Raw genomic sequence first — 67,396 nt, forward strand, 5'->3', positions numbered from 1 at the left:
TCTTAGCTAAGCTAATAGCAATTTTTTATCCCGGGGATGGAAAATCCTAATTAGCCAGCTTAACGAATAGCGTTAGCAGAACTCTATACCACCACCCAAATCAATTAGGCGTGGCGCTTTTAGTAAGAATCTAACCAATTAGATAACTTTAACCGGCGGTTAAAGTTCTATAAGATCTTAACTTCTTTAAATTTCCCTCTTAACCTAACCTTTAACTTATACACGTAGAGTATTTATGTTAATAAACGTCTCTAGTGCCTTATTTAGGTTTACCTTTATTATTATATCTACCGGGTTATCTTAGCTATTAATTTATTAGATCTTAAAGAGTTCTTAACACTTATAGGACTGCCAAAGTGCCATAATATTAATTATAAGGCGCTTCTCCTTTATAATACTAAGCTTAACTAAATACTTATAGAGGGAATATAAGTTAGTGCACACAATTATAGGGATAATAGGAAGTTTAAGTCGATCTATAATTATCTTAAGGGTAATTCCAATTGTAATTGCTATATTAACTCCACTAACTATTCTATATATCTCTAACGCTAGAACGCTTTAAGTAATACGTTTACTCTTAGTTAAGCTCTAATAGATAAGATTACTATAGATTATAAAGTTATTCTCTCTAGTAGATTCGTTCGCTATAATAATCTTATATCCTAGCTAGGAGCTAAAATCTTTATTATTTATAAACGATCCATTAATAAACACAAATAGCTTAGCGGTAGGAAGATTAATAGGCACGTAGAGTAGTCCCCAATTAAGATGGTTTATTTGCTAGAAAAGACGCTTATTTAGGTTAAAAATATCATCCTTAGTTGGTTCCTAGTATTAGGCGGCAACAGAGAGATTAAAAGAAGCTTTAGGTTAATAGATAGAAGCCATATAAGCTCCGCAAGCGCGTTACTCCACATATCCTTACTTTAGAGAATTAATATTAATAATATTAATCTTCTTGCCTTAACCTTTCTGGCGTAGGGCAATAGAATCCTTATTTAGGGAAATAATGCATCTATTAAAGAGTAATAGTATTATTAAATTAAGTCTTTCCTTTGGCTTTACTATAAGGTTTACCTTTACTAGCTCATCTTCTTTAAGAGCTGAGAATTGGTTATTTCCTAAGATGATTATATCGTCTATTTATATGCCAATAATTCTAAATAGAGTTCCTGTGGCTATAATAAGGAAGCAGGGATCAAATATAGAAGTAGTTATTAAAAGCTTCTCTTTGTGGTGCTTACTGTAAGTAGCCTACTAATAGGTTCCTGCCTCTATAATTCTGTATAATGGCTTAAGGACAACCATAATTGTATCTTTAGGATATTAGTGGCGAATTTGCTCCATTAATACCTAGTTAAGAGAGGAGTATATATTATTAAGTAAGATAAGAGATACTCCCTTAGCAAGGTGCTAACGGACGTTACTAATAAAGAAGAGTTTTATAAATAGACGGATAAGGAGCTTATCGCGGCCCTTATAGAGGTAAAGCCAATAATTACAATAACTCTATAAGACTAACTCAATTTAACCTTAAATAAGCTTGCTATACCTTTAGCCCCACTACTACTACTAGCTACTTTACTAACTCTACCAGCTATTCCAGCTGCTGTACTACCAGCTACTCCAGTTACGGCACCGCCAGCTACTCCAATTACTACCCCCGCTACCCCCACTACCCCTTCCGGTCCTTAATCCTTTAATTACAACCAAATCCACGCTTTTATTGACTAACTGCTATAGCTAAGAGAGCAGTAACTATAGTAGCTATAGTAACCGCAGCAGCTATATATATATACACTACCTAAACTAGCTATGCCTAGTATGGAGTAAGGACCTAAATACAGTAAGGAGGTGGCTATAATTGCGAAGATCTATACAGATAACCAAAAGTACGATGGAGTTAATGATAGCTTTAACTTTAAGCTAACTATTTTTTATAATATCTGTAAGAGATCTAGCTTACCACTAGAAGGCTATATAGTAGTATTCCCTAGTATGCTGAAAGGGCTTACTTAGGACCACTACTATAATAGTAACCTTAAGTTAAGACCTTTTACGGAAGCCTGCAACTATATATAATAATTCTTTAAAGGGCTAGAATACTACCGTAAGAACCTTATAGAGTGGAACAGTATAACCCTTTAAGGAGTTATAGACGAGAACCCTAATAAGTTAATTTATTAGAACTTCTAACTGCTTATAAATAAGCTACTAAAATAACGTTATAGACTATACCTAGACTTCCGTATAAACCGCATTCTTATAAATAAGCTGGTTACTGCTTACTAGGGAGTACTAGTATACCATATTACTGTCTCCAACCCTTTAAAAGACCTCTCTTAGTTAATTAGTAAACTATAATCCTCTATTATTATATGGGAAAAAGAACACCCCCCATAGGCCTTAATAAGATTGTCTTACTAAGCTTTTTTTATAGATTAACGCTACTACCGAAATGACCAGAATCGAGACCGAAACACTAACCGCTATGGTAGCAATCGCCCCTATAGAACTAACGGCAGACTAAAGGCCAAGTGCTACGTCTGTAAGAAGGAGGACTGCCATTTATGGAAATATATAGAGGAGGAGCGTAATTGGTCTAGAGATGATTATAAGAGACGCTTTACTAATATTAAGGGCCGTAATAAGGGTAACTTTAATAACCACTTTAAGCAATATGTCGCTGCTTGCGAAAAAGATAAAGATAATGATTTAGACTTTAAAGCCTACATATAAGACGCTAAAGACGCTAATGACTCTAGGAACGATACCGGAGAACCTAATAATAGTTCTGCCTATATTACCACCTTTGGAACACTTACTATGGAGGAAGCAACCTCTATAAGCGTAGAGCTAGCTAATAAGGCTTATATACACTTACTTACGGCTTTAGAACTTACTATGGAGTCTATTACGGAACCTCACACGGAGACTGACCCATTTGCCTATAGTACGGCTATAACTATAGCGTTACGATACACCTCGACAGTCTTTATGGGAATTATAATTGATATGGGTGCTTCGCGTAAGTCTATGGCTGGCTACGGCCAATTCTAAGCTCTATAGGCCGTAGATAAGTCCGTAAGTCTTAATACGTTAACTAAGGGTTAAGTAACTGTCCAATTCGGAATTAGAGTATTTACGTCTATCGGAACTATAGACGTTAACAGCCCTATAGGTAAGGTATAATTCTATATTGTTAAAGCAGATACCCCTTTCCTACTTTACTTAGCAGATATAGATAGACTTTATATTAAATACGATAACCTAAAGGACGTTATTATTACTTACACTAAAAAGGTGCCAGTAGTTAGACAATTTGGCCACCCATTTCTCTTATAGAGCTTCTCCTTACAGTCTTATCTTATTAAGTCTTTTAATACGAACCCTTGCTATTTAACCAATATAGAACTATAACGCCTATACCGTTAATTTGGTTACCTATTAGTTAATAAACTATAAAAGCTTCTTAATAAGACTAGCCACGGCTATAACACTAATAGATCTGCTATTGAAGAGCTAACTAGACTCTGCTACTATTGCTAGAAGTTTAGCAGATCTCTAGGTAGATTTCGCTTTACCTTATAAGACGACGTTAATTTTAATTATAATATTATTATTGACATTATGTATATTAACGGCTCCCCCCTACTATACGTAGTTGACGAAGTAACTCGATTTTAAGCTAGCAGATAGCTACGAGATATTAGCGCTAAGTATACTTGGGATGTTCTACAAATATGCTAGATTAATAGCTATTTAGGACTACCAGACTTGATTACCACAGATACTGGGAAGAACTTTGTTAGTAAGGAGTTTAAATACTACGCTGCTACTATAGGAGTAACTATAAAGTTAGTTCTGGTTAAATTATATAATTCTATTAGAATAGTAGAACGCTACTATAGTCCGCTATAACAAGCCTACCAAATTATTACGACTGAAATCCCTGAAATTAGTAAGGAGATGGCCCTATAAATGGCCTTTAAAGCTATTAATAATATGGCTGGCCTAGAAGGCCTAGTCCCTACACTCTTAGTCTTTAGAGCTTACCCCCAAATAGTTAAATCGGACGCGCTATTACCTTTAGTTATACAGCGAGCTGCGGCTATTAAGAAAGCAATGGTGGAAATCTAGAAGCTATAAGCTAAACGATAAATTGCTAATGCTCTTAATATGCAAAACGGACTATAAACTGACGCCATTTATGGCCTTCCACCTAATTCGCCTGTCTTAGTCTAAAGAGAAGGCAATACTAGCCAGAGTGGTTATTAGGATGGGCTATATACGCTACTTACCGTTAATGGCGAGACCTATACCGTAAAGCTACCAAATAGGCCTATAACCTTCCGCTCTATGGTTATAAAATCTTACCTACTGGACCTATAAGACCTAGTTAAACTATAAGAGTCTGCCGAATTAGATAAACTAATACCTTTACTAGCCGAACCTTAATTGTTACCTAAGGCTAAACTATAGCCACTGCTAAAGCGAGGTAGAGGTCGCCCCTATAAATACCTATTGCTTACGGCCATTGTAGATACAGCTATTATGGATACTATAATAGATATAGGCGCTTTTACGGGTAATATTGCGAATATTACTAATATCGCTATCTACCTATAGGACGATGATACTATAGATACGGCTAATACCACTATTTACTTATAGAACAATAGCAACACCTAATTTAGTGCTTTACAATAAAAGGAGGTTATAGGCCTACTTAAGAAAGGCGTCTTTAAGATTATTAAGCTGCACGATATACCAAAGGGGGTTAGACTCTTTAATTTACGGTTTATTAATAAGATTAAGAATAAGGGAACCGATAAAGCCTTTAAGAAATTATAACTCGTTATATAGGCCTATAATGACTTAGAGAAAGAGCTAGTCCTTACTTAGTTACTAATAATTTAACGAGTTAGCCAGCGGCTGATTCTCTATATCGCTGCTATACTACTATAGATATAACTTTACCTCTAAGATATCTTATAAGCCTACGTCTAGTCTACTACGAACCTAAACTGTAAGTTCTATATATAACTACTATACAAGCTAAATAAATAATTGGGAATTAATATGGACTCTATTTTAAAGGTTATAAAGCCACTTTATAGAGTACCTAAAGCTAGAAACTACTGGTTTAAGATATACCATTTATACTACGTTAATTAGCTACAAATAGACTAGTTTATATATAACCCTTACTTACTTTATAGCGATAAGCCTTTTAGAATTGTTAGCCTATAGACTAATAATATACTATTCCTTGTAGATGACACCTTTATAGAGGCTAAATAAAGCGAACTATATAAGGCCGAATTTATAGCTAAGGAGCGAGAGTAACTAACCGCTAATATACCAATTAAGTTTAACAGAGGACTTATTTAATTAATATAAGACGGGAGTATTACGCTAACATAAAAGCGCTAGTATAAAAACCTTAGTATAGTTAACACTACGCTAGTAGATAGCACTAGCTCTAGAGGAGTTACGCGTGGCCTACTTACGCTAAAGGACTAGTATATCGCTTAACGCGCTAAAGGAGCCTATATTGCCTTAGTCTATTAGCTAGAGGCCTTATTTAACCTATTCTTTACTGCCTAAGTAATTAACCTAGTTAAAGATAATATAAAGAGTCTTAATAAGCAATTAAGCTAGTAGATTAAGAACGTAAATAGAGGCCTAAAGTTTATTAAGCTAGACGTTAACACCTTATAACTCCTAGTATTTATAGACGCTTCCTTCGCCAATAATAAGGACCTATCTTCGCAAATTGGCTATGTTATTGTACTAGCTAACGTAACTAAGAAGGCTAATATCGTCCATTAGAGCTTAATTAAGTATAAGAGAGTTACTAGAAGCGTTCTAGCCTTTAAACTCTACAGAATAGCTTATGGCTTTAATATCGCTATCGCTATTAAGTCTATAGTAGATAAGGTTCTATAGACTAACCTCCTACTTATACTTTGCACCAATTCTAAGTCGCTATATAACTATCTTATATAACTTAAAACCATATAAGAGAAGTAATTAATGATTAATATAATGTGCTGTCACGGAACCCGATCGCAGGGGCCTCTATAAGAGAACCCCGTGCTCTCGCGTACACCTCGCGTACAGCTTATGTCAGCTACGCGAGGGTATATCACCTCCTTACGCCCTCGACCCTTACGATCGATCGCGCAACGTCTTATAGACTCCCCGAATACATACGCTTTGTAGCCATTGCCCGCGCTCCATAACATTACGTTACGCCTTTTTCTTTACTAACGCTCAGCCTATAACTAATTCTACGTCTCCATAATACCGCAGACGCTACCAAAAGTAGCGTATCTACGAGTTACCTTACTTTATACTCCTAAAGAATTAATAATAGTAAGACAAAATTCCTTACTAGCTACTATATTAAACTTAAAGAACAACCTAATACCTATATTAAAACTACGACACCAATTAGTCCCAAGAGGATTTAATTTATTAGCCCTAGCCTTAACCCCTAAAAGAAAGCCTAGTGGCTTAAAAGACTACAACAACTACAAGGGGGACATTAACAATGTCTTATCCTTTATTAACTACATAACTATAGATAAATAAGCTAAAGAGCTACTACCTATTAAGATTAAGATATAAGACGCCAAGATATTTGTAAAAATAGTAGTACAAGAACCTAATAAATACTACCGCCTTCTATAGAACTACTATCTAAAGCTTATATAAGCTAAGATATATACTGCCTAAGATTATAATATTATCTAAAACCTATAAGCTCGTGAGGCACTTATTAACAACACACGCTAAGAGATTAAAGACGACCTCTATGTGTCTAAACGCGACGTCTAACAATTAAAGAAGGCTAAGATTATACTTATTACTACGGTTACTAAAAAAGAGGGTATAATTAAATACCTACAATCTTAGCTTAATAAGCATATTCGTAATAATACTAGACACCTCTCTACTATATATAACGCCACCTAAGTCTCTACGCCCCTGGCAACCTTACCTACTTAACACTTAACGAAAGGTTAGCGCTAAGCAGCTTCACCTAATAGGAACCCCTACTATAGTAGCGGTAACAACAAAAGCCATAATAATTAAACCTAAACTACCACTATAGGGTCCAATACACGCTACCCTAATCCCCTAATCTTTAAGGGTAACCGCAAGGAATACAGCCACTAAAAAATATAAACCCGCAAGAAACTAACCTAGAGCGCCTGCCTTTTCCCTACAGAAGATACTAAGATTAGCTATATTATCGGACAAACAAAGGGCATCCCATTTAATAGGCTTTTTGCTTAATAGGAGACTAGTAATCCCTAGAAGTAGCAGTCCTACTAGAAAGTCCTTAACGACCTTAACTAAATATACCGTAACTATAATCTAGTAGCCACTAGTTAAGCTAAACTACGCGCCCTAAAGATAAGTCCTACTAAATTATTTAATAAGTTTTACGTTAAATTCTAGAAATATACCAGAGTTCTTACCTAAGACAACACTAAAGACTAGGAAGATCTCCTTAAAAAAGTCACTTATCGCCTTAGTCACGCAGCCGCCAGCCACAACTATAATAACGTTTATAATATAGTAGCAGCCCTACGGAAGATTAAACGACGGCTAAACTAGATTACTACTGCAAACCCCCGCCCAAAGACCTCCCTATAAAAGCCCTCCAGACCTACCAAACTACCAACGCCTACTACCCTAAGCAACACCACTAGTCCTAATATCGACCTCTCTATACTAGCCTTTCTAAAGAAGCTATTAGACGGAGAGCGCGAGCTACTCTAAAAGCTAAGGCGTTACTATAAATGCCGTTAAGAAGGCTATTATAGCTATAGCCCAAACTGCCCAATAGCTAGGTTTAGCAGCCGCCGTTAAATACCTAACCCTATACCCCGGACACTAAATACGTCGCTATATACCGCTACTGCATAAGACAAAAATGTAGCAATGGTAGTAGAATTAGACGCGGAAGTAGAAAACGCAAAGTCCTAGCCCTAAGTCGCAGGTTAGGACACTCTAACGATAGAGGGATCTATATATCGGCTTACTTAATAGATAGCTTAATAAGAATAAAAGGACCGAAGTAAATAGTCTTACCTATAGAGGGAACTACCGCTAAGAAACAATATAAAACCCGTTTTATAATTAACTACAGAGCTACTAATAAATTTATAGATACTTAATTTATACGCACTTATAATCTACTTACCTTACCCCTTACTAAAGCCCGCGCCCTATAACTCATTAACAATAGTTATACTATATAAAAGATTACCTATATAGCATAACTCTACCTAAATATAAATAAACACCAGGAGGAGCTCTAGGCCTATATTATACCACTTATAAACTACCCTATTATCCTTAGAATAAACTAGCTTAAATAATACAACCCCGCCATTAACTAGTAAAAGAGAGAAGTAACCTTTAACTTTAAATACTATAGAGAGACTTACCTAGGGCACGGCCCAGCCGCCTCTATTTACTCCCTAGGATATTAACCTAAGGAAACCCTTATTACCCCACCTATAACTAACTACCACTACGTAAGTGCCGCGGCCTTCTACCATATAGCATATAGGAAAGGCTAGACCGTTGCCGCAGCCTCCTAATTACAACTATATAAGCTTAATAAAGATTAGGACTACGTCCTCTACAGTAACAGGATAGACATAGTTAACCTTTTAGAAAATAATACCCCCGCAGAACTCTATAGACTTTTACCCTTAGACTTTAAGAAGTTTATAAAGCTTAAAAAAGGACTTACTAATAAGGAACTCCGTAAGCTCCTCCCTAAGAGATACTATGACTTTATTAACATATGCTTATAAAAGAGCGCAGATATACTCCCCCTATATTAACCTAACGACTATACTATTAATATTAAATAAGGAAAAACGCCGCCCTATAAGAGACCCTACTTAATATTAAAAGACAAACTCCTAGTTATTAAAAAGTATATTAACAAGCACCTTAATAAAGGGTTTATTCGTCCCAGCATATCCCTAGTAGCCGCCCCTATCCTCCTTACTAAAAAGCTAAAAGGAGGTATTTAATTCTGCGTTAACTATAGAGGACTTAACACTATTACGATTAAGAACTAATACCCCATACCGCTTATACGCGAGACCCTTAAACGGCTTAGCTAAGCCAAAATCTATACTAAACTTAATATTATCGCCGCCTTTAACCGCCTTTAAATACGGGAAGGTAACAAATAGAAAACCGCATTTATATCGCGCTTTAGCTAATTTAAATACACTATTATACCTTTCGGCATATATAATGGCCTAGGCAGCTTTTAAAGCTATATTAATAATGCCTTATGGGATTACCTTAATAACTTCTGCTCCGCGTACCTAGACGATATACTTATTTATAGTAATAACCCTTCTAAGCATACTAAGCACGTTTAAAAGGTTTTATAGCGCCTTAGAGACGCAGGACTTTATATTAATTTAAAGAAGTATAAATTCTTAGTTATAGAAGTAAAATACCTTAGACTAATTGTTACTACTAAGGGTATTTATATGGACCCCAAAAAAGTATATATAATTACCGGATAGCAAACCCCTACCTATATTAAGGACGTATAAGCCTTCCTTAGTTTCGCCAACTTTTATCGGAAATTTATATACAACTTCTTAGGTATTATAGCACTACTTATAGCAATAATGCGAACAAAGGGCCTTTCTATAAAAGAAAGAAAAACATATCTACGTTTTATCTGGACGCCTAAATACAAAAAGGCGTTCTAAGACTTAAAAAATGCGTTTACTAAAGCACCTATCCTAGCTTACTTCATACCAGGATAACAACTCTATCTTAAGACTAACTCCTTAGACCACGTTAACGCGGGCGTTCTTTCCTAAATAGGCAATAACGGTCTCCTCCACCTAGTCGCATTCTACTCGTCTAAGCTTACACTATAAGAATGTAACTATAAGATCTATAATAAGGAACTCCTTGCAATTATATAAGCATTTAAGGAATTCTAACCAGAACTCTCCTTAGTAGAACCTAACTAGCTAACTAAGGTCCTTACGGATTATCGCAACCTTAAGTACTTTATAACTATGAAATAACTAAACTAACGCCAAGCACGTTGGAACGAGTTCCTTTCTAGTTTTAACTTTAAAATTGTATATAGGCTAGGAGTATAAGGTACTAAGCCTAATAGCTTAATACACTATTTATAAGACCTTTCTTAGTTAGAAGATAACCCTTATAATTAATTCTAACGACAAACAATCCTAAAAGCACGAAACTTAGCCCTAGGTATATTACCTAAGACAGAACTAACCGCCCCTTAGCTTTATACCACAGAACTAGAGTTACCCCCCAAAATTAATAAACTTATTACCGCAGTATATAACATCCCTATTAACCTATTACTATATTAACTAATTACCGCAAAGATCGCTGGCACCTGTATACTACCTACTAACCTCTAAAGCTTAGGCTAGATTAATATAGCAGCCTTAGAAGTAAAAAAGAACAGGCTCTATTATAGAGGCCGTCTATTTATCCCTAACTTAGAAGACTTATAACGGCAACTAATCCAAATGGCCTATGACCTTTAATTAAGCGGCCACCTAGGTAAAGGAGGAACCTATAAGCTTCTTAGCCGATACTACTTCTGGCCTAAAATAATAGACTTAGTCGAACGCTTTGTAAGCGCCTGCCACAGCTATAAACGTGCTAAAGTATTTTATATAAAGTACTAAGGACTGCTATACCCTCTACTAGTACCTATATAACGATAGGCAGATATTGCTATAGATTTCGTTATTAACCTACCGCCTTATAAACGATATAGCTAAACCTATAAGAACATCCTTATAATAATATACCGACTTATAAAAGAACGCTACTACGTCCCAACCAAAGGCATAGCTGTAAGCGATATTGCTAACGCCTTTCTCCGCGAAGTCTACCAACTACACGGGTTACCCAACTCTATTACGTCTAACTAAGGCACGTAATTTAACTCTAACGTATAGAGGCAGATTTACTAACGCCTTAGTATCTCCGTTAAGATATCTATATCCTTTTACCACGAAACTATAGGATAACTAGAAAACGCTAACGCTAGTATAAAGGCGTACTTACGACAGGTAGTTGCCTATAGTTAGGATAACTAGGTAGACTACCTTCCGCTAGGTAAATTTATAGTAAATAACCACGTCTTAGCTACTATAGGACTTACCCCGTTCTTCGCGAATAAAGGATATTACCTACAATTTAGTATAGAGCCACCAGAGCCTATTAATAAGAAACTGCTATATAGAAAACGCCTTAAGATGCTACTTACTAATTAATATACAGACTATATAAAAGACCTACTTAACTACTGTAAAGGAGAGATAGCCTAGGCCTAAGCAAAATAAGCTTACTTCGCCGACCGCTATAGAACACCACCACCTAAGATGCGTGTTGGTGACTAGGTATATTAGATGCACGTAATATCTCTACACAGAGACTTATAAAGTCACTCGATTATAAGAACCTTGGCCCCTACTAGATTAAATAAGTTATTAATAGAGGAGCTATATACGAACTAGAGCTCCCGCCTACCTTAGCCACCCGCGGGATATAGCCCGTGTTTTACCTATAGCTACTATACTTTTACTAGCCTAACCCTCTACTAGGACAAACACAGCCTAAACCCCTACTAGTACTAATCCGAGATAAGAACAAAGATAAAAACTATAAGAAGTAGACCATTAAATAAATTATTAACTCTAAATACTTTAGCAAAGGCAGAGGACGGCGGCTCTACTATAAAGCTACCTATATAGGATTTAACATAGATTAGCCAGAATAGCAACTATAGGAAGATTTTAAAAACGCAAAAGACCTAATTAGCGATTTCCACTACGTAAACCTATAGAAACTAGGCCTAAGCAGAGATTTCGTACCTAATCCCCTATAGGAGCCGTCACAGCTAAATCGTTATATATTACCGTTACGTAACTACTCTAATGAGATATTAAGGAACTTTGACCGCCGGTCGAAGTTGTTTAATTAGTTAGATTTTAGACGCTAAGGAGAAGCTAACTAATTAGGATTTTCCATCCCTGGGATAGAAAATCGCTATTGGCTCGCTTGCTACTAGCGCCTTGGCGATACCCTCGCACCTTACTAAGTCTCCTTCCCTTCTATAGCCTAGTACCTTTATATAGTAGCAACCCATAAGCTTTAAGTCAGAAGCACCTATATGAGCCTGTTACACCTATAACGATATTCCTTCTTCTAGATACCCTAAGTATTTCCCCTTATATGTATATAGCAACCACAGCGTCGCCGGAGCTCCGCCTCAATAGGAGGGGGGGTAGTGTTACGGAACCCGACCGTAGGGGCCTCTATAAGAGAACCCCGTGCTCTCGCGTACACCTCGCGTACAGCTTATGTCAGCTACGCGAGGGTATATCACCTCCTTACGCCCTCGACCCTTACAATCGATCGCGTAACGTCTTGTAGACTCCCCGAATACATACGCTTTATAGCCATTGCCCGCGCTCCGTGACATGTGCCTATAATAAGCCTATAAACGTCGGCAGATTATAGAGGTTAAATGGATTAATAGCGAAGCTAACCCTACGGACGCGATAACTAAGGGGAAGCCTTATATTGCCTTATAGTGACTTATTGATACAAACCAAGTCGATATATAGGCTGTAGGTTAGGTGGAACGTAAGGAGTAATAAAAGGTGGCTTATGGGTTATATAACTAGCAGAAGACGGTAGAAACTTATATAACCAGTAGAAGATAGCAGGAAGTTATATAATTAGCAGAAGTTAGGTTTAATAGAATTTAGCAGAAATTAGTAATATAGTAGAATTTAGCAAAACTCTATAATATAGCAGAATTTGGCAGAATTCGGTAATATAATAGAATTTGGCAGAAAATTAATAAGTCGGCAGAATATAGCATGTGCCGCGCCTTAGCGCTGTTATAGCTATTATATATTATGGACGGGAGAGCTAGCTATTACGTATATGCTATAAATAGTCTAAAAGTAGGCTTAACTTTAAAGTATAGATTAGCCTTCTTTTTAGAGTTGCTTTAGTGTCGGAACGTTAATTATATAACGTAGTTACGAGACCACGTAGCGAGGTTAGCTAACCTAACCTTAGAGCAACCCCTTACTTCTAGACAAGAATTAACTACCAACTTTAACACCGTATACGTACTACTATAAGTAATATTCGTGCACGTTAATAAAGAGAGTTATACCAACAGATAGGTATCCTTTACCCTTAATTAGCGAAATTTAAGATAGGATTGGTAACGCGTAAATCTTTACAAAGATAGATCTAAAATAGGCGTACTATTAGATTAGAATTAAGGAAGGCAATAAATAGAAGGCAGCCTTTAGATTAAAGAAAGGACTATATAAACTACTAGTTATATAATTCGGGCTTATAAACGCATTAGTAATATTTTTAGAAGCGTATTAATAATATATTAAGAGAACACTTAGATAAATTTGTTATGGTATACCTTAATAATATTATTATCTACTTAATAAGTAAGGAAGAATACGAAGAACACGTTAAATAGGTCTTAAAGAGACTATAAAAAGAACAGATGCTAGTAGTAATTAAGAAATGCGAGTTCTTTACTAGGAAGACAGATTTTGTTAGATTTATTATTAAACTAAGCCAACTTAGTATAGATCTAAAGAAGATTAAGGCTATAGTAAATTGGTAAGAACTAGAAAATGTAATATAGTTAAGGTTATTTCTAGGGTTCTGCAACTACTGCAGAAGGTTTATAGCTTAATAGTTAAAGGATATTAAGCCACTTATAAGATTAATAAAAAAGGAAGAACTATGGGTATAGGGAGAGGAATAAAAGGAACTGTTTAAGAAAGTTAAATAGTTGTTTACCTAGGAGCCAGTTCTTAAAATATATTAACCATAGTTAGAGACAGTAGTTAAAACAGATGCATTAGACTATGCACTAGGAGCGTACTTTCTATAGAAATATAAAAATGGATAGCACCTAGTAGTATACTATAGTTAAAAGATAATATTACCGGAACTAAACTATAACATCTACAATAAGGAGTTGTTAGGTATAGTTATAGCACTAAAAAAATAGAGGTTATTCTTATAAGGCATAAAAAAACCATTTATAGTTAAAATGGATTATAAGAACCTAATGGGGTTTCTAATAACAAAAGAACTTAATTACAGACAGGTTAGATAGGCGGAGATGCTTATAGAATATTATTTTGAGATTTAGCACACTAAGGGTATAGAGAATGCACGAGTAGACGCTTTAAGCAGGAAGGCTGAACTATAAAACAATAAAAAAAACTATTAGGGGCTTTGTTGCGAAGGGATATAGATAAATTAATTAGGTATAATTATTTAAAGATTATAGCAACATAAAAAGAGAAGACCTATAAATTACTAGAAAGTAATTAGATATAAAAGATCCTAAATATATAAATAGAGGATCTAGACTTAGAGCAGTATAAAAATTAAAAAGTAATATACGTACCAAGATTTATTACAAAGGAGTTTATTAAGTTATTTTATAAAGGACCAACTTAAGAACATAATAGAGCTACAGGTTTAGTGCTAAGACTTTAAAAGGAGTATATTATTAATGGAATCTAGGGACTAGCTAGGCAAGTTATAAAAGAATATCTAAATTACTAAAGGAATAAACCAATAAGGCATAAGCTATATAGAGAGCTACAACCTATTAAAATACTAGAGAGACTATAGGAGGTTATATTATAGGACTTTATTATTAAGTTACTAAAGTTAAGAGATCCTATTACTAAATAAGATTATAACGCGATCTTAGTAATAGTAGATAAGCTTATAAAGTAGGGGTACTTTATAGCATATTTAAAAGAAATATTAGCGGAAGATATTACTAGAATCTATATTAAAGAAGTATTTATAAAATATAGAGCATTAAGTAAGATTATATTAGATAGAGATCTAAGATTTATAGCAGTATTCTAGGAAGTATTCTTAACGGAGTAAAAAGTTTAAGTAGTAACTTCTACCGCATATTATCCACAAACAGACGGTTAAATAGAAAGATTAAATTAGACACTAGAATAATATCTAAGGCATTATATTAATTATATACAGAACAATTGGGTATCGCTATTACTAGTTATATAGTTTGTATATAATGCAACACCATAAGAAGGAATGGGTACGTTACTATTTAAGGCGAATTATGGATATAAGCTAAGGACCTTATTATCGCCATGTTAAGTAAAGAAGATAAGTAGTATAGCTAAGTAAAGAATAAAGAGTTTAATAAATCTTTATGCAGACCCCACAGAAACAGCTAAGGTGGTATAGTAAAGGATAAAAAAGTATTATAATGCTAAAAGATCTAAGGGACTAGATCTTAAGGAGGGAGATAAAGTATAGCTACTATACAAAAATTTTAAGAGTTAATAACTAAGTAAGAAGTTAGACCACGTTAGACTAAGACCTTTTAAAATTATATAAAAATTTTTATTAGTTATATTTAAGTTAAACCTACTAGCTAGGATAAAGATCTACTCTATATAGTATATTATAATACTAGAGCTAGTATACGGGAATGTTAAGCTACCGGTTTATAAAGTAGATACGTATAAAGAATAAAAGGAAGACAAATGGCAAGTTTTAAAGATTGTTAGTTATAAGGACATAGACGATAAAATATAGTATAAAGTAAAGTAGATAGGCTATAACGAGATTACCTAGGAGCTATTAGAGAACCTAAAAAACGCTATAGGAAAGGTATAGGAGTATTAAAAGAGAGAAGGTTAGGCAATATTAATAAAGAGGAATCGCTAAAGAATAAGTTACCTAAGGGGGACCTAGGAAGAGCGACTGCCAAACTACTTAGAGTTATTTCCTTTTCTATTAGAAGAGAATCTGTTCTTTTATTACCAAGTTCCTATAAACCCTATTAAATAAGTTTCCACTTTTTTAAACGAACTTTCTTACGGATATGTTCTAAACGCTAAAGATAGGCGTAAGCTAGACGCTAAACTTTAAGGATACGTGCGGACTCTTCTAAGGTACGTTAAACCGTAAGCAGCGCCAAGGACAGCTTACTATTAAGCTTTATAGCGGTAGATTAAACACAAGACCCTATAATAAATTACTTAGGGAACTTAGAGACTATTAAAAGTTATAGGACGTATATATTTAGCGTTAAAAATAGAGCGAATATCGCAAGACAATTAAACGTTTGCTTTAGTACACTCTAAGTAGGAAAAGGGTTGTTAAGATAATAGACTCGCCATCGCGATATATACTAACCCCGCCTTTAAACAATAAGAACATAGAGATAGCATAATCTTACTAAGTAATAGTATTGCAGCAATAGTGCGGGTATAACGTTGCGCTTATAAGAAAGAAGGAGCTTTAGGTATTATAAGTAACAATATTAACTAAATTAATTAGACGGATATTATACCTTTAGTAAACGACTTAGAGATACTAGGTATCTTTAAGAATAAAGATAAAGAGGAGGGAGATGGTGTTACGAACGCTTTAAGTACAATATTATAACTACTTAGAGAGGAGTTAAAGGAAGCTAGTTAGTTAATATAGGCACGGTCTAGAATGGAACCCATGGAACTATATAATAAGGAATAGTAAGTAAGTTATATAATGTTATACGCAGTATACGCGGTATACACTTACGTATAATATATATAACATGTATATTACATACAAGGAGGATTTTATAGGAGTATAGTTGTGTATTTAAGGACCCTTAGTCCCTACCTAAATAGTTCCTTCCTTGTAGTAATTCTTAGAATATAATTGGAGTTAATCTATTGGGTAACCACTCCACCAGTTATTATTACGTTGTTAACTTACTTGCAATACCTATATACCTAGCCTATTAACAAGTCCACCGTAGTTCCTACTATAAGGCTCCGTTACAACTTACCGATTTCTAAAGTATATTTAAATATCAGTATAGTAACTTATAAATTCTATCTAATATAGCTACCACTTATCGCGTAAGTAGTTAGTAAGGCGCTCTTAAATACGGTAGTCCTCTATAAACTAGTCCTAGGCAGTAGTAAACCTCTTAAAAGACTTTTAGCTATAGCACTCGGCCTAGCGCTTTATAAAGTTATTATAGTGCTTTTATATCTTAATCTTTTCCTTATCTAATTAATTTACCCTTATAACCTAATTATCCTATATATACGTAAGGGCGTTCTTAGCTACGTGCTAAAGGTAGAGTAGCTAAGGAACTAACCAGAAGTATTACCGTAGTGCATTTTTAAGAGCTTGCTCTTTATCTATAATTATAACCTTTAGAGCTATATTATATTAAGAGTAGAGAAGATAGATCTATTAAATTATAAAATTATAGTCGCCTTCTGTTTCGCCTAGTAGGAAGTAATAAATAAGCTTAAAGTTCTACCTAATATTATTAATACCTACTACGTGTAGAAAGGGCATCTTAAACTTATTTATTTTGTAGGTGTAGGTAAGTAATAAGATATTAAAATTCTTCTAAAAGTATTTAAGAGACTCTAGATAAGCAAAGAATAAGTATTTAAGGTAACCGCGATTATCTTCCTTATACGCGAAGTAGTATTTAGATTTAAGATCGTCGCCTCTATATTTACTAAGAGCCTTAAGTAATACCTATATAGGGGGGAGCCCACTAAGTAGCTTCCTCTTATTTGCCTACTGTTTATTATAGATATCTTAAAGGCTAATTATAATGTCCTTCTTAAGCAAACTTATAAGTATTTTGCTAGGCGTAATACTACTAGCTAACATATTAGCAATTATCTTATTTATTTCCTTAGTACGCTAGCGGTAATACGGTAGAGCTATAGCATGCATAAAGGCTTTATAATTATAAGTTAGTTCCTATACTTCTACCTACTACCTAATTGCCGTATATATAAGGGTAAGTTTAAAAGGGTAGTCGGTTATACAAGAGCCAGTAAGGCGCTTTTTAGCAGTCCTTTTGTAGCTATTACTTTTAGCGCACCGGAGCTATATTTTGCGCATAGTAGGTAGTAACTGCTTGTTAGTTTTTAAGCGGAAAGTTATTACTATATAGCCCTGCCCTTTAACGAACTTGTGGATGTTATTAAGGGCAAGGCTTATATAATCGTACAGCTTTAACGGAGGCGGGCTGAGAGCTATGGTAGGTGTGGGGAAAATAGGGCAAATGCGAGGTGTTAATTTGGGTACGGGCGCGCGAACACACGTGACGTTCTAACGTGAAGAGGAAGGGTCTAAGCCTGTTTGGTGGGGGGTGTACGCGTATCAATTAGGGGGTGTACGGTTACCAGTGCCCATGATTAATTACTTGATAATAATTAACGTGTTCCACCAGTGACCTACGCACCCCAGTAAGCTGTGTAGCGAAAAACACACTAAAATCTAGAAAATTTGAACCTTTATATCTTAACAATAATCTAATAATAAATTCTATAAATTTAATCCTGGCCTTTTATATCTGCTTTAAGACTCTAGTTAAAGTTCTAGAGTAATACACTTAGCTATTATTAAGATATTAAGTTATAGCCCCTAATTTTAAACTAAATTGCTATTTCTCTAAAACTAGCTAATAAATTACTTCTAAACTTTAACTAAAGTCTTAAAGTGGATATAAAAGGCCGGGATTAAATTTATAGAATTTATTATTAGATTATTGTTAAGATATAAAGGTTCAAATTTTTTAGATTTTGGTGTGTTTTTCGCTGCGCAGCTTACTAGGGTGCGCAGGTCACTGGTGGAACACGTTACTGGTTATAATTATATTAATAATCAATCAATCGCAGGCGCGCCCGTTGCACTTGCCTGTCGAACACACTGATTCTTCCATGAGCAATGCATGCCAAGAAATTAAAGCTTACGTGATTATGGACAATTTCGCCCAGAGCTCGAGCTTCAACAAAACTCTCAGCTTCTGAAAACCTCATTTACATCTCAATTGATGCTATACATTCCTCGGATATCTCGAAATGGCCTTTTCTACCCTTCGCCCTCTTTTCCGCCCCCGAAACCTCCTCAGCAGTGGCTACAGTATCCTCCTTGGCTGCTGTCTGGTAGTAACTGTAACTGATCACTTCGTCGACATTATTCCCGTCATGGGCGAATCGATGTCGCCATCCCTCTCACCCTTATCCAAAAGCGCAGGCAAGCACGACCACGTCCTTCTCAGCCGCCTCAATCCTACCAAAGACCTAAAGCGCGGCGATGTAATCACATTCTGGAAACCGCACAAGCCCGAGGAAATTTCCATAAAGCGAGTTATTGCTCTCGAAGGAGATGAGGTGTGGCCAAGGGACAGGGAAAAGGGGACACATGGGGGCTATGGCGGATACGGTGAACGAGAGAATTTCAAAGGTGGGAGAAAGATTAAGATCCCCCACGGGCATGTCTGGGTTGAAGGAGATCATTGGAGAGGCAGTTATGATAGTAACGACCTTGGGCCGGTAAGTTGGGCCACTTCAAGGCGCTGTGGAGAGCTGCAGGAGTGCGTTGCTAACGGCCCGGCATTGTAGATATCGAAAGGTCTAATCGATGGCAAGGCTATTGGTATTGTGCGGTGGGGAAGAATAGAGGATATACCACAGAGGACTGTAAAGGGTGGAACCAAGGTTATCCCTGGAGTTTCACAGTTGCCGAAGGAGTGGGTAGAGGGATAGAATGCAGGTACTTCCACGTCTTTATCCCCATTTACCTACTCCCCAGAACATTTTCTATTTCCTTGCACACAGCGTCCGTCACATCCTTGGTGTTAGCCGAACCCCTAAGATCTTTGGTTTTTACTCCAGCTTCCGTAACATTTTCAATGCACGTCATTAACCCATCTGCAGCTTCTTCAAATCCGAGCCACCTTACCATTTCCGCGGCGCTCCAGAATGCGCCGATTGGATTTGCGATGCCTTTCCCAGCGATATCGGGAGCACTTCCATGAATTGGTTCAAACATGCTTGGATTTTCCCGAGTGGGGTCCAAATTGCTTGATGGAGCGATTCCAATACTCCCAGACAAAGCGGCAGCGAGATCAGATAGGATGTCCGCGTGTAGATTCGTCGCTACGATTGTATCCAGCGACTGTGGCTGCAATACCATCCTTACCGTCATCGCGTCGACGAGCATCTTATCCGTCTCCACGTCCGGATACTCCTTCATAATCTCTGCGAAGATTTTATCCCATAGCACCATGCCGTGCCTCTGCGCGTTGCTCTTTGTTACCATTGTCAGCTTCTTGCGGGACCTTGATCTCGCCGTTTCGAATGCAAATCGGAAAATGCGCTCAATGCCTACGCGTGTGAATATGGATACTTCGGTGGCGACGGTATTAGATGAGTGGGCGTGGGTTGTTCCGCCATGCCCTGCGTATTCTCCTTCGCTATTCTCGCGGATGATAACCCAGTTAAGGTCTTTCGTACCACAGTTCTTGAGCGGCGAGTTTATGCCACGGAGGACGCGGGTAGGACGTACGTTAACGTATTGATTCAGCGCATTACGAATGGGGAGGATGAGGCCCCACAGGGAGATATGGTCAGGGACGTCTATACGACAGAACTCTCCGTTAGCTTTCAAAACTTTCATGGCCTTCGAAAGTCTGAGAGGAGCTAGGCCATTGAATCATACCTGGCCATCCTACCGCCCCGAAGTAAATGGCATCGAATTTTCTCAGATACTCCAACCCGTCTTCGGGCATATAGTGACCCCTCTCTTTAAACGTTCGACTACTCCAATCAATGTTCTCAAACTCGAAGACAAAGTGACCCACTGTCTCAGAAAGTTTCTGGAGGACTTGAATGGCGGCGTCTGTAATGTCGACACCAATTCCATCGCCTGGTATGGAGGCGATTTTGAAGAGCCGCTCGGTGCCGCAAACATTGCTAGGAGACATGGTTTGGTAATATAACTTTTCACAAATAGATTTAAGATGTGAAGTCAGAGTGTCGGCGCAAGAACAAGGAGAGGAGAAGTTGGCCGGTTATTAGTAGAGGGATCACATCAATTGCCGACATAACGGCTACAGAAAGACGATGCCGTGGCCCGAAGTCCATGGCCAATTGCTAATACAGGTTTGCATAATCGAGTCTTCCGTCGGCTTTCCGTCTTTGAGAGGCCAGGCAGTCTAGGGCTATACCCGAATATTCCCGCTTGCTTCAGGCAGAGGCCATCACGATGCATGTCTTAGATGTTTCGGTTCTAGCTGTCCCTTTCTGTCCCTTAATGCCTGAGTACCTTTCGCTCCCAGCTGCCCCGCTCAAGCCAAGCCAAGCCACTGTAAACACACCACATTTTGCACACCGCCATCGAGCTTGGAGCTCCACATCCAAAACCCCCCATGAACATCGCAAGCTCTGTGAGGTTGCTGACTTTGCTTATACTACTGATCTTACTTTCACCAACACCTAAATATACCAAATCAAAGTACTCAATCATCGTCATGGCTACTGCAGCATACCCTCCAGGCGGCACCTTCTTCGACACCCTCAAGAGGAGCTTTACCAATGTTCCAGTCGACGCAAGCAAGAATAGTGCTATTTCGACGACTGAGTTCCTTGAGGCTTCCGAGAGTTTAGTTACCTTGTTTGGTGCGTCCTTCTACTTCCCTGGTCCTCTGTTAACAGCTACACGTGCCATGTGCTTTACCAGTAGCTTGAAGTTTTCTTATATTGTTGCACCACGCTGATGTGAACCTACAGACGTACTTGGCTCTGTCGCCTTCAACCCAGTGAAGTCGGACATGACGGGAAACGTAAAGGTGCGGCTCTTCAATTATTCCTTTTTCCGTTCAATTCCCTCGGCAAACGTCTCATCTGGCGCTACGTGCCGTCATTTACAGGAGAGCAACTGCTGAAGAGTAAATGAATTAGAAAATCCGTGACCGCCAACTTGCTGCCCCAGCCGATTCCTCTACCCTACAAGATCTCGTCAAAAATGAATTGAAAGAGAAGAAGCATACTGCTACTGAGGGCTTACTGTGGCTGACGCGGTATGTTCTCTCAAACGCCCCTCCACAGTTTTAAAGTACCCTGAGTGCCCTTTGAAAAATTTCCTTTTCCCCCTTGCCCATCCAACCATCTCCCTTATACCTGAAGCTGCCTAAATTATCACACCCGACTGATTCCACACACAGTGGCCTCGACTTCACGGCTCAAGCTCTCCGCCAAAATATCGATAACAGCACAGAAGAGCTCTCCAATTCCTTCCGTGCCTCCTACAGCAACACCTTGAAGCCACACCACTCCTTCATTATCAAGCCCATCTTCAGTGCGGCCATGGGCGCGACGCCATACCGTAAGGATTTCTACGCCAAGCTCGGTGAAGACCAGACTAAGGTGCAGGCCGAGTTGGTGCCGTGGTTGGAGTCGCTCGAGAAGGTTGTTGGTGTGACGAAGGACTTTATGGCAAGCAAGGAGGCAAAGTGGTAGATCCGAAGATTTCGAGGAGAGAATAGGTAGGTGCATACAAGATTGTTAGAAAATAAGGGGGTTTCGACATTCCTTGGCGTTCATTCCTATGAGGACCCTACTGATTGAGAAGAATTCATGAAAGGCGGAGTAAGGCGATTTTTGCAAATACTATTTCGGCAATTTTCGCACAACATCTCTGGTTGATGTCCGAAATCCTAAAGTTTGGTCAATTATTCGGAATTTGGCTACAGCCTCCAGACCAAGTCCCAACGAACTGGTTTGCTTCGCCATCCCTGCTAATTATACTCAAGCCTCTCTTCGAAGGTTACATGTCTCATTGGTCAGTGCGAAGCACACCGTCGAGCAAAGAATTCATGCTGAGCCCTTGAAGGTTTTCAACACACTTCTGACAGTCCCAACCTCGAATTCTGATTTTCCTCGACTCTCCTTCACGTCATGCTTAGAGTTTTTGAATCCAAGGACTACGAACTCTACCTTAATCATCTTTCGACCACTTGTTACATTTCCCAGTGTTTCCTTTGGTAGCAAGATTGGATCAATTGATCAACACGGCAATTCAGTTGAATTAGTCACCATCGGTTTGCCACTAGCAATAGCGATATATCATTGCTCTAGCCCACGTCCCTAAGGCCCCCCCTTCAGTATAACCCGAGCTACGCCTTACGGCCCTTTTACATTGTGCGGAAACCTCCAGTGTCATGATTAGCGTCTTTCGCCTATTTCTTCTCTCAACATTGAATAAGCATAGCCAAAAATGGCTTCGTAAAGCCAATTCAGGGGTCTCGCCAAGGGGCCAGTATCAACATAGAAAACTCTATGTTCAGGGGTTTCCGTTTCATACAAGTTGACTACTAGACAGTTTCATTGAATTTGGTTTTGATATATTCTATAGACTCAGTTACTTTGACTTCACAGTTGGTTCTTGTTCTTATTTGCACCAAAGCTCCCTTCATTTCCTCTCTCTCGCTGTACTCCACTCCGTTTTTCATATCTACAGGGAAAACGCATTGCAGCCATGGCCTGTACATTCGACTCTCCTTCTTTAACGTCCCAAGTGAATGGTGCTGTGCCCACCTTTGCTTTTTTCTCGAACACGAATCATTTCGAGATCCCGGCTTCTTTCACCAGTAGTTAGCGGCTCCCTTTTACTATTCATAAGAAATGATCAGCTAATACGAGGATAGATGGAACAAAATGTTTCACTACTAGCCCTGTTGCATTGAGCACCTCGTTTGTGCCGGTCTTTTTAACGGGTTCTTACACCTTTACTTGCTCTTTCCATTCAAAATCAAGCCAATCATCTATCGACTGTCCAACTTTGCCCGATAGCGCTATTCCTCCAGGTATACACACAATGTTGTAGCTGCTAATCCTACGTACACACCATTATCTACCACAACTTTCCTGATCTCAGCGACACCAATCACGGATACAATCTACGAAACGATCACCAGGTCGTCTTCTGCTATGCCTTCTTCTACTATGGCTTCTTCCAACAGTTGGAGCACTTCTTCGGCTTCCACAGCCACCCTTTCTTCGATTGTTCCTAGCACGCTCTCGGTATCAGCTTCTTGCTTCACGTCAACAATCGCTCCGAGTTCTTCCAGTGCCAATTCAAGCAGCTCCACCAGTTGGAGGAGTCTATCGAGTACGATTGAAAGTACTACGTCTAGCAAGGTTCAGAGCACTACGTCCAGCAGAGCAAGCAGCAAGAGCCCTACGAGCACTACTTCAACCAGCAGCCCCTCTGCAACTACAACTAGCGATCCGCCTGGATCATTGGTTTGCCCTGATGCCAATGGGACTACATACGAGGCCAGAACTGGAGCAAGGTATGTTGTAGAGTGCTATTACGGCCGGTTCAATTCAGACATCAAATACGTTTACACATTCGGGTTGGACAAATGCATCGAAGCATACGAGCAGACTGAGGCATGCGTCGACGTCTCATACGTGCCCGGGTCGGCATATGACAACGGGATTTGCTGCCTGAAGAGTGCGGCGCAGTGGGGATTGCTGAAGATGGATGTTTGGGGCGCTCGCAAGCTCCCGTCGCCGTCTTGCCCTGACTCGAACGGCATGATGTACACGTTGGCGTGCGGAGCAGAGTATGCATTGAATGCTACATTGATCGAACGGGCGGGGACATCGCGACGGGTGCTTCGCCTGCGTATGTGACTAGTTTGGAGGCTTGTGTCGCGGCGCGTGATCGGACGAGCGGGTGCGAAGACGTGTCATGGGTGCTAGGCAACCCAGGCCCGAAGAAAGTGGTGGAGAGCCCTGTTTCCAACATCGATGTATGGGCCGCAGTTAAGCGTTCGGAATGCACGACGACGGCGATAAAGGCTATGGTGGCAATGAAGAGAGATACAACGACAACGCCGTCTTTCGGTTCCTGGACAAGATTTTATGTACACAACGACAGTCACTACAACTGCAGGTTAGTCCTATTGCGGTGTATGAGAAGTGTTTTGAGTACGGGATGCGCCGAGGTGGTGCAGCGAATTATGCAGGATACAAAAAATAATCACAATGAGTTTGTAGCAATATTTAAATGCCGATATCGGTTGTAACGGTTAGTCACAGTGCAGGGATCGGCATCTCGGCATAGGACCGGCCGTTCCTCCATGCTTCATAGAAGCCATTGGGGCCACCGGAGCCGGCCCTCTGTTTCTTGAACCCATTGCACGCAGATGCAGCTGCCTCCAGAATATGACCCAATGGGAAGAAACGATCCTATGTTCCGTTCCTCCATGTCGGAAATAACGGCGAAACCCTACGCCATCACTTGCAAAAGCTGCACTCGAGGAAAGGACGGCAGAGAATTCCATGAGGCAGGCAATGCCCAATTCGCCCGCCATGTCGCAAATGTCCACCATCAATTCGATTCTTAACCTTCCTCCTCCTTTAACTCTCCCACTTCTCTCTAGAGTTCCTCGCTCATCACAATCTCCGGTCCTGTATAACTATCCGTATCTCGAAAATGGTTAAGGAAGATAAAGACCCCAGACCACCACACAACGGACCATCTGCCTCTTCCACTTCGACCAGCCTAGTCTCGACGCCTATCTCACACGAAGTCCCAGGCCTCACTCCAGATTTAGAAAAAGCAGAGACGATACAGCCCAAACCTACTCCCTCAATATCTCGAGTTCAATCCACCCTTTCTACCATTAGATCTCGACGGCCAGTCCCGCCTTTCTCACACCCCCTCACCTACACCAAAACAGGTCCCGACGTCATTGTCGAATTCGACGGGCCCGACGATCCCTACAACCCACTCAATTGGCCGTTCAAAAAGAAGGTCATCACTACGGTGCTGTATGGCTTCACAACAATGGGTTCCACCTGGGCGAGCAGTGTCTACTCGCCTGCTATAGGACAAATATCGGAGCAGTTCCATGTCGGCGCCGAGGTATCCTTGCTAGGTCTATCGCTCCTGCTGTTTGGCTTCGGAGTAGGCCCATTACTGTGGGCGCCATTGAGTGAGGTCTATGGAAGAAAGCCAGCAGTGCTAGCTCCTTACTTCATCGCTGCTATATTCTCGTTTGGAACCGCGACCGCAAAGGATATCCAGACGGTGCTAATCACTAGATTCTTCGCTGGCTTATTTGGAAGTGCTCCTGTTACGAATACTGGTGAGTATTACCCTTTGGAGATGTCCAACGTTCATAACCAATTGGTGATATATGTGTAGGCGGTGTTCTGGGCGACATTTGGCCCCCCGAAACTCGTGGTATAGCTATTGTAGGCTATGCCATGGCAGTCGTGGGAGGGCCCGTACTAGGTCCGATTGTCGGCGGAGCTATCGTCCAGTCCTATCTACGCTGGCGATGGACAGAATATGTGAGTTATTTGTCAATAAACTCCTGGCATCTAATCCGCTTACTGACCACTTTAGGTCACCGGAATCATGATGATGTTCATCCTACTACTTGACATTCTCATCCTGGACGAGTCTTACCCTGCTGTTCTCCTCGTCTACAAGGCGCGCCGCCTGCGCCACGAATCCCAAAACTGGGCTCTGCATGCCCGCCACGAAGAATGGGACATTTCCATTCGCGAGCTCGGACGCAAATATCTCGTTCGACCATTCCAGATGCTGCTAACCCCCATCTGCTTCCTCGTCGCGCTGTACGCCTCGTTCGTGTACGGAATCCTCTACGCCAACCTAGCGGCCTTCCCCATCGTATTCGAGGAAGAGCGCGGCTGGAACCAGGTCGTGGGCGCCCTACCCTTCTTAGCGCTACTGATTGGAATCCTGGGCGGTGCCGTGGCGAACGTCCTCAACCAGAAATACTACTACAAGCGCTTCATCGCCAACAACCACCGCGCGGTGCCCGAGGCGCGCCTCCCGCCCATGATGTTCGGCTCCGTCTTCTTTGCCGCCGGCCTCTTCATCTTCGGCTGGACCGCCGACAAAAAAATCCACTGGATCGCGCCCAACATCGGCGCCGTGTGCGTCGGCGTTGGCTTCTTCACCATCTTCCAGGCCGCGCTGAACTACTTGATCGATACGTTTCAGAAATATTCGGCGAGCGCTGTGGCAGCGAATACCTTTTTGCGTAGCGCGTTGGCTGGGGCATTTCCGTTGTTCATCCCTCCGATGCTGCATAAGATGGGCATTGCGTGGGGTGTGAGCGTGTTTGGATTCGTAGCGGTTGCGCTGATTCCCATTCCGTATCTTTTTTTTATTTACGGTGAGAGGATTAGAGCTAGAGGGTTTTGGTCAAAGGAGAGCGTGTAAGCGGGATAGGATGGTCGGCTCTGCATTGCATGATTACTTTGTTGTTTTGCTTTGATCTTTTAACGACTTGATGGCTGACGCAGCGGGAGTTTTGGGGCATATTATGTGATTATTGCATATACTGGGTGTGAAACTAGAGATATCCGCTGCTTCAATGCAGCATGGCGCAGGTTGATTTAGAAATTAGACCTTCTGTTATTCGAATGTACAATACTTCCAATTATCCAACTCCCTTTCGCAAGTGAGCCAACCAATGATCCAATGCAATCCTAACCCTAACCACCAACGCCTTTACCAAACCCAGTGCTTTTTGAAACTCCCAATCCAATTCCCATCCACCAATCAGCGACACAAAGCTCTCCTCACCCACCGCCCTTCGTTTCAACCTCCTTCCCACCCTTCCTCCGCGCCGCCCCCTTCGGCTTCTCCCCACCCTCCCCAGCACCATTCCTCCGCCTCGGCTGCGCAGGTTTCTTGCCCTCCTCAGTACCCGCACCAGCACTAGCTTTCAGCTTCTTACCCCGTCCCACAGCACCACTACCCACCGTCGCTGCCGCCAAAGAAGCCGTCCCAGCCGTAGGACCAGCCACCTTGGCCGGCCGGCCGCGCTTGCGCTTCGTCGGAGCGGCGACCACTACCATCGCGGTTGCGGTTGCGGTTGCGGTTGCGGGTCTAGCTGGCGCAGGACTCGCTGCAGCAACATCCTTAGCGGCAGCGCCTCTGGCGGCGGTACTGCTGCTAGCAGGCACGGTGGGGGAGATGGCGAGCTCGTTGGTTTCGCCGCCGCCGTCGCCGTTGTGGGTTTCTTGGGCGGCGACGGTGGTGGTGGTGCGCTCTTGGGCCGAGTATGTTTTCCTGAGGTGCGCGTTTAGGGCTGTGGCGTGTGGCGTTAGGATGATGCGCGGGTCGATGGGCTTGAAGCGCGTGGGCGGGTTGGCGGCGGCGGCGGGTGCTGGAGTTGGAGCTGGAGCTGGAGCTGGAGCTGGAGCTGGAGCTGAGACCGGGGCCAGGGCTGGCGCTGGAGTGTCCGGGACTGTGGAGGTAGTGGTGCTATCTTGAAGATGGTGAGGTTTGGGTGACGGGGTGTCGAGGTGAGCGCTTGGTGTCAATACGTTGGGTGGTGGGACTAGTGTCCTTCTGATGGCTTTTGGCGGGTTTGTGGCCCGCTGCGTTTGAGGTTGAGTTGTGGGCAACGAGGTTCCAGAAGGGTGTCCTGCAGGGTAGTAGGGATATGGTGGAAGGGTACTATGTGATTGCTTCAACGAGGGATCCTGAACAGGATATTGATATGGACTCTGAATTTTATTAGAGCTCCGATCTTGGCCTTGAGTACTAAGCGGGTTTGGGTTGAGGAATGGACTCGGTGGAAGTTTAAGTCGCTGTTGGTCTGGCTGTTGGTTGAGATTCTGATCTAGATCTCGTAGTCCGTTTTGGGGACGCAGATTCTGCTGTTGGCTGGAGTGCAGATGTTGAGGCGATACCGCAGTTTCCGCTCGCGGTAAGTTTGAATGTCGACACCCAGCTTGTGGATGGATTTCTTGCCCAGGCTTGTTTAGTTGCGGGCCGAATATATGCATCTGGTTACGACCTTGATTCTCATCGCGCAGTTGACCTTTCCCTGGACTCACCCTGCTGGCTGACAGGAGTGCCTGCTTCGATGGGAAATCGACTAAATTCAGTCGTGAGATCGGATTTGAGTTTTGCTTTAGGGGTGATTTCTGCAGTGAAAATTCATTCTGCTTCGGCGTGCGGCTTGCCGTATGAGTGTAAGCCTTTGTTACAGTATTTGTTTCTTGAAATGGAGTAGAAGAAACGTGCGGGGGTCGTGGTATTGGTTCTGGTGTTGCGCCTGTAGACGGAGGCGAGTTTGAGGGAGTCTCCAATGGCATTGTAGCGTTACTCCGCTGTGAAGCTTGGGCCGGTGTGCTAGGTTTTGGCTGCTCTTGTTGCGGTCCTTCTACAATGCTGCTTGGTAAAGGTCTAAAATATGGTGTTACATGCTTCATAGAAGCCATTGGGGCCACCGGAGCCGGCCCTCTGTTTCTTGAACCCATTGCAGAAGTTGATATGCCTCCATGATTATGTTGAGCTAAGTTCAAGATGTTACGCTCGACTGTAAGAGCACGCTGTGCAGAACCCGGTGGATAAGTTCCTGCATCTCTTAGCCGTGCATGATGTACCGCTAGGGCATGGTCATATTCAGGGTCAATATTTCGAGGTATAGGCTTACGGGGAGGCGTTGGGAGGCGTCTAGGCTTCTGTTGCAGATCCTGTGACGGTCCACTGATATTACCACCAGTCAGCTTATGTAGGAAGTTTTGTGCCGGCACACTTGGAACAATTTGCGCATGGAATAGCTGTTGCTGCTGTGGTTGTGGTACTAGCAGGTTTTGATTCGGTATGAATTTGTTAGCCACAACGATAGTGTCAACATGTTCAGCCTGTTGGAGCTGCGCCGTTGCCATCGACTGCGGTATCTCAGATGCATCCCTTTTTTCTCCTATGTCGTTGGCTTGATCTGTGCTGTCTCGCTCACTTCCGGAAAAGGTGACCTTGGTCTCTCGCAAAAGATGTCCCCACTGGCCAAGCAAGCTCGCTGGTAGGCCCTCTTGCTGAAGAAATTTAAGCGCGTAGCGAGAAGCGCCCGGGGGAGGAGTGTCAGGGTCTATTGCTTGATTGGAGTTTCTAGCCTTCATCTTGAGGATATGGTACGGTGGATTATCCCAAATGACTTTGTTCTCTTTCATAATACGCTCTAAAGTTTTCCCGTCCAGATTGAGGAGACATTTAACTGGGTAGTAACCATCAAGGTAGAGGTTGTTGGATTCGCCATGAATCTGGTCGATGATCTCGGCGCGAAGTGAGGGATAGAGGGAGCGAAATGAAATCTATATAGATGTTAGTTTTCTTAACTCTAGAATATCTGAATTACCTTCTCCGCTCTAGATATAGCAAAGAAAATGCAGTGGTCCTACTGATTCCTTTATCTCCTCTTCCTCCTCGCTTATTTCCATGTTATTTTGAAGGTTTTCGTAGTCGTCCTTCTCGTCTTCTGACAGATCCGGAGGGAAATTGATGAGTGGAGAACGCATGGACAAATGATCCACAGTCTTCTTCCACTTTATAGTATCGCCACTAAATCGCTCACTCATCAGCCTGCCAATCCCGTGCGGTTGTACCTTTCCCTGGCCACTATCAATGCTTTGGTTTTGGCCTAACGGCAGTGTTGGGAAAGCAACCGATCGACGCGTGTATGCACGAATAGGTCGAGCAACTGGCTGCTCTCCGGCTTTTGCATCTCTCCCAGACCCAGGGGGTTTGCGTCGAATTACGGAGTGACTGGATTTATCCTTAGTCAGATACTTGATGTTAGTCATATTTTTGGATCCGCAGAAGTCGCGACGGTGGGCCTTGCAAGGTCGATAAGCTCGGAACTCTGGGTTGAGGATAGGAATTTGTGAATTCGAGACGGCTGATTTGCAGTAGATGAGTGCAATATTGATGCTTTCGTAGCACGACTTACTTCCTCAGGCTCAAAATCAGATTCCGGCAACGTGTCCCAGTCTCATTATTGTAGTGACGATGAGTGGTGAATCAAATATTTGACGTGAATACGCTTTTGCGATATTGTAGCAACGGCTCTTGACACTATAAATCCTAAGTGACAGATAAAAGACGGTATTGAAAAGAATGAACTTTAGCGTACTTCCTAATTCGGTGAAGCGCTAGATACCAGTGGCAAATGTTTTCTTCAGCAATGAAGGCTAGCCGTCAAAACAATGTCCTGTGGGATTTCTGCGCAGAGATATCATCACCACCAGCACGATGCAACAAGAAACAATGAAGTTAAATATGCATATGCATATGTACAGCTCATGGTAGGTCTAATGTAATAAAGACAAGCGTAGAAAGGTCCTCACTTTTCCACTTTTGACGTAACACAACACCTGTTGAGTTTGCAAAGTGTACCGCAGCGCAGGCTGGCAGCATTCATGAAATCTCGCCACTTACAGAGCGCCTTTTAATATGCTAGCAAGATTACCATTCCCTTAAACCCCAAGCACAACCCAAATAACGCCAGTTCCTGAATCCCCTATCAGAAACTATGCCAGGGTATCACAAGCATGAAGTAAGAGAGCCCGCCGATACCCCCTGAGAGTCTATCAAGAATATGTTATGATGAAAGTTAGTCTTGAAACGGAGCGAATTCCCTCCCAAGAAATCTTGCCTCGTCAGAAGCATCCGCGCCGTCATCTACATCCATATCATCTTCATAAGCTGTGTCCAGTGTTCTCTTTTGCCTGGAGAATTGAAGATCACCGTTAGAAACCAATTCAGCCGATTGGTTCCTGGGGGACAAAACGGAGGGTCGAGCACTGTGATTCGACTGAGCAACTGAGCGCTTGGCGATGAGAATATCCCAGTAAGACTGAAGTAGATGTTTGAGAGCATCGTCAAAGTTGACGCAGAAACGCTGGGCCTGACAAAGCTGCATCGCCTTGACGTAGTCAATATCATCCAACATTTCCATCAGATAAGCAGCCACCACAGTAGCTGATCTTTCATTGCCCGACTCGCAAAAGACAAGCACTTTGCCCATTCGAGGGCCTTCAGGACGCGACTGGGCAAGACGGTGAATGAAGGAGAGGTGTTCGTTGATCTTTCGTACTGCTCGAGGAAATGCGGCGATGAGGGCCTGGTGATTTGGGACCTCAATTGTACCCGTGTTCACCCCAGCATCCTGAGCAGCCTTGAAAGCACCGACCATCCCAGTCTGTCCCGGCCTCACAGCTAGTAGCATGGTAATGCCTTCCTTTGCCAAGAAGCTTTTGTCTTTTGCAGCGACCATTGGGCCAAGGTACAGAAAGGGTAAAATCATTTGTGCCTGACGCCGACGCTCATATGACCACTCCAGCAGTGCGTTCCTCTGCACAATTCCGCTAAAATCGACACCGTTGAGGAAGCTGACGTCGATCCGGCCATCGTCGGGCTGGATAACGCGTTCAATCTCGACGTCTGGGATTTCAGCTGCGAGGGTTGGTGGGGGTATGATAATGCGAGGAGGCGTGGGGAGTCGGTATGTATACTCTTGGAATCGCTTATGCGAGTAGGATGTGTCGGACATGGCGGCCTCTTCATGAGACGCCATCTCCGGCAAAGTTGGATAGGCGAGGGGCGTCTCGAGGCTGGACAGGGATTTAGAGCGGGAGCGGCAGTGCGTTGATAGAGGAGCGGGGAAGCGAAATACGAGTCTGTTGAGCGAGCGTGAGAGTATGCTGAAGGAGGTGAGTGAATAGATGGAAGCAGGATCGAACGGCAGAGGAGTCAATTCATCCTCCAGGCAGCAAAGCTGAGGCGTGGTGGGGCTAGTCAGGAAGCTTGCAGGACAATGCGAATATGGCAAAGCGAACGAGACATGGGCAAATTTACACAGGCAGTGAACAGTTTGGTGGAGTGGGTGGAGGACGTGGATGGCGTGGATGGCGTGGAGTGCGAGCGACGGCGTCTCATCATCGTCACTGGGCAGCAGGCCCGTTTTGCGGTCGACATGTCGTCCGAATTGAACCCTTCGATGGAGCTTGATGCGCTAAACCATAACTGGCTGCTCGCCTCGCTCCAGCGCCGGCTTCTGGTGCCGACGGCGCGTGCGCGCTACGAGAGCCACTAAAACCTCCCATCAACAACGGCCAAGCGGTTCGTTTCATCATTAACACCCCTGGAAGAACTCCAATCGCTGCCCGAGAATTTTAACCACCAACGGCGCCATGGGAGTCCTCCTTGTCACAGAAAAACACTCCTGCAAGTGGCTTCGTGTAGAAGAACTCCCGTGCATGACCACGGCCATTTCATTCCACCATGCATGCTGGGGTATAGACCCTGACACGGTAGATAATGGCCGCTCTGGCGCCTCTGTTACAGATGTGAATCTGGTCAAACTACATTAAGGACCGCAGAAATCCTTGTACCATTCAACAATCCTTCTACCAACATGCCAATCCGGGAGGCTCGACTCTCAGACCACTACGCCATGGCTGTTGTCTTCGGGAAAGCCTTCTTTAACGAAGACCTGTTCGGCCGAATTATTCATCCCCACAGGGATACTTACCCAGACGACGTTACGCTGTATTGGCTTCGCAGAATCAGGGAGCACTGGTTTGACTGGAGGAATTGTTTCCTTGTCGTTGTCACTAAGGACTGTGATGGGAAGGAAGCAATTGTTGGCGTGGCAGAATGGACCCGGCAGGGTGCTGGTTCCAAAGTCATGAAGTTGAGCATGCTCGATCCACGTGCGTTACCGTTTTACCGTGTACCGTTTATCGTTTACTGTCAATCCTTATTTTCATGTCTGCTTTTATTCCCGTCACAGTTCTCACGATTTGTCCCGTGTCGTACAGGAAATCTTGGAAGACCGTTATTCATGGCGTCCAACCGAATCTCGGCTTATATTTGGCCCAATCGTGCGGCTGACCCGGCCAAGACTAACATCCTCGAGCGGGCTATTCCCTACTCAAAACACCACTGGTCTGGTCCCAGAGCCGACAACTGGTATCTTGATGCCCTCGCCGTGCATCCGGATTACCAGGGCAAGGGTTATGGGAAGAGTCTCGTGACGTGGGGTATCTGCAAAGCAGATGAGGAGAACGTGCACGCGAGCGTCATGTCGTCTGCGGGTAACGAGACCTTCTACTTGCGATGTGGTTTTGAGGAGATTGTGGGTTGGGCAACCGAGGGGGAAGATAATCCTCTGGCTGGTGTTGCTGGGGGTGCAATCCTATTCAGGGCTCCGAGGAAGGCTACTGCGGGACTAAAGGCCCGGAACTGAGATGAATTGTGATCAGAGCTCGAGCCAGAACAGGGGTAGGCGGGATATGGAACGAGGTTTTCTTGTCGCGTTTGAGATGCAGCTTAGCCCTGACAAGTGAATATACATTTACAGGGTACCCAGGTATTTACAATCAAGAAAGAAAAAAAGCAAATCATATTGTCATTACAACGGCCATCGCCATTGCTACAGTAAATTATGAAACAGCACATTTGGGACTCGGCTACTCTGTGCGAGTACACAAACATAACGTTTGTCAACGCGCCAACTCCAATGTACTTGCGTTCTACGCAATCTATGACTCTTTGAATAATATATAGCACGCGATTCTAAACTGGTATAATGGAGTCTATCTATTGCGCAACTCGCAAAGTCAGGTCTTCAACGACCAGGACGTCCACGAAGACTTGCAATCAATCCCTCAGTCAATTACTTTTTCCAGCCCCAGGCTGGATGAAGTCGGTACGAACATCCCACTGCACATCCCGACGGATGATCATCTCCTGTGATTCATGACTCGTTACGGAGGAATCTTCCTGCGGGGTTTCGTTTGGGTGATAGATACTCGTCGAGTTCTGAGTGCGGTCCGGCTGAAGACCTACCGCTGCGGGTGCTGATTCGATAGTTGATTTAACCGACTCTCCCTTAGCCAAGGACTGCATCTTGTAGCTTCCTCCGTATCCACTTGACCCGTAAGGATTAGTAGCATAGGTTACTGTCAGCCCTAGACCTGTATCGAAACTCTTGATGAAGGATCTGAGGCAAGGAATAGTAGCAGCAATCAACGAGTAACCCAGCTCGGCTTGCTGAAAAATAATAGCGGCACTGATGCTCACACCGGGATTTGAACTGTGCCTGCTTTCAGCGAAAAAATGGAGGAAGAGGATTGAGAGAACAGCGACCCTATATAATAGTTATATTTGTTCGTTCGTTTTAGGAGAACAAGGGACCTCTTACGGTAGTCTAAATGCGAAAGCAAACACAACCCTCAATTTAAATCCTACGCTCATATGAACATTCCACACTAAGTATATGGGAAGGACAGCCAGGAACACCTCCGTAATCACATCAAAGGCAACAATAACCTTGTATCGAAGAACCTAAAAACCGTGAGTAAATGGGCCCACAGCAAAGCCAAGGGAGACATACCCAGCCCACGCATTTGGTTTGCGCTGTCAATGGGGCATGGCCACTTGGTAAACAGCCTACGGATATGGCGAATATGGAAGCAATTCCCCACGTTATAACCGCACCCGCCAAGAAGCTGCAAACCCACCAGAAGGTCTTCATATCCCGCGTAAAGACACGTTGAATCAGAAGAACTACAGAGCATTTTGTGAGACCTAATGTGAAATATAGAAGAAGTTGGTTTGCGAATTGCGCCTAAAAACCTCGGTCGTTAGCGGGTTGGAAGAAATTCAAACCTTAAGCCTACGTACTTTTGTCATTTCAAAGTATTGTCTGTTGTCAAGCATGTCTAGGTTTTTCCCCAGCCCCAACGAGAGGCCAACTACTATGGGAATTAGTTGAAGCCCGGCGAATACCTGCAAATTTCATCAATGGATTGACTCTTCCACGCAGCGATTTTGGTTCCCTGACCTGAGCTGCAACCATGGCCCAGTCGTCCATGCCAAAGATATTCCATTTAATAAAGCATCTAGTGAGGAAGGTTACAGAAGAGTAGGTAAATGCCATAAAAGTGGCGATGTAGATCAGTCCTCCATGGTCGTCGGGAGTGATAGTGGAGAACCGATCGCCAGCAGGGACAGCAGCCATGACTGAAGAACGGATAGGCGAAAGGAGGTTCAAGGAATTTGACCAAGGACAAGGAGCGAGGTAGATGATAGATATATCCCGTGCTCGACGTGAAGCTCTCTCCCCCCGGCAGGGCTCAAACAGTCAAGCTTGGATAGAGCATGTTGTGCGTGGCGGAGCTCAGGACTCCGGTTTGAGTTCAGTAGCCCTATGAGTGGTCCCGGTATCAAGGAGAATTGAGAGATCACCAGAAAAGATGCCTTAACCGGATGCATTTTGTTGTCAAGATACGCAGTGCCGCCCGGATGTTATGCCACCCTGAAGTGATCCCCAAACCCGCCCCGACAGCAGATAGAGGTTGCGAGAGGGACGCAGGTCGAAAATAATAGCACGAGAAGCGAACCTATCACACCACACAGCGGCGTTGGCGAGGATCGACATGGCGCGCCCTCATAGACAATCCGCCGAATAGAGGACGATGGAGGGCGTGCGGCCCGTGCTCGATCTATGCCGACATTTCTTTTTCGTGCCGTGTCGGCGAGCCGTGGATACTGTAGGTCGGAGGCTGCTCGTCTATTCCGCTGCTTGTGGAAGAGCAAGTCACCATGCAACGCCTCAGCGCAGCCAAACCAAATCTCATCTCCCTTTCTCCCGCGGCTCTCCCATCAGCCATTGGAGCCGTACTGCACTCTTTCCGTAAATGCTCGTCACCCTCATGTAACTAGCTTGAAATGGTGCCAGCCATGCCCTTGTAACGCCATTGTCCTGCATCTCCATGACCGTGACAAGATGCCCCTGGGCGCATTGGCCTTCCCCATTCACATTTTGTGACGGACGCAACGTCTTTGGATGCTTCACACGAAATGGTCCGTTCACCGCAATCACGAACGCCTAGGTGGCGTATGTTGGAGCTGCAGTCAAACCTTGAGTTTCTGTCCGAACCTGGATTCCCCCGTCAGATGGCAACAGGGTTTGTTTATCTGGCCCGCCATTTCCTTTCGTCTCCGCTGCAGTCTTCCTGGAGACCAGAGTGCCGCCCCTCTTCCTCGAAGCCTTTTATTTCAATTCTTCCATACCAGTTTTCCTTCTCATACTAGCCTCCGTAATAACAAGCGAAAACCATGGAGGACACTAAAGGCGCTGAAGTTCGCGTCAATGGCCATGAAGATGCTGAGCTGCAAGGAGAGAATGTGGTCGTTTCCGAGAAGAAGGGCACACCGGACGATCAGAAAGACATGCATCGCATGGGAAAGATGCAGGAGATGAGGGTGAGTTCAAGTGGTTTTTCATGCATTCTAACCTAGCTAACAGCTCAAGTAGCGTAACTTCCGATTCGTCTCAATCTTTGGCTATTCTATGATTCTTATGGCCACATGGGAAACTGGATTGACGTGAGCATTTCCACTTTTGTAGCATCAGCATCAAACAACCCATAACTAATTGGATTCAAAATCAGAACTCTGGGCTTACCATTACTCAACGGCGGAACCGGTGGCGCAATTTTCGTTTATATTGCAACCGCACTTGGAATGTGCTTTGTCATTTCTTCCATGGCAGAAATGGCCTCCATGTAAGTCGGAATCTCTTCCTGATTCTACTAATGCTTGATATTAATGAGTAGATAGGGCTCCCACTTCAGGTATCCACAGTCCCAATTTCCGAAAACATCTTCGCATCGAATTCTTCAAAATGATACTAACTCCGGTTGCTCAGGTGGTCAATACCACTGGGTTTCTGAATTCGCTCCGAGAGAGCACCAGAAATTTCTCAGCTATCTAGTTGGTAAGAATCTCCAGACGCCATAATTTAATAGTAGATTTGCAAAACACTGACAACCAACAGGCTGGCTCTGCGTTCTTGGCTGGCAAACTGGAATCCCCTCGATTGGCTACCTTGCCGGCACTCAGATCCAGGGTCTCATTATTTTAAACAACCCCAACTATGTCCCCGAGAGGTGGCACGGAACTCTACTGGTGATCGCGGTAGCATCATACTCGATCATTTTCAACACCGTTCTTGCGAGGCGTCTACCCCTTATTGAAGGAATTGTGTTAATTCTCCATCTGTTTGGTTTCTTCGCAATTCTCATTGTACTCTGGGTCCTCGCTCCACGGAGTAAAGCGAGCGACGTTTTCGGGCAATTCCAGGATAATGCCGGCTGGGGCAATGTTGGCCTATCATGTCTTGTAGGCATGCTAGCTCCTATCTTCTCGCTACTGGGCTCCGACGCTGCCACCCATATGTCTGAAGAACTCCGCGACGCCTCTTATACACTCCCGAGGGCGATGTTATGGACAGCTGCCTCCAATAGCGTTCTTGGCCTCATCATGATCATTACGCTCTGCTTCTGTCTTGGAGACGTGCAGACGATCATTAGCACCCCAACTGGATATCCCTTCATCCAGGTGTTCTATAACGCCACGGGTTCAAACGTAGCCACCTCGGTGTTGACTTCTATCACCATCGTCATGTCGATTTTCGGCTGTGTGAATAACGTAGCTACCTCTTCACGCCAGCTGTTCGCTTTTGCACGTGACCATGGCGTACCTTTTGGCGACTTCCTCGCATATGTAAGTCCTCAATGTACTCTCCCAATAACTAGCGTGCTAATTTTTTAATTCAGGTGCGTCCTGGCTGGGATATTCCTCTAAACTCGGTCCTCGTATCCTTCGTCATTGCTATCCTTCTATCCCTCATCAATATCGGCAGCACCGTGGCCTTTAACAGTATCGCCTCTCTCGGCACGTGCGCGCTCCTCTCATCCTATATCATCTCCTGCTCTTGCATGTTCATCAAGCGATGGCGCAAGGAGCCACTTCTTCCCTCCCGCTTCTCTCTCGGCAAATATGGGCTTGCAATCAACGCCATCTCAGTCATTTATCTCTCGGTTGCTCTTGTGTTTTCTTTCTTCCCCGTGGCGCCGCACCCGACGCCAGCCTTTATGAACTGGAATATTCTTATTTATGGCGTAACGATTATTTTCTCGCTCGCATACTTTATGTTCCGGGGAAGGCACCAGTATGTTGGGCCTGTGGAATACCTGAATAAGAGTATGTAGGAATGCAATCGCTATAATAGGTTGAGGATATCTACAATACTCTGTCATTCAAATGGACGTTAGTATCGCCTTTCGCATTAGGTTATGTAGAAACAACTAAGCGCAAATGACTACCTCGTTACATTATAACACATTTTACTACTATGATATGGAAGAATGCATTGATTCTTAATACATTTAAACCCACTACATCCTTTTCAAACTATTTGCAGGACAGATGAGGCGAAACACTCAAAGAGTTAGTTACAACCGAGAGGCCATAAGCAACAGCAGCAGAATGAGATATTCAGTAACACTTGACTGAAAAAACATGGTACAATGCCGGAGAACAATTAAATGTGTGTATAGCGATATCACTATCATTCCAATGCCATATCAACTACAACCGGATCCTTCACATCAAACTCTCTCTCTTGCAAAACTGTATCTCTCCTGGAACGTATCTTCGTCGGCTCACTTTCCGAAACCATGAGAGACTGGAAGAGCTCCTCGGCCAATCTACCTTCCGTTAAGCCGGCTCGTAACTTAGAATCCTCTTCTTTTGGATCTTCATCTTCAAGCTCCAACCGTCGCTTCCCAGTTCCTTCTATGAAAGATTCAGTGTTCGCAGTAATGAATGAATGAATAAATTGACCACTTATCGCATCGTATTCATAAGAGAGCTGATTTATCGCGATATGAATNAATAATTGCGATATTGTAGATCACCAGTCTTGGCATGGTGTTGTACTAAATTGTAGCAGTCAAAGTCTCCACAGAGGCCTCTACCCCCCTTAGCATTCACCAGTAGCTCTTTCCTCCAACCTCTTACAACTCCTCCCCTTACCTATGACTTCAGGCACTCCGATCGCTCAATATTCGCTGATCTAAGCCTCATGTGTTGCTAGGTGATTGTCCTTCGCGCTCCGGAAAATATTCGGAAGCATTTGACTCTTGCGTATACACAAGAACATACGACGCAAAACTGGTCCTATGTTTACATCTTACTACATCACAAGTGCTTCAAGCCTTTCTATATATTCATAATATTATGGATATTCATTCATAAGGACTTTCAGATTATCCAATCATTATCACTCCTTATGAATGAATATATCGTTAAGAAGCAATGAATAAAATTATCATTGCGAACACTGGAAAGATTTGGAAGGATTTAGGATCTTTGGGCTTTTTCTAATGATTACAGGCAGACGACCTTCTATCGGATCGGACAATTTGTTCCAAGTTTTTGCCGATTTGTTCAATATTATCTGGATCCTCTCATCCATCGTCTTTGGTATCCAAATTGTTGCAGTGCTTGTATCCAGGCCAGGCCAATTAGGAATTTTAGTGAGCTCAAGGCTTTTAGCAGTGTACTCATCTGAGTTTTGTTTCCAGAGATGGATATCCAATGCCGTCGGCGAACGAAGGGTGGATACGCCGCGATCAGTTCCATTAGCCGTCATTTGCGCACTATCATTTTTGACCACTATTTCAGAACCAGCGCCCACTTCCTCCTTGCTGTTGATTGGATCCAATGATGTAGATGCCTCTCTGCCGGAATCCGGTGGCAGTACGCTAGGTTCAGCTGGCTGAGGCATTAAGTCTTGAATTTCGTTTGGGATCTTTTGAATAATCGGGAGACTCCGTGAAGAGGTCTTAATCATTACATACTCTCCACAGTTCGAAAAATTCACAGTGTGACCCCAACCTTCAGCGGTTAAGCAGCGGTGGGGCATGGCGTTAGCTAAAACATTGTCAGCAATTCCCAAATCTTCATGAGTATTTTATTGCACTTACCATGATTAAATGTCCACAGGAAGGTGTCACCAAGGAGACTAAATGCCAACAGAGGCTTCTCAGGGTGAAACATTGCGCTGACTTGTTGTAACAACCCTCGAATTGGCAAACGAACGTAATCCGTGGTGAAGCTATTCATCAGAACTTGTCGTGGTTTCCCAACCTCATGGATCTCATACACAAGAAGACCCATTGGCCTCGTCTCCACACATGGGTTGTCTATGAAGAAAATGTATCGACCGTCTGGACTCTGGACTGAGTGTTATCCAATAGAGATAAGTCCCTGGGGGTGGCAACCGCCAGCTTTTTAACAGACCATCATTCCAAAATGATTCCAGGGATTCGTTAGAATTTAAGTCAAGCAGTAATGGCTTCAACTCCAGGTTTGACATTTCGTTAATACTAGGCAATGAATAAAAGGTACGCAGGACAGTGAAGTGTTTGAGATCCGCGCTGATAGCAGTGGGAAATTGCATTTCCCAAGCCGAGCTGGTCATAACCGAATCCCACTGTGAGGATTATTGCATTTGTATCCGAATCTCGGTTTGCTCTAATGGAATCCGAAGATCGGCAAGGCGAGATGGGGGATCTGAATTCAGCCATACTTCATAGCGGGCGGTCCATCCTAGGGTAATTTCCTTGAGTTCTTTACTCCATGACTTAAAAGAAATGAAGTCCGATGTTGTTTTCTGATATAGCCTGCCTATTTTTTTAGTCGACATTCAAACATTAAAGGTGTCCGTTTAAGACTTTAACTGACTTTGACGGCCATATGCTAAGGACACCAACATGCCGACCATCAGGGGTAGCTTCCGATATTTTGCTCAGATACTGACTGCTTGTTTTTGCACTAGTGATAGTATCTACAGATAAACTGTCAACTTGAACATTGTTGGCCTTAAGTAATCGACTAGATGTGAAATCCGTCACTTCCTCCCAGATGATGCAGGGAGATTTCATTAGTTGAGCACCCCACTCCACTTGTATTCTTTCTAGCTGAGATGTTAGACAGAGACTGTCGGCGTAGATTTTACGTGTCTCTTCCTCCCTGGGCACATTACTGTTCATTCGTTGCTTGGCCCAATCAGACCAGCCTTGTAGCGCTCTAGATTGTGGAGGTGTTTTAAATACGTAAGAAGCCTCTATCCAAGCCATTAACGCATTTTTTTGTGCTAGGAATTGATTTAGAGCCGCCAAAAGCTCACTCCAGGCTGCGTGTGAAGCTTCAGGCCTTTCTTCCTTGTATGCTCTTTGTAAATGGAATTCACTTCCCTGGAGATGGTGGATCCAGAAAAGAGCTGAGTAGTTGCATAATGGGAAAGTGTGGTCTAGCATGTCAGCATCAACGTTGTGACCAATCTGACCACCCAATGGCTGCGCAGGCAAAGTGAACGTAAGATACTGAAGACAATCTCGAGCAACCTGAAAGGGTGAAATTGTTCCGGTTTCAACAAGAGGGTTTCTGGTGACAGAAAATGGCAGCGAGAAGTACTGTCGACCTGAATCAGGTTATCTTGCCACCGACTCAGCTACCTCTATTGACTCGGTCATTGACTCAGCCATTAACTCGGTCACCTACCCCGTCTTGACTCAGTCACCTACCCCTTGTTTCCATTGCCACCCCCCTCCCCCCTTCTCGTTCTCATTTCCTACACCTTTCTTATGTATATATAAAGGCTCTTAGAGCCACACTCAATAGACAGAGTCCTCATTCTTTTCTTACAATCGGTGCACGGACATCCGATCGACAAGTACTCTTTGGCCGAAAGATGTATAAATCTGTAACAAGGAACGTGCTCGGAATACCTTGAGTCGAGCAACATGACCCTTTCGGTGAGACTAGCACAGACCATAACAACAACTCGGCTCAAATCCTCACAATAATCGGGGGTAGAATTCCTTATACTTTGAAGCTCGCCCAACTCGAGTTCAGTGAGTGGCCGCTGCGCATACGTTAACCATGTGATGATACATTTTGCCAATTGTTGATCAGCGCCAGATTTTCCACAGATACGATCGGTTATTCGCAAGTACATGTCGGGAAGGCCTTCCGGATGAAATCCTTACTAATGTATATGTAGACTACGAGGATGATCTCACCCTTGAACAGAAAACGGGTAACTCCCCTGGATCTACTGGATTCGCCCGATATGAGGAGTTCCTCAGCCGAGAGCTTCCTCGCCATGTCCGTAAGGAACTGGAACTTGCTATGGATTCCGAACTTGAGCTAATTGAAGATAGACTCAAGAGCCAGCTTGTGGATATTGTTCGCGACTGCCAAGAGAAGCTTTTCCACATCTATCAGGAATCACTTCAACCACCTATCTCTTCTAATGAACCAAGTGTTGACGCCCCTGTCACAGAGATATTTCCGGCCGCTGGCAATTCAAATACTGTTGTGCCTCCGAGATCGTCGGTTAGCATCGAGAATGAGAACCAGTTAGCCACATCTGTACCGCCTTCGTATCTGGCGCTACACTTTTCGCAATTGGACCAATCCCTTTTTCCCGGACCATTCTTGGAACTTAGCTAAGCGTCTAACGCAGGGCATAGCTCACTTGGCTGGCTGCTTCAGCCAGTGACAAGCAATGTTAATGATGTGTGGAGCTAAATCCAGGAATAGCCTATCTAGGGATGGGATACTTTTATAGATAGTGTCTGCCATAGAGGTCCTGGGGGTTGAACTTGAGTGATATTAGGAAATTTAGAGTACCATAGATTTCAATTTTGTATAGAGGTGTATGGAGGTGCGGCATTCATAGAATTAAGCATGGGCGGTTTCCACGCCTTTACCCCGGTCACTGCTCTCGATCAACGCACTTCCTTCTCGTATAAATATATCGACTATTTCTTCGACGTGACTCATCTAGCAACCTCTATGCTATATATAAACTTGACACCCTAAAAACAAAGTTGACCTCACTGCCCTTTCAATACTAAATAATCTCAAATACACGAAAGAGTGGTGATATTATGCTTTTATGTGAGCTAATCTAGCGTGATAGGTGTCCAACAGCCAGGAAGACTCATCAGAATTGCTCTACAATATGATCGAAGCTGATGTGATCCAACATCTTCTATCCCTCAAAGTAGGTATCGTTATCATACAATAAATAGCCCGCTCACCTCCTTCCACGTATCCCACACTTACGAGTCTCCACCAGAATCACCACCCCATCCACCACTGTAAGCACTACCGTAATACGTCGTCGTAGTAGTTGTAGTGGGGCAAGCCTCCATACATTTCGAGAGGCACTGCAGAAAGAGGAACGCGAGCCATATACTAATAAGCGCGACAGCGACCAACATGATAGGAAGCACGACAAGGAAAAACAGCGCAAGAATCGGCAGTACGCAAAGCTTAGCTAGTGCCACGCACGCGAACAGAAGCAACCCGTACGACGAAGGGTATTGCGGCGTGTTGTTCCAGACAGGCTGATTCGAAATTGTCTGCCCTCCCAACGAGGTCTCGAAGGCTGCTGCATATTGCACACTCGCTGCTATCCACAAGGCTGCGGCTGCGACCATTAGGCTTGCATCAAATAGTGCAACACCTATCGCAATTGTCTTCCGTGAAGAATGGCTGAGCAAGTATGCGGCAACGGCAGCGGCAATGCCAATCGGTCCGGCCACCAAGGATGTCACTGTCAATCCGGCAGCAGCGTGTATGAGAGATTCACGGTGGGCTTTACTGGCAGATGTGTTATCTGTCATGTTGTGACCCCACGAGTCCCAGAACGATTGAAGGCTGATAGCGGTCACATTTGGCATGGATGCTTTCTCGATATCTTGCTTGATGACGGCGTCAAGGTCAAGAGGATGGATGAACTTATTGGTGCAATGGACTTCATTCTTGTCCGTAAATTCCCTACACACGCCTAATACACATCGCATTATTCGTAAGCTGACTAGTTCTGCAAGTCTCCGAAGCTGGTATATTGAAGCGATTGAAGAAAGCGCCGCGAGCAGCAAGGGTGAGTAGCAACAAAAGGAAGTATCTAGAGGGAAACCAACCTGACATCCCAAACCGGTAAATATCTGGTAGCGCGGAGAGGTCTTCTTTCAACTTTTCTTCGTCGTAAAGTTGGACATTTGTCGTATTTTGGACCATTGCATTGTATCGAAAAGCTAGAACTTGCGGGTTGATAGAGAACAAAGCGAATGAATGTGTTGCAGGAGACATGCATCCTATTGGCATGAGGAGCGAAAAGCCGAATGCCACTTCAATTTACTTGTTAGCCTCACTTTTAAAACCCGTGGTAGGAGGAAAGCGTGACAGTTCACGAATGATACATACCAATAGCCATGGCTACAAACCAGATCCTTGTGAGGCTTGATTCATCGAGGGCTTTGTGGATTAGGTTGGAGACACCTCCCTTCAACCTCTCACCTCTTCCATCTTTGAGTTCTGACATTGCCCAATTGGTTCTGATAATATTCTTAACTTTCTTGTAAAGGGCAAAGAATGTGATTATTTGTCGTGCTCAGTATCTCGTTGATGCCATCCGACGAACCAACGGAAATGGTTGCTCGTTAGTGTTTAATCGATACGTTGACTAGGCTTGCAAAAATCTGCAAGAATGATAAGACCGAGGTGTAACTGCAATGAAAAAGAATGAAAGGGAGATCGTCTGAGGTATTATAAAAGGCGATAGTATATAAGGAATGAGGACACTTTCCCGTTAATGACAGAGTATAGAACTAAGCAAGAGTAGACAGATTTGAGTAGAAAAAAGAGGCGGATATCAGGAGACATTAAAATAAGATACATTGCGAAAGGTCAAGAAAGCATAAGGGATTCTCTTCGACCTGAAGCGCTGTGGCACGAGGGCTTGAGGAGTTTAGAGAGTTTCAGAGGCGCCAAAATATTAGTTTTCCATGCTTAATGCATGTGAAGCTCGGCTTGAAGCTGGGCATTCGACTGTGTGGAAGATTGGCATTGCTTGGCGACTCGTATAAGAAAAAGGGGTTCGATTGCTCCTAAAATAAAATTAACAACTACTAAGTATGCTCCCATTGACTACCTATCTTCGCGAAGATATAACAATAGTTCACGGCTCAAAAGTACTGTTGGTGTTTGGGCAGAGTGTGTACCAACTTACTGGCAGGTTGCGGGGGAAAGGGGGGAGCGGGGCGGGAGCCGTGCTAAAGGAGCACGGATCAGGAGATTAGAAAAGTGGAAGATTCCGTTTTGTCTCGGTCATGCTAAACCCTTCTCAGCGAGAGCAACTGTTACCCCATAAATCTCATCTCATTCTTCCGAGTGCCACAATTTTTGTTCGTTAACATTTCAATTCAACGATTTTCGATATCGCTGTTGCCAGCAAGCTAAATACAGCTTCAAACATCTACCATTACTCTATCATTCCCTTAGATTAAGCCTCTGATCAACCATATAAACGAGGCGTAAAATATTGAAGTTGGTGGCGGTCGGTTAAAGTATTGGCTCGACTTGTTCAGTAAAATCTCTTTAGTACGATACCGTTTGTTCGGCCGAGCGTATCGTAATACCAATGGTATTATTATATCAAGAGTTACAGGGTCAGGGAGGTTCGGTGTCGCCCCCCCCGTGCGCGCAGCAGCGGTGGCATCTAATTTCGCTTGAGCTTCGCCTAAATTAGTATGTAGAGCTAGCAGAATTAGATGTAGTGGCCGCTTGGACGTCGCCGCCTTGCATTAAAGCCATTCGCAATATCTCTTCCTTACCAATATTGTGATCTTTGTTCTGGATCGTGGTATAACTCTTGTCGTCGCCTCCATCGAATATGGCGCCCAACATGCGCGAATGGCAACATGTCTTCCTGGAAATCCTTATTAACGCAGGCGCCACTAATTGACAGTGTGGTGTTTAAGCCAAGTGTTCTCGCAGAGCTGTTTAATAAATTTAACGGAAACTAGAGAGGTACGGAAGGACGAGGCTTAGTTGTATACACTTTGGCCTAAAGAGGGCGCTGAGCTCTTAGATAATTGTTATATTACTCTACCAACTTAATAAGGCACCAAATCTATATCTAGATGAGATAGCTTAGTATATATACGACAGTTTTAGAGTTATAGTAAGCCCGCAGACGATTGCTATAGAGTTAAGAGTTGCTAGCTGGAGTAGGAAGCTAGGAAGCTATATTCTAAATATATGGATAAGGAAATAACTAACTTATATAAGGCTTGTTGTGTTGCTTTAGAGCGGAGTTAGGAGGACCGCAATTAATATTAGGCCAATATCTTACAGTTTACTGTTAAGCAACTTATCTTTATAGATAAATCTAGCGCTAATTTAAAGACGGGTATACGGAAGTTGGCTTAGGCGCTAGTAGGCACGATGCTAATCCTGTATACTCTATATAATCGCGGCGAGCAGTGGCTTAATATTCTGCCTGCGTATACTGTCGATGGTATACTAGTATCGTTAGTATATAGCGGCATAATAAACGCGGATAGATATAATTACTGGATTAAACACTACCTCCTGCCTTGTTATAATCCTTATCCAGCTCTAAGGTTAGTAGTTGTTATAAATAATATAAGCTTCCACTATTTAGAATAGATTAAGTCTCTTTTTACTAAGCGCGGTATAGTGCTCGTCTATTTGCCTATATATTCGCCTAATCTAAATCTAATTAAGGAGTTCTTTAATAAGCTAAAGGAGTATATTTAACGGCATTTTAGATTATAGAGGAGTAAGCCAGAGCTCTAGGGTAATGAGTTTAAAGACTTTCTACGGTGGTGTGTGTTACGGCTTGTATAAATATTTCTAAACCGAAGCTTGTAGAATGCTATATTACGAAGATACTAAGCTAAAGAGAAGGAAAAGGGGTCGCTAGGACCGATGTAAACAAATATATAGGGTGAGCCGCTAAGGCGCTAGCTTTGGGCGGGCCAATCGCAGATCGGCAGAATATAGCAGAATTTGGTAGGTAACGTGCGATAGCGCCGTTACGGTGTGTAGATACTATAGGTAGAAGGAGTAATAGCGCTAGAGCCTACTTTAGCCATAGCGGGTATATATAAGGAAGGATTAATAAAAGAGTTAGTAAGTTATTAGATTAAACCTTATAATCCTTAGCGTGGTATTTTTTAGTAGGAGTTAGACGTTGCCTTAGTTAGCTTACTATATTACAGAACTCTTATATAAATTACTAGTAAAGTCTATATTCTACCCTAAACTTTTAGGTAAAGCTATACTGGCGTAAAAAATCTACTACTTATCTTCCTCTAAATCCTTAACACTACTAGAAAGTTAAGTAACTCGTAAAGTCCTTTAGTTCTTAATATCCTAATACACCTATTTAGTAATTGCCTCTAGTACTCCATTATTAATTATTATATTAACTAGCGTCTTACCCTCTTTATTTAGCTTCTACTCTCTAATAATCCTTAAGTCCCACCGCTTTTTATAAGCAACTTAATAGGCAGCCTTAAGATTACTCTCCTACTCTAGGTCTTCTTGTACTAAGAGCTTCTACTAGTTAAAATACTCCCGTAGATTAGCTATATGATTTAAGCCTTGCAAATAAGGTAGAGGAACTATAGGTAATAATCTTACTATTAGGTCTTACCCTAATGGTAATATAGCTAGACGCCTATACTGCCTACTAGTTAAATTAATATAGAATTAATTAACAACGCTAGGTATTAGGAATAGGGCAAATTGCCGCCATGTAAGGCAAATTGCCGTCACGTGTTGCCGCGGCACTACCGTAGCGAGGAACCTTAAGTTCCTTAACCCTTACCCCTATCTATAAAAATAAGAACAATAACCATCATACTATCTACGAACCGTAGCTACGTAATATCCCCTTGTGAGTCCAACACTAATTAGTGGTTAACTTTACAGTTATGCCATAGAACAGCTAGGTATTCACTAAAAAGAGACGAGCCACTGTACCAGTGCTACTCGTGCTAAGGGAAGCTGTCTTTTAAGGTTAGAACTGGTTCTAAATCTTAAATAAAACTCTTCCACGAATCTAAGGATCTAAAGGCTAGAACTAGTCCTAAGCCTTCCCCAGATTATAAATTCTTGCGTTTATTATATAGAACAACACGCTTTATAAGTCTTCGTGATTTAAGGCTAGAACTGGTCCTAAGCCCTATAATCGCAAATATATGTTATAAACGCGTACTAAACGATAATCCCTATACTACTAATATTCCCTTTCTCTAAAGATATAACTATGGCCACTCTAAACAATTGGAGAGACTCCTTACTATTAGGGGTAGCTATATACGCGAAACTTATTAATAAAGATTGGGATGTATTTACCTTTAATGTAACAACCTATACCGTAAAATAAGTTAACGGCTTTCTTCTATACTATATTCTATTCTACTAAGATAGCTACTACGCTGATTTATAGTTATAGGAATACTTTAGGAAGGATTTTATAGAATAGACCGCCGATACCTAGGCACTTAGTAATGTTAATATTATTTAGGATTTTTAAGACTCCCTCTAAAGGAATAGGGTATATATTGCTAAGGACGGTAACCTAATTGCTAGTAATATTCACGCTATTCTTACTAATATAGAAGAACTAGTATAGATGGAAGCTAAGATTATATGTTAACTACGGAAACCTAAAACTAACCTATATTTTTTGGAAGGTAACTTTAATTTAAAATGAAACCCCTAGAACGCTACTCTCCTACCTAAAGGTGCTCTACTACCTAGAGGTGCTCTTCCTCTACCTTTACTACCTTTAACTCCTCTATCCTAGCTAACCGATGAGCTTTTATCTTAAGAAGTTATAAATCTAATAAAGGTATATTTAGACGAAGAGAAGAAGTTTAAAGGAGAATTATACAATATACTTAGAGTAAAACTATAGGTCTTTTATAACTGCTATAATAAGGTTAAAATTTAACGCNACTAGTTCTATTATNCTTTCTCTNTTATATTAAAGGGACGGGNNGNNACGTTCTATTACGACTATATTATAGGTAAAAACTATAGCTTTAATATAATGCTTTAGCTTACTAGAGCCTACTTTGAAACTAATAAAAACCGCTAACTCTATATATCCGAATGGCGGGAGACTATATTCTAAAGAGTTATCGCTTCTAACCTAATAATAACTTACCTAGAGTGCCTTTAACTACTCTTTAATAAACTCTAGAAAATCTAATATAGACTTACTAAAACTTACTAAAATAAGAACAGCCTAAGGGACTAGGTTATCTTAGTATGCTATAGCGTTCCTAAGTATAACTTGGCGCTATATAAACCTATAAATACATTTAAAGGAGTATATACTAAGCTACGCTCCGCCGTAGGTACTATAATGCGAATATAAGAATCTTAATAGCTCTATACTAAAAGCCCTACCTAACTAAGCGTTCCCAACTAATATGATTATAACTAGACTAATTAAATATATAGCGGCCGTAGTAGGGAATACGGTAAAGGGTATAATTAATATCAACTATAAGGTAATTATGGAGGTCCTTATAGAGGTTCATTTCGAAGTAATTGCTAAAAGAAGTGCTACGTTTATAAGAAGCTAAATTGCTAGTTAACTAGATACTCCCTTAATAAGCGAAAAGAGGTATATAATAAGTTCCGTTAAAATATAAGAAACGTCAGAAATTATAAGGTTACTACAGCCTACTTCTAAAGCTTCCTAGTTTAATATAAAGGCGTAAAAGACCTTAAGGGTAAGGTTAATAAGACCAAATAGCTCCTTATAGATATAGAAATTAAGGACTACTTACCTAACTAATACTTTACTAAGTATAGTAAGGTAAATGGTATATAAACTATTGCTATTCTTAATAACCAATCTACGCTCCATTTTATTATAAAGTTAGATATCTTTAATAAGCTAAAGGAGAGCTCCGCGTTTTTCTTTAATAATAGATACTTAGCGAATGTCTTTTATAGTATTATGCCGGATACTAGAGCCGCAGGAGTATCTATAGTAGGAGAACCTTAAGTTTAAGCCCTTTAGTAGCTTAATAGCTCTGTTTAGATTAATTATTTAACGGTAGGCTAATATATAATTTGTTTTGGCAAAGGTACTGCGATCTCTCTTAGCACAATTAGGGTTTAAACCCCCTTAGGGTATATTACTTTTTACGTTGTTCCTATAAACACCCTATTTTTATTTTGTATTAGAGATATAAATAAACTAGGCGTTAAGTTTAATAACCTTAAGAATATGCTTGTGTAGGGAGATAATCGGGTGCCTATTGTACGTAAGTAGGGTTACCCTTAGCTGCTCTTTTAATAACTAGAAAAGAGTGTTACTTAGAGCTATTTAACTAAGTTAGAGTTACGCTAACTATACCGTTGTTTTAGTTACCTATTAGTTTACTAATTACTTAGGGTTCTTTAGTAAGTAGGCTATGAAGTTAAGGTTAAGGTAATTAAGTATTTTATAAAATATTATTATTACTGTTAAATAAACCAGAGGTCCCCTAGCCGATTTAAGTTTACCCTTAAAGATGACTATAACTTTAACTTCTGTATTATTGTTGATATTATATACCTTAGCGGTAAGCTAGTACTCTAAGTTGTTGACTTCTTAACCTTTTTCTAAGCTGTATGATTCTTAAAGGATATATTAGCTAGGAACGTATAGGATACCCTTTAGTTATGCTAGATTAATGTCTACCTAGGACCCCCTAATTAAATCGTCTATAATGTAGGAAAGAACTTCTTATCTATAGAGTTCCGACAATAAATAAAGGCAATGGCAATTGAGGTTAAGGAAGTCCCTATTAAGGTATATAATAGTATTGGAAAAGTAGAGCGATATTACGCGCTATTACGCCGCGTATATAAGATTATCTCTTTAGAACTAAAGGATGTTAGCGAAGAACTTACCTTATAAATAGCTGTTAAAGCTGTTAACGATTCCGCTAGCCTGGATGGACTTATACCTATATTACTAGTCTTTAGCGCCTACCCACGAATAACTAACGATTTTCCACTATCTCCCTCTATTGTGTAATAAGCTAAGGCGATTTACAAGGCAATAAAGGAGGTGTAACGCCTCTATGCTATACGCTAGGTTAATAACGTACTAGGAATGAGAAATGGCCTAAATACCTTAACTGCGCTTGATTTACCACTCTAGTCTAAAGTACGCATATAGCGTAAAAGGGGAGGATAGTTAGGCCCATATTAACTTATTATAATTAATAGTTAAACTTATACTATTTAGATGCCTTATAGACCTACCTAATTCTATTTAACTGTTATTAAGCCTTACTATAAAGATAATAATTTTAAGCCTTTATAGGATGCCCTAGAAGATACCCTAAAAGAGAACTATAACTAATATACTCTAGAAGGCGACTACGATTTTAATATAATTATAGTAGATACGCTATAACTACGACGCGGTAGAGGTTGCTTAAAGGGATTATAAAATTGCTAATACCTTATTAATTTTAAAGAACAATTTATTGCCGCTATTAAGAATAAAGTTAAGTTATTAATGGCCTTTATAATAGCTAAAGAGAAGGCTGACTTTAAGCTCGCAAAACAGCTCTAAAAGGAAGGTTATATTATAACCCTAGGAGCTCCTTTCTAAGCATCCGACAAGCAGGAAATTGACGGTTTTATTATAAGAGGAATCTTTAAATTTAAGAAGTATAACCCTACTAAGTTTAATGGAATTCGCATCTTTAAGTTAAGAATGGTTAATGAGATTAAGGGTAAAGCTACTAACGCCCTATTTAAGAAATTAAGGCTTGTTATTTAAGGTTATAACAATAATAGTAAGGAGGTAATTTTTATATAATCTCCTATAATATAACGAGCTAGTTAGCGAGTTATTATTATACTAGCTCCCTCCTTAATAAAGAATAGAATAGCAGTTTATTTATAAGATATTACTTAGGCCTATACCCAATTAGAGACGCGCCTTTAGTACTTAATACTGGCATACCTTCCAGAGTAAATTCGCTACCAATATCCTAAAGATATAATTATGGTTATACTTAAGCCACTATATAGAATTGCAGAAGTAGGAACTTATTAATAGGCTACCTATAGTAAGCACTATAAAGAGAAGCTTTTAATAACTACTTCTATATTTAATCCCTACTTCCTTATTACAACTACGGGAACTCTATTTAGAATTATTGGTATATAAACTAACAATATAATTATCTTAGGAGACGACTAATTTTTAGCTCTTAAAGAAGACGAGCTAGTAAAGGTAAATCTTATAGCAAAGCTAAAGGAAAAGCTTAGTTTAATAATACTATTACTCTTTAATAGATGTATCCTCTCCCTAAATAAGGATTCTATTACTCTATGCTAGAAGGGTTAAGGTAAAAAGATTAACGTTATTAACGCTAATTCTCCAAAGTAAGGATATATGGAGTAACGCGCTTATAGAGCTTATATTGCTTCTATTTATTAACCTAAGGCTTTATTTAATCTCTCTGTTACCGCCTAATACTAGAAACCAACTAAGGATAATATCCTTGCCCTAAATAAGCGTCTTTTTTAGTAAATAAACCATCTTAATTGGGGACTACTCTATATGCCTATTAATCTTCCTACTGCTAAGCTCTTTGTATTTGTTAATAGATTGTTTATAAATAATAAAGATTTTAGCTCCTAGTTAGGATATAAGATTATTATTATAAATGAATTTACTAGAGAGAATAACTTTATAATTTATAGTAATCTTATCTATTAGAGCTTAACTAAGAGCAAGCGCGTTACCTAAAGTGTTTTGGCGTTAGAGATATATAAAATAGTTAGCGGAGTTAATATAGCAATTATAATTGGAACTACCCTAAAGATAATTATAGATTAACTCGAACTTTCTGTTATCCCTATAATTATATACACTAACTTATATTCCCTCTATAAGTATTTAGTTAAGCTTAGTACTATGAAAGAGAAGCGCCTTATAATTAATATTATAGTACTTTGGTAATCCTATAAGTGTTAAGAACTCTTTAAAATTTAATGGATTAATGGCTAAGATAACCTAGTAGATATAATGACGAAGGCGAACCCAAACAAGGCACTAGAGACGTTTATTAATATAAATACTCTATATATACGAGTTAAAGGTTAGGTTAAAAGGGAGTCTTTAGAAATTTCTTAATTACGTGAGGTCTTAAGATGTCTAGGAACTTTAACCGGCGGTTAAAGTTGTCTAATTGGTTAGATTCTCTTGCTAAGACTTTTTAGAGCATGATATTCTATAGACCCTAACTTAATCCAGCCAATTAGGATTTTCCATCCCCGGGATGGAAAATTACCATTAGCTTGCTTACTGCTAGCGCCTTAGCGGCCTACCCGTCTTTGCTAACTGCTATATTGTCGCATAGTGTTTGGTCTTGTTATACACTATCTGGTATCGTTGCATCCTATCTGTTTATATATATATAAATAGCAACCACAAAAAGAAGAGTTGCTAGTGTTAGGAATAGGGCAAATTGCCGCTATATAAGGCAAATTGCCGTCACGTAAGGCAAGTTGCCGTTATGTGTCGCAGCGGCACTACCGTAGTGAGGAACCTTAAGTTCCTCGACCCTTACCCCTATCTATGAAAATAAGAACAATAACCATTATACTATCTACGAACCGTAGCTACGTGATATCCCCTTGTGAGTCCAACACTAGGAGTAGTAAGTGTAGGTAACTTAGTAGAGGTAAGTTAAGACTTCTTACTACCTCCCTTTTTCCAATCTTAAAGCTTTTTAAATAGCTTACTATAAGGTATATAAATAGTAGCTAAACTATCCTTAATAGCCCGCGCCTACTCCTTAAGGTCCTCCTATATTAGCTTATAGTTAACTTAGCAATAAATCTAGTACTAAAAAGAGCCTAGGTACCTCTTCTTATACTCCTACTCCTTATATAGCTTTAGCTAGAGCTTAGTAATCTTTAGGCGGGAGTCTAGAGAAGTAATATTACTAGCCTTGTGTTATTTAGATTGCGGTATACTTAGAGGCGTATCCTGCGAGGAGACAGTAGCAGCTAGCTATAATAATAACTGTGCGGCCATTATAGAATAATTAGCAGAGCGAGCGGTAGATCTAGCTTAATTATTTACCTTAATATATATAAAGCCGACTTTAACTAAGAGCTGCTTAGTAGAGCCATCTATATTCTAGTGCTTCTTTACTAAACCTATAAGTTTACTATTAATTAAGCTCTAGCTAGCTTCCTAACTAGGATTAATCTTAAACGTTACTTAAGTCTTATTCTTCTCTATATATAAAACCGACGCATTATATAACTTTTATATAACGCGATGGCTAGGAAGCTGCTGCTTAATAGCCTTATTAATTATAGGCAGTATATTATAACTATATGCGAACAAAAGGCTTAGGCGAGAGTTAGTAAAAGTATATATAACTATATTCTAAGTCCGTACGCCCTTCTTAAGCCTAGCTAATAATAGGAGATAATAGTTAAAAAAGATACCTCTACCGTTTAGCTTTACCTGCTCTAATTTATGCTTAAATTAAAGCCTTAGTAATAGCTCCTTCTCCTTACTTTCTGTTATTAAATTTTTAGGTATTAGCTCGGATACTTATAAAGGAAGTATAGGGGGTCTCCGCAATCAACGTGGGGTTTATATACGGTAGCTAGTATTATCTAAATTAAGCTTTAGGTGGAGGTACGGTAACTAATAATTTTATTACTAACTTAAAAAATAATAGGAACCTATATTTAAGAGCTGCGTAAGACACAGCAGCTACGGAGGAGCCCTTATTGTATTATAATCCTACAATTAATAAAAGCGTTAAACCTCCTCACGACCTGCCTCCTCCGCTACCTTAGGATCGTTCAATATTTCCTTAAGCTCGCCGTTAGCAAAAGCAGCTGCCTGCCGTGATAGTAACCCATTAAACGCTGTCGGTAGAGAGAAGTTAAGCTACGTGCCAATCTGGCTACTAAATGCGGGCGGCAGAGTCACGACCGTACTTATACTTAAGCTCTGCGTTAAGATAGGTGGTTAAGTAGATAAGGACAGTGTTGGCAACAGTCGAGGCCTTTAAAGGGGTGGACAAGAAGGACTTCCAACGGCGGCAGCGGCAGTACGTTTGGAGCTCATATTGACGAGGAAGGCTCTATTACACCAAGATCTAGAGCAAATATCACAATATTGGTAAGGAAGAGAAGTTGCGAATGGCTTCAATGCAAGGCGGCGACGTCCAAGCGGCCACTACATCTAATTCTGCTAGCTCTACATACTAATTTAGGCGAAGCTCAAGCGAAATTAGACGCCACCGCTGCTGCGCGCACGGGGGGGGGCGACACCGAACCTCCCTGACCCTGTACGTGTTGGGTGAATAAGTAGGAAAAAAAGGAGCTTAATACCTAAAAAGGCTTAGGATGTCTACCTCGCAGGCTAAATAGGGCCCTCTCCCATACAAATTCTCTACTGGTTATACCGATATTGGTAGTAGGTGCTTAACGATATTGCCAAAAGTCAGATTATCGTAATATTACACCAAAAACGGCTTGATTAAGGGGTGTAGATCGTAATGTAGAGGTTATCGTTATATCCGTTGAGGCACAACGCCAAGCTGGCTCGTGCGTGAACACCGGTATCAGATGTACACCTTGTCAACTCCGATTGAAAGCGCGTGTCGATCTTGGTGATCGATCGGCGGAATTTATACCTTTTGAGGTAATAAGCACGGCCATTTTAACGTATTTTCACCTACTTTTGGGTACAAATGTATGCATTTTGGTTAGTGTGATCAACACGCGCTTTCAACCGGATGCGCCGAGACGGTGTACAGTTCTCATCACAAAGGTTCGAATAAGAGCTTCCTATTGGCTAATCCTTATCGATATCGTTACGCCAGAATCAACGGGTTAAGGGATACCCCATGTCGTATTAAGGAGATTTTACTGCATTGTGAGGAAGGATATCGCTTAGGCTTGGCGCATAGGACAAGCACTGCTTAAAATAGCGAGTAAACCACCCGAAAATAGATACCAGTGTCCCAGGATACAGAGTTACTACTGTAATGTTATTTGCATCACTTTATGGACGCGCTGGGTAGGAGTGAATGAGTCAGACTCCAGATACTGGAACATTAGTGTCGTCCATAGGAACATTCCATCTGCGCCTGTGACAAGGTGGCTAGTTAGCCCCGAGGTGTTCGTATCTGAAGGTAACACGTCCTCCTCAATTAGGTCCTCTAGCTTTTTTGAACAGAATGTTCGAATATCTTGGGAAGAGGATCGATCAATAGCTAAGCGCTGAATTTTTGCTGTAATTTTGCTTAGATGTTTGACATCAGGCCGACTGAGAACCTTCCAAAATTTTGAATATGCCCTTGACAAACTCATGGCTGTCAACGCATTCATCTACCCCGTCCACTATAAGGAGCTGATTGTCAACCCTCTGGGCGCAAAGTAAAAGTGGATCCGGGGGCTGGTCGAGTGAGGCGATAGTTTGACCCATCGATTTCTCCCACATTGAAAAGAAAACATCTCTAGTACATCTTCGTCGTGTCGGGAGGCATGTAGAATGGGACAAAAGGGCACGACACGAAGCGACAGCAGTCTCGAGACTCCGAGTGCCGGAGCGGAAAAAAAAGTAACACATTTGCTCTTTGGTATTATTTTTCAATTCGTCTACCGCTGAGGCAGCGAGGATAGTTGTCGATCCAGGTTGGATTTAGCCTATTACCCTATCCTTGTTCCTATTCCGGTTGTACTACTACCCGTTTCAGTTACAGACCCCCCCTCCCTTTCCTATTTCTGACACTTACCTTATATATAAATAGCTTCTTTTCTTTATAGTTTGAATAGATAGAGTCCTTATTCTTATCTTACCATCAGTGCACGGACTACTGACCAACAGTTATAAGCCCGGGTAACTTGCTATACTACACCTTAATTGTCACGGTGCTGCAATAAAGTAGACTAAATAACTACGTTATAGTATAAAGAGGAGAAGAAGGTAAAAGGGGGTATTATACACAAATAGTAGGGCCAGCCGCTAAGGCGCTAGTGGTGGGCTAGCTAATAGTAGGAAATAGTATAAGACAGTACGAGACAGTATAAAACAGTATATGTCAGGTCAGTGCTATAACAGTACTTCCCTCCCCAGAAGGTTTGGTCCCTAAACCGTATAAGTAACTTATTTTTTACTATAAAGATATTACTTTCGCTTACCGCTTTTAACTAAGCTAATAGCGATTTTCTATACCGGGTATAGAAAATCCTAATTAGTTAGTTTAACAAATAAAGTTAGCAGAACTCTATACTACCACTATATAGCGCTTCTTAGCAAAAAACTAATTAATTAGATAACTTTAACTGCCGGTTAAAGTTCTATAAGATCTTAACCACTACAAATTATCTTTATAGTTAGTTACAGTTTTAGTATAACTCTCTTTTATCTTATATTTAGTCTGGGGGTCCTAGCTTCTTAGGGTATTATTTATAAAACTTTAGTAGTGCGCGCTTATACCCTTTTAGGGATTTCTTAGGTTCCTAGGTTTCCTTATTATAATACTTCCACTTAATATAATATATTAAGCCGTACTCGTCTATTTATTTATTATATATATTAAGGATCTTTTTAAATTCCTACTTATCTATAATATTGCCGTTATTATCCCTTTTAGCTATTCTGCCTATAATATTATAACATTCCTCTTTATTAATATATACTTAACCAGAGATCTCTTTAGGGAACTAGAGGCGGACTTTTAAAGTATAGAAAAACTTATTACTGTGGTTTGCAAAAGTATTGCGAAAATCAAATTAAGCGAGCCACGCACACACAACATCGACTTTTGGTCAGTTCACTATACAAATCGTATGCCTACCACGCCTGATACGCTTATATTTGCCTTTTATGCCGAAACGAATCCCTTAGTGGCAGCTTTATTAAATTCTAGTAGCTTTTCTATTTGATTAGTCTATTAAGTGTATTGCAGTAGTTACCAAGTTACACCTTTCAACTATATACCGATTTCAGCTTGACCTCTATAGGGAGGCATACTGTGACGGCTCGAACCATCGAACAAATGTCTCGACAGAGACTTGAACGAATGCTTGCAAGATCAAGCGAACGAATGCTGTATTACGAAGATATTAAGCTAAGGAGCAAGAGAAGGTGGTGAGGCCACGTCTATATACACACGCCAAGTCTTAAGCGAACCCCTGACTAGGTGACGCGCTCCAGCGCCGTCATACATACCCCCCCCTAATCTTAAGATTGGGCGGCTAAGAGCTATAGATAAGGCATATAAGAAAGTTCGTGATATATAATATTATAGTATTGAGTATACTAATATTTATATAGGCCCTTATTGCTTACCTAGAGGACCGCCTAACTGCCTTCCTTAACGAAATGGCCTGGTTCCTATAGGACGATTATAATATTATAGTATCCTTCTCATCGATTTGGCGAACTCTCCGACGTAATAGGTGGAGTAGAAAGGCCGTATAAAGGAGAGCGCAGGAGCGCTCTGAGGACCTATGTGCTGTATAGAAAGGACGCCAATATACATAGGACGTTGATCGCCTTATATTTATTGACGAATCAGGCGCCAATGAAAGGACTGGGTATAGGAAGTTTGGCTGGAGCCCCGTAAACGTTCCTGCGATTAATACTGTATTAATTAAGCGATTAGAACGCTGGAGTATTCTTCTTACCTATATAATTAACGGCTACCTCCCTAGGACTCTTATCTGGTAGGGCTTAATTACTACTAAAATATTTAACGCCTGGATTAAATCTACAGTTCTACCACATTATATTCCTAGCTATACAATCTTAGTATTAGATAACGCTTTAATATATAAAAGCCAGGTAAGGAAATGATTGCGTATATAGTAGAGCTATATATTCTAACTAGTAGATGTAGGAATTTATAAACCTCTGTGCAGCCGCCTAAATCTATATCGAGTATCTTCCTCCTTATTGCCCAGAGTTTAACCTAATTAAACTTTCTTTTTATGATCTAAAGGCGTGGATTCGATTAAACTTTGATATAATTAGGGACTATTAAAGCTTTAGTGCATTTCTGCAGTTTGGTATGCGGTGCATAGAATTACGTCGCTTAGCAGAAGGATACTTTCGGCGGGCTGGCTACCTAGTAGAGAACTAGTTAGGGACATAATCTTTTATAATCTAGTGCTGGGTACATAGAAATTAATAACTTACTATCTCTTTTGAATTGCTTGAAACGTCTTAAGCTCACGCCTTAGTTGTAGTAGGAGGCCTACTGCGAGGCCTAACTTCTCCTCCCATACCTGCCCACTTATCCCTATACGCAAGGCCTCTAAGTTATAGAAGTTCTTAATAAGTATATTAAGAATAAATTCAAGCTTAGTTTGAAGCTTTAGTATTATCTAGTTAGGCCGTTTTCTTACCCAGTTAAAGAATTCGTGAAGCCTTTCCTTAGAATCGGAGTCGCTAGTAATAGGACTAGTTGGCGGCGCTAGCGGCGGTGTAGGGGGGGTAGCTACTGAAGCCGGAGCTACCGGAGGTGGCTAAGGTGGTTGCTGAGGTGGTTAAAATAAGTTCTGTTGTCCTCCGGTGTTAGTATAGTAGTTAGGGGGGGGTCCTATAGGGGGGGGGGCATATTAGCCTTGGGTAGGATAATAGCCATAATTATTGACTCCTGATTGAAAATATCCTCCTGGCCCGTGCGCCCGCCACCCGCCCCCTCTCCCTATACCCCCCACAGCTCCATTCTTAACTAAAAGACGGACGGCAATAGCAGCAGGAGGTTCCTCCTTAGTAGCTTTGCCATCCTTAATTTGATTGCCCTAAGCCCTTATTATAAGGTGATTAACTGGGTGGTAAGAACGAGGAAGCTCTGGGTTCCCATTTACCTAGTAGGTCCCCCCACTATTGACGTATATTTTTACGCTGTAAGGCTACTAGAAGGCCACTAAAGGAGCTAGATTACTTAAAAGAACTTCTGCTAAGATGCTTTTAGGTAGGGCAAGACGCTAGGCAACAGTTGCACTTATATTACCCTTCTTCTTAGGTGTATTAGATGCACCTAGGTTAAGAATATTTAATAGATGCGCGCTTATCTGCGTACTGCCCAGTAAGGCAATACCAAAAGTATAAGGAGAGGCGTATTCCGGAGTAGGTGGAGGCGTCTCAATTAATATAACTACTACTTCCATACGTAGTCCTTTCTTCTTATTTATATGCCAGGTCCTTATAATTTCATTAAGCTCGTAGACATGTACTTTAGTGTAGATATCTTGCGGGACAATATCGCGAGCTATTATACGATTATAGGAAGCGGCTGCCCTAATAGAGTACTTACCCTTAAAGGATCTGTTTGGATAATTGGCTTTAACTTTATTAATTTAGCAGTCGATTTTAGTAAGAAGCTCTCTACTAATAATACGCTGCGCGGAAGTTAAAGCAAGGTCTGCCTCTGCTACGCGGGCTTTCCAAATTGCTATATAGTATATCTATACTATATCGGGCTCCGAGGGAGTTGGCGAGCTTAAATCTACGCTAATAACTTGATTGGGTGTATTTTTACGTCTCGGCGGAGGCCTTAAAGAATTGGTAGCTTTAGTAGGCTTCTTCCTAGATATCGACTTTAGATTTGAAATATTCTGGCTTAAACGCCTAGTAGGCTTCTAAGTACGCTAGGCGACTCTGGCAGCTATAGGAGCTTCTACAGCACCTCTAGTTGGACAAACTATACGCCTATTAGCTGTTTAAAAGCCTTCCTCTTCCTCCGGATGCTCACGAGGCTCCCGCTTAATAGTTAGATTAACTAGCTCTGCATCCTTATCCTTATCGTCTTCCTTATCTAAGTCCTTATCCGACTCCTGCGACTCTAACTTTACCTCTTCCTCCCCTACCTCCTCCTCCTCCTCCTTAATGTCCTCGTTGCAACTAGGCTGCGGAGGCAGGCAGCGCGCTAGAACTGTACGCAGGCCTACATAAACAGGCGTCTTAAGTTAAGTAATAGTATTCCGCTTAATTAGTTGAGAACCTTATATAGATTAACTGGCGGCTTATTTCCGGAGGCTCCTGCGGGCTACCATAGCGCCTATAACACTCAAAAATTGACCTAGATGGATGATATAATATAAATATAAAACCTCACTATTTTGGAAGTAAAAATAATACGTGTAGGCGTGGCAGGCATACGATTTGTATGGTGAACTGACTAAAAGTCGATGTTGTGTGTGCGTGGCTCGCTTAATTTGATTTTCGTAATACTTTTGCAAACCATAGTAACACGGATATAGTTTAGGAGGTGTAAGAGTACATATATTAGATCCCGCCGCGCTTACGAACAAGTTCGCAAGCACTCCGTGTCTTTTTGGCCGAATGGCGACGTTAGGGCGGGAAACGTTACAGGAGGTTAACTATAACTACTCTTTTATAGGCAGCTAGGATAGGCCAGGGTCTATTCTAGTTATTATTCTACTTCCTTTTAGGCCAGTTAGTCTTTATATTTTTAAAACTAACTATAACTATATTATCCTTTTTAAATATTATACCTTTATCTTATTTTATATTAGCGTTATCTTTATAGCGTTGCTAGGAGATATAAGCTAGGGCTTTAAGCTGGGTTAAGATACGCTTAAAGCGGTTAGTAATAGTATTAGCTTATAAATACTTCTTCTTTATATATATAGATAGGGCTAATAGCTAGGGGCCTACTGGTTTAATACCCAGACGTAGGTTATAGCTATAGTTGGTAAAAAACAGTAAGATTTCCGTGGTCTTATTAACCTAGTTATTTATAGTAAACTTAGTAAGGGGAAGCCAATCTACTTAGTTATCTTAGGTAAAGCTTATAAAGGCGCGTAGGTACTTATTTATTACTACGTTAACAATCTCGGTTTAACTATTTATTTTAGGGTACTATGCGGAGCTAGGGCTTAGGGTTACCTTTAGGCACTAGTTTAGGCAACGCTAGAAGTTAAAAATAAATAAAAAGCCTCTATTAAAAATAATGGTATTTAGAGCGCCGTATAACTTATAAATAGTATAGATAAATGCTTTAATAAGCTCCTTAGTATTTAGGCTAGTAATAGAAATAAAGTATCTTATCTTTATTAGGCGGTTAATAATAATAAAGATATATCTATATATTTTGCCGTTATAAAGGCACTTAGGTAGGTTAATAATATAGTTAATAAAGATATTAGTCTATAGGCGGACTAGTAGTTCTAGTAATTTTAGGAAACTGGGCGGTGCTAAGTATAAGGTCTTTATACGGAAGTAAAGAGCGTAGTCTCTTATAAAGGTAGCTGTAAACTATAAAATACCTAGCCACTAATATATTTAATTAAGGAGGTTTAGTGTCTTAACGCGGCCTAGGTAACCCGTAAGGCCTAAACTATATATACAGTATATAACTTCTAGTTAGAGTTTAGGTAAATTAGGGACAAATACTTAATTCCTATAGTAGATTAGGCCGTTAACAATTAAATATTTAAATTTATTATAGCGGAGCAGCTTTCTAATCTACTTAGGCTAACGGCGTGCTTTATGGTCTTCCTATTTATATAGCGTAGCTAATATATTCCTAGCAAGTTTATTCTCTATATAGACATTCTTAATAAGCTCCTTAAGGGTTTTTTTCTTAAGCTCTGGGTCCATTACTGCAATAAAGTCTTTAATGCTCTAGTCTTAGGATTTGCTTAGTAGCTCTTTTAGGATAGTAGGGTTAACTTTCTTTAGTAGTAAGATAACGCGGTCTTAGTGTTATAGACGTTTATTATTAATATTAGCAAGTATAACACCTAGAAGGCGGCTAAGAGCGTCTAGGATTGTAGCTTTAGTGCTAGGCCTATAGGTAATAATAAAGTTAAATTAGGAAAGGAACCTAGCCTAACGGACTTAGTACTAGTTTAATTATTTCGTTATTATAAAGGTCTAGAGGTTCCTATAGTCCATAATAATTTTAAATAGCTGCTTAGTTCCTTATAGTTTGGGGCGCTATTTTTTAAGTACCTTAACAATTACTAGGAGCTCCTTATTATATATTTTATAGTTATATTTAAGGGCTAAGTGCTTAGCAAAGAAGAATATAACTAGCTTAAGCTTATTACTTTTATTAGCTTAATAAAGCACTCTACCTAAAGCCTAGTTTAAGGCGTCTATCTCTACCATAGTCTTCTTTATATAGTTATAATACGCTAGGACCGGTGCTATAGTAAACGCTATTTTTAGGGTCTAGAACGCCTATATTTGGTTAGGGCCTCATAACTAGCTAATGCTCTTCTTTAGTAGCCTAGTCATAGGCTTAACTACCTTAAAGTAGCCTTAGATAAATCGTTAGTAGAAGTTCGCGAAGCTAAGAAATTGCTATAGTTCCTTAACTAACGTTAGGTCCTTCCATTTCTATAAGGCCTGCACCTTTTTAGGGTCTATAATTATACCGTTAGTCGAGATAATTAAGCTAAGGTATTTTATTTTAATAGTATAAAACTTAGACTTATTAATATTAATCTAAAATCCAGCATTACTAAGTCTCTAGATGACTTTATTTATATATTTCGTATACTTAGCGCATGTTTTTAAGAAGATAAGGATATTATTAAGATACGCAGTGTAGTAGTTATTAAGGGCGTTATATAGAATATGGTTAATATAGTTTTAAAATATAGCGGGTGCGTTATAGAGACTAAATAGTATAACTAATATTTTATAGAGCCTAAACTGGGTAATAAATGCTATAAGCTACTTATAGCCTTTTACAATCCGGATCTAATTAAACGCGGCAATTACATTAAGCTTAGTAAAGTACTTAGCACTATAAAGTGCGTTAAGTACCTTATAAACTAGTAGCAATGGATACCGATTCTTAATAGTAACTATATTTAGGCCTTAGTAGTTATAGCAGATTTATACACTACCGCTAGGTTTTGTAGCGAGGAGAAGTAGTACGGCGGCTAGTAAGGTTAATTTACGGATAAAACCCTTATCTAGTATCTTGTTAATCTACTTCTTTATATAACTAAGTTTAGTAGGTAAAAGTAGTCTATTTTTATAATACGGGGCCTGCTTTCTAGGTATAATCTTAATTTTATAGTCCTATGGTTAGTATGGGGGTAGCTTATCTACGTTTTTAGGGAAGAAGTATTTAATATATTTGCGAAACTCTTTTAGTAAGTATTATAAAATATCTTTATAGGTTAATCCTGGTTTACCTTTTAGAAATTTCTTAATATTAGTATTAACTATCTTTTGGCGTAGAAACTTAGACTTTATTTTTAGGTTTATCTTAAGGAAGTTATAAAAATAAGGGGGTAGCGCTTTACGGGCTTTATTTATTATATAGTTGCCTTTTACTAGCCGGCAGAAAGACCTTTTTAATAGGTTTGGTACTTCTATTAGGCCTATAAGCAGCTCCTTAAGCAGCTATTAATGCTCTTCTTATTTAGCTAGTTCTACTAGCTCCGCTATATAGATCCTTATCACCTTTACATCTTTTTATTTACAGAACTAGGTAAAATTAATGGCATAAGTGCATCTAATATTGTCTAGGTTAGGGCGTGTTTAGTTCTTCGGTGCTATAGCTAGGCTAGTACGGCTTGGTCGGCCTAGGGGGGCGGAAACGAGGCGGTGGCCCTATATAGTACGCGCGGGAAATGGGTATAATGTTAGGCGTTATAGGGGGGAGGTCTTAATTGCTCTAGTTTTAATCTTAGCTATAACGCCCTTAGCTATTATATATACGGTCGCATATACATATAGCAAATAACTTAGGGTTAGGTGTTTTATTAGCTAACTTAGGTTAAGTAGGTATATACGGGGGACTTATAGTTCTAGCGGTGTTTATTTTTTAGGAAATAGGGTAGTAGTCTAGTTTTCTAAAATCTCTGCTTAGTTTACTATATATATTAGCTTACTAGTATTAGGCACCTCTTCTATTATTAACTAATAGTATTTAAGCGTTAGCCATATAATATATCCATATAGTACTACTTAGTTATAGTTAGAAATATGCTATAGGAGATAGTTATAGGCATAGTAATTGGAGTTAAACTTAAGCTCTAGGGCGGGGAAGTCTACCCTTAGGTTATACTTTTTAAGCTAGGGTATTCTAAGAATTACTAGTATAGAGGGTAATAACTTTATAATGTAGAAGAGCATAGATTCTATATAGTGGCCAATTATTATTATTGCTATAAAGTAGTAGGTAATAAACCTAGATGGGAGTCTATTAGTAAAGCGGAGTAGTTTAGGGACTAGGAGTCTTTTTATTATTGTTTGTATAAATAGAGGTTATAAATATCTAACGTGGAGCGTATGCGGTAGGGGCCGCATAGCGTAGCGTAGGTTACCTAACTACCTACGGCCCAATAGATAGCCCGACCTTTACTACCCCTTTCTCTCTCCTTAAGTAGACAGAAAGACACGAATAAAACTAAGAACCAGTTACCTTATATTGCAATTATAGTACCCCCCCAGGTGATACCAACACTAATTAGTAATATTACAGATTAGAATCCGGTGTTATTATAAAGAGAGACAACACGCAATTGCTCCTATTAAGGCCCGTTAATCGTGTCGCGTTTGCTAAGGAGAACCCTTCCTACCAAGGCCCTAGGAACTCAAAGAACCGACTCCTACTAAGGCTTTATTCGGTTCGCGTCTATTACATAAATTAACTACTTAATAAGGAGAACCCTTCCTACTAAGGCCCTAGGAACTTAAGAACCGACTCCTACCAAGCCTTTGTTTGGTTCGCGTCTACCATATAAATTAATACCCAGTACAACCTCTTTACTAAGCGCCAGTATACCTAGTAGCGTCAGCAGCACCCCTACTTACACCCCTACCTATACTATAACCTACATCACAATCTACGCCAGTTAATTATGTCCGATATAGGAATTTAACGTCCGGACTAGGGTAATAGGATTACCCTAACTAATAAGACTACCGCAAAAGATATTACTAACTATATTAACTTTAAAATTAATAAGTATACTAAGCGTAACTTTAAGGATAAAAGCTTATGGGAATTATACTAAGAGGACTTTAACAATTTTGAGGTATAGATATTTAAGGACGCTTATAGGTCCGCAATTAAGGAACTTAAATAACTACTCTAACGTAATGGAGTATAGGTCTTTAATAAAAAGAGCAAGTTAGTACCACAAGCACTATATAATGTCGCCCACAAGGACAACCCTACGGAATAGTTAGATAAAGAAATTAAGCTATATATTAACAATAAAGGACCCTTTAATTCGTACGTTATTAACCGCCGTCTCAAATTACGTTTATTAACCCCCTTAACGTCACCTACCCTAACCCCAGCTGTCTTAAATAACCTCCCTATAGCCGAGCCCCCCTTACCCACGAACGTCACGGCTCCCCTAACGAACGTTACGGCTCCCCTAACGAACGTCACAGCTCCCCCTACGAACGCCACGGCTCTCTCTATAAACGTTACAGCTTCCCCTACAAACGCCGCAGCTCCTTCTATAAAAGTTACAGCCACCATTAACTACGGTAGAGACTTAGTAACTTTGGTAAAGATATATATAGAGGAAAGCAAATATAGCAGAGAGGATAATAACTTTAACCGCAAGCTTATGATTTTTAACGACCTTTATAACAGAGTTGGTATACCATAAAAGGCAAAGATTAAAGGCTTTCCGATAATGCTATATAATATTACTCTTAACTTCTACTATAAGAATAAGGCAACCTATACCACCTTTAACAGCATCTGTAATGCTATACGCAATTACTTTAAAGGACTAGAATATAAGCGTGGAGTTCTAATAAAGTGAAACGCTATAACTCTTAAGATAGTAATAATAAAGAGCAAGGGTAAGTCTATAGAGGACTGCCTATAGCTACTGCTTAATAACCTCCATT

General features: G+C 41.0%; 14 protein-coding genes across 14 annotated transcripts; 7 read left to right on the forward strand and 7 right to left on the reverse strand.

Annotated features, from left to right (window-relative positions):
• Window positions 1–18,862: 18,862 nt before the first annotated feature.
• On the forward strand, window positions 18,863–19,930 carry K441DRAFT_651889 (LexA/Signal peptidase). The gene is made up of 3 exons (XM_067647275.1): window positions 18,863–19,478; window positions 19,548–19,698; window positions 19,863–19,930. Exons 1-2 carry the CDS (start codon window positions 19,005–19,007, stop codon window positions 19,689–19,691), a joined length of 618 nt encoding a protein of 205 aa, XP_067509214.1. The 5' UTR covers window positions 18,863–19,004; the 3' UTR covers window positions 19,692–19,698; window positions 19,863–19,930.
• On the reverse strand, window positions 19,636–20,980 carry K441DRAFT_158611 (Isocitrate/Isopropylmalate dehydrogenase-like protein). The gene has a single exon (XM_067640241.1). The coding sequence runs from the start codon at window positions 20,602–20,604 to the stop codon at window positions 19,723–19,725; it is 882 nt and encodes a 293-aa protein (XP_067509215.1). The 5' UTR covers window positions 20,605–20,980; the 3' UTR covers window positions 19,636–19,722.
• A 477-nt stretch (window positions 20,981–21,457) lies between these two features.
• Window positions 21,458–22,445, forward strand: K441DRAFT_535841 (glycolipid transfer protein; the record flags this gene model as incomplete). Its single annotated transcript, XM_067642394.1, has 4 exons — window positions 21,458–21,605; window positions 21,717–21,775; window positions 21,888–22,006; window positions 22,151–22,445. 4 exons carry the CDS (start codon window positions 21,458–21,460, stop codon window positions 22,443–22,445), a joined length of 621 nt encoding a protein of 206 aa, XP_067509216.1.
• Window positions 22,446–23,695: 1,250 nt separating this feature from the next.
• On the forward strand, window positions 23,696–24,711 carry K441DRAFT_158585 (uncharacterized protein). Its single transcript, XM_067640240.1, has one exon. It carries the CDS (start codon window positions 23,916–23,918, stop codon window positions 24,624–24,626), a length of 711 nt encoding a protein of 236 aa, XP_067509217.1. The 5' UTR covers window positions 23,696–23,915; the 3' UTR covers window positions 24,627–24,711.
• A 539-nt stretch (window positions 24,712–25,250) lies between these two features.
• Window positions 25,251–27,428, forward strand: K441DRAFT_601607 (MFS multidrug transporter). The gene is made up of 3 exons (XM_067645233.1): window positions 25,251–26,086; window positions 26,146–26,294; window positions 26,350–27,428. The coding sequence occupies exons 1-3, from the start codon at window positions 25,432–25,434 to the stop codon at window positions 27,193–27,195; spliced, it is 1,650 nt and encodes a 549-aa protein (XP_067509218.1). The 5' UTR covers window positions 25,251–25,431; the 3' UTR covers window positions 27,196–27,428.
• Window positions 27,377–30,474, reverse strand: K441DRAFT_158581 (uncharacterized protein). Its single transcript, XM_067640239.1, has 2 exons — window positions 30,171–30,474; window positions 27,377–30,083 (listed from the first exon to the last, which is right to left on the reverse strand). The coding sequence occupies exons 1-2, from the start codon at window positions 30,345–30,347 to the stop codon at window positions 27,558–27,560; spliced, it is 2,703 nt and encodes a 900-aa protein (XP_067509219.1). The 5' UTR covers window positions 30,348–30,474; the 3' UTR covers window positions 27,377–27,557.
• Window positions 30,475–31,053: 579 nt separating this feature from the next.
• K441DRAFT_702555 (phosphatases II) lies at window positions 31,054–32,708 on the reverse strand. The gene has a single exon (XM_067653408.1). The coding sequence runs from the start codon at window positions 32,342–32,344 to the stop codon at window positions 31,382–31,384; it is 963 nt and encodes a 320-aa protein (XP_067509220.1). The 5' UTR covers window positions 32,345–32,708; the 3' UTR covers window positions 31,054–31,381.
• A 476-nt stretch (window positions 32,709–33,184) lies between these two features.
• Window positions 33,185–34,190, forward strand: K441DRAFT_626683 (acyl-CoA N-acyltransferase; the record flags this gene model as incomplete). Its single annotated transcript, XM_067646140.1, has 2 exons — window positions 33,185–33,482; window positions 33,591–34,190. The coding sequence occupies 2 exons, from the start codon at window positions 33,185–33,187 to the stop codon at window positions 34,016–34,018; spliced, it is 726 nt and encodes a 241-aa protein (XP_067509221.1). The 3' UTR covers window positions 34,019–34,190.
• K441DRAFT_158716 (uncharacterized protein) lies at window positions 34,061–34,355 on the reverse strand. The gene has a single exon (XM_067640242.1). It carries the CDS (start codon window positions 34,264–34,266, stop codon window positions 34,102–34,104), a length of 165 nt encoding a protein of 54 aa, XP_067509222.1. The 5' UTR covers window positions 34,267–34,355; the 3' UTR covers window positions 34,061–34,101.
• A 334-nt stretch (window positions 34,356–34,689) lies between these two features.
• On the reverse strand, window positions 34,690–36,130 carry K441DRAFT_626686 (uncharacterized protein; the record flags this gene model as incomplete). The annotated part of the gene is made up of 5 exons (XM_067646141.1): window positions 35,618–36,130; window positions 35,458–35,562; window positions 35,168–35,401; window positions 34,976–35,118; window positions 34,690–34,921 (listed from the first exon to the last, which is right to left on the reverse strand). Coding segments are annotated over exons 1-5 (891 nt in total), but the record flags the coding sequence as incomplete, so codon positions are not given.
• A 664-nt stretch (window positions 36,131–36,794) lies between these two features.
• Window positions 36,795–38,951, forward strand: K441DRAFT_651900 (amino acid transporter). Its single transcript, XM_067647276.1, has 7 exons — window positions 36,795–37,041; window positions 37,094–37,164; window positions 37,230–37,343; window positions 37,399–37,412; window positions 37,487–37,555; window positions 37,616–38,343; window positions 38,397–38,951. Exons 1-7 carry the CDS (start codon window positions 36,895–36,897, stop codon window positions 38,829–38,831), a joined length of 1,578 nt encoding a protein of 525 aa, XP_067509224.1. The 5' UTR covers window positions 36,795–36,894; the 3' UTR covers window positions 38,832–38,951.
• Window positions 38,952–40,077: 1,126 nt separating this feature from the next.
• Window positions 40,078–41,765, reverse strand: K441DRAFT_673256 (uncharacterized protein; the record flags this gene model as incomplete). Its single annotated transcript, XM_067650634.1, has 6 exons — window positions 40,078–40,172; window positions 40,285–40,557; window positions 40,611–40,865; window positions 40,927–41,119; window positions 41,216–41,309; window positions 41,371–41,765. The coding sequence occupies 6 exons, from the start codon at window positions 41,763–41,765 to the stop codon at window positions 40,078–40,080; spliced, it is 1,305 nt and encodes a 434-aa protein (XP_067509225.1).
• A 666-nt stretch (window positions 41,766–42,431) lies between these two features.
• On the forward strand, window positions 42,432–43,143 carry K441DRAFT_673257 (uncharacterized protein; the record flags this gene model as incomplete). Its single annotated transcript, XM_067650635.1, has 3 exons — window positions 42,432–42,443; window positions 42,524–42,542; window positions 42,692–43,143. The coding sequence occupies 3 exons, from the start codon at window positions 42,432–42,434 to the stop codon at window positions 43,141–43,143; spliced, it is 483 nt and encodes a 160-aa protein (XP_067509226.1).
• A 368-nt stretch (window positions 43,144–43,511) lies between these two features.
• K441DRAFT_158752 (uncharacterized protein) lies at window positions 43,512–45,321 on the reverse strand. Its single transcript, XM_067640243.1, has 3 exons — window positions 44,908–45,321; window positions 44,625–44,831; window positions 43,512–44,488 (listed from the first exon to the last, which is right to left on the reverse strand). The coding sequence occupies exons 1-3, from the start codon at window positions 45,023–45,025 to the stop codon at window positions 43,758–43,760; spliced, it is 1,056 nt and encodes a 351-aa protein (XP_067509227.1). The 5' UTR covers window positions 45,026–45,321; the 3' UTR covers window positions 43,512–43,757.
• Window positions 45,322–67,396: the final 22,075 nt, after the last annotated feature.

Source organism: Cenococcum geophilum (genome assembly GCF_001692895.1).
Source record: "Cenococcum geophilum 1.58 unplaced genomic scaffold K441scaffold_3, whole genome shotgun sequence".
Lineage (NCBI taxonomy): Eukaryota > Fungi > Ascomycota > Dothideomycetes > Gloniales > Gloniaceae > Cenococcum > Cenococcum geophilum.

What these genes read in the sequence shown, in the direction of transcription:
- K441DRAFT_158752 (XM_067640243.1), bottom strand. Translation starts at nt 45,025, where the DNA reads ATGTCAGAACTCAAAGATGGAAGAGGTGAGAGGTTGAAGGGAGGTGTC. An exon ending in GTTTGTAGCCATGGCTATTG is followed by an intron (nt 44,832 to 44,907) that starts GTATGTATCATT and finishes AGTAAATTGAAG; the next exon opens with TGGCATTCGGCTTTTCGCTC. An exon ending in TTACCGGTTTGGGATGTCAG is followed by an intron (nt 44,489 to 44,624) that starts GTTGGTTTCCCT and finishes GATGTGTATTAG; the next exon opens with GCGTGTGTAGGGAATTTACG.
- K441DRAFT_601607 (XM_067645233.1), top strand. Translation starts at nt 25,432, where the DNA reads ATGGTTAAGGAAGATAAAGACCCCAGACCACCACACAACGGACCATCT. An exon ending in TGCTCCTGTTACGAATACTG is followed by an intron (nt 26,087 to 26,145) that starts GTGAGTATTACC and finishes ATATATGTGTAG; the next exon opens with GCGGTGTTCTGGGCGACATT. An exon ending in GCTGGCGATGGACAGAATAT is followed by an intron (nt 26,295 to 26,349) that starts GTGAGTTATTTG and finishes TGACCACTTTAG; the next exon opens with GTCACCGGAATCATGATGAT.
- K441DRAFT_651900 (XM_067647276.1), top strand. Translation starts at nt 36,895, where the DNA reads ATGGAGGACACTAAAGGCGCTGAAGTTCGCGTCAATGGCCATGAAGAT. An exon ending in GAAAGATGCAGGAGATGAGG is followed by an intron (nt 37,042 to 37,093) that starts GTGAGTTCAAGT and finishes CAGCTCAAGTAG; the next exon opens with CGTAACTTCCGATTCGTCTC. An exon ending in ACATGGGAAACTGGATTGAC is followed by an intron (nt 37,165 to 37,229) that starts GTGAGCATTTCC and finishes ATTCAAAATCAG; the next exon opens with AACTCTGGGCTTACCATTAC.
- K441DRAFT_651889 (XM_067647275.1), top strand. Translation starts at nt 19,005, where the DNA reads ATGGCCTTTTCTACCCTTCGCCCTCTTTTCCGCCCCCGAAACCTCCTC. An exon ending in ATAGTAACGACCTTGGGCCG is followed by an intron (nt 19,479 to 19,547) that starts GTAAGTTGGGCC and finishes CCGGCATTGTAG; the next exon opens with ATATCGAAAGGTCTAATCGA.
- K441DRAFT_702555 (XM_067653408.1), bottom strand. Translation starts at nt 32,344, where the DNA reads ATGGCGTCTCATGAAGAGGCCGCCATGTCCGACACATCCTACTCGCAT.
- K441DRAFT_158716 (XM_067640242.1), bottom strand. Translation starts at nt 34,266, where the DNA reads ATGTTTGTGTACTCGCACAGAGTAGCCGAGTCCCAAATGTGCTGTTTC.
- K441DRAFT_158581 (XM_067640239.1), bottom strand. Translation starts at nt 30,347, where the DNA reads ATGAGTGAGCGATTTAGTGGCGATACTATAAAGTGGAAGAAGACTGTG. An exon ending in AAGAGGAGATAAAGGAATCA is followed by an intron (nt 30,084 to 30,170) that starts GTAGGACCACTG and finishes ACATCTATATAG; the next exon opens with ATTTCATTTCGCTCCCTCTA.
- K441DRAFT_158585 (XM_067640240.1), top strand. Translation starts at nt 23,916, where the DNA reads ATGCCTTCTTCTACTATGGCTTCTTCCAACAGTTGGAGCACTTCTTCG.
- K441DRAFT_158611 (XM_067640241.1), bottom strand. Translation starts at nt 20,604, where the DNA reads ATGAAAGTTTTGAAAGCTAACGGAGAGTTCTGTCGTATAGACGTCCCT.